The 71,096-nt window shown below is 32.4% G+C and overlaps 9 protein-coding genes and 1 long non-coding RNA gene across 11 annotated transcripts; 7 read left to right on the forward strand and 3 right to left on the reverse strand.

The window, feature by feature from the left end:
• The first annotated feature begins 1,159 nt into the window (after positions 1-1,159).
• LOC114191961 (zeta-carotene desaturase, chloroplastic/chromoplastic) lies at positions 1,160-7,523 on the forward strand. The gene is made up of 14 exons (XM_028081437.1): positions 1,160-1,773; positions 1,960-2,084; positions 2,307-2,441; positions 2,603-2,675; positions 2,783-2,856; positions 3,031-3,135; positions 3,434-3,678; positions 3,761-3,848; positions 3,954-3,996; positions 4,083-4,239; positions 4,377-4,505; positions 5,033-5,105; positions 6,348-6,512; positions 7,148-7,523. The coding sequence occupies exons 1-14, from the start codon at positions 1,608-1,610 to the stop codon at positions 7,310-7,312; spliced, it is 1,743 nt and encodes a 580-aa protein (XP_027937238.1). The 5' UTR covers positions 1,160-1,607; the 3' UTR covers positions 7,313-7,523.
• An 859-nt stretch (positions 7,524-8,382) lies between these two features.
• On the forward strand, positions 8,383-11,834 carry LOC114192625. The gene is made up of 8 exons (XM_028082404.1): positions 8,383-8,675; positions 8,768-8,943; positions 9,029-9,123; positions 9,391-9,456; positions 9,638-9,720; positions 10,747-10,793; positions 11,385-11,463; positions 11,566-11,834. Exons 1-8 carry the CDS (start codon positions 8,601-8,603, stop codon positions 11,644-11,646), a joined length of 702 nt encoding a protein of 233 aa, XP_027938205.1. The 5' UTR covers positions 8,383-8,600; the 3' UTR covers positions 11,647-11,834.
• A 1,041-nt stretch (positions 11,835-12,875) lies between these two features.
• On the reverse strand, positions 12,876-14,199 carry LOC114192624. The gene has a single exon (XM_028082403.1). The coding sequence runs from the start codon at positions 13,926-13,928 to the stop codon at positions 12,942-12,944; it is 987 nt and encodes a 328-aa protein (XP_027938204.1). The 5' UTR covers positions 13,929-14,199; the 3' UTR covers positions 12,876-12,941.
• A 2,402-nt stretch (positions 14,200-16,601) lies between these two features.
• Positions 16,602-17,233, reverse strand: LOC114192756. Its single transcript, XM_028082563.1, has one exon. The coding sequence runs from the start codon at positions 17,203-17,205 to the stop codon at positions 16,717-16,719; it is 489 nt and encodes a 162-aa protein (XP_027938364.1). The 5' UTR covers positions 17,206-17,233; the 3' UTR covers positions 16,602-16,716.
• A 9,071-nt stretch (positions 17,234-26,304) lies between these two features.
• On the forward strand, positions 26,305-29,320 carry LOC114189503. Its single transcript, XR_003605684.1, has 3 exons — positions 26,305-26,816; positions 28,215-28,298; positions 28,396-29,320. It is a non-coding gene; the product is annotated as an uncharacterized LOC114189503 (long non-coding RNA).
• LOC114189502 lies at positions 26,813-28,093 on the forward strand. Its single transcript, XM_028078081.1, has one exon. The coding sequence runs from the start codon at positions 27,015-27,017 to the stop codon at positions 27,912-27,914; it is 900 nt and encodes a 299-aa protein (XP_027933882.1). The 5' UTR covers positions 26,813-27,014; the 3' UTR covers positions 27,915-28,093.
• Positions 29,321-32,714: 3,394 nt separating the features above from the next.
• On the forward strand, positions 32,715-35,791 carry LOC114190390 (protein NDL2-like). Its single transcript, XM_028079248.1, has 11 exons — positions 32,715-32,963; positions 33,094-33,193; positions 33,279-33,376; positions 33,618-33,706; positions 33,922-33,982; positions 34,067-34,153; positions 34,466-34,543; positions 34,630-34,686; positions 34,804-34,859; positions 34,982-35,117; positions 35,204-35,791. Exons 1-11 carry the CDS (start codon positions 32,904-32,906, stop codon positions 35,441-35,443), a joined length of 1,062 nt encoding a protein of 353 aa, XP_027935049.1. The 5' UTR covers positions 32,715-32,903; the 3' UTR covers positions 35,444-35,791.
• Positions 35,792-39,491: 3,700 nt separating this feature from the next.
• Positions 39,492-40,387, reverse strand: LOC114192138 (mitochondrial import inner membrane translocase subunit TIM23-2). Its single transcript, XM_028081752.1, has one exon. The coding sequence runs from the start codon at positions 40,294-40,296 to the stop codon at positions 39,742-39,744; it is 555 nt and encodes a 184-aa protein (XP_027937553.1). The 5' UTR covers positions 40,297-40,387; the 3' UTR covers positions 39,492-39,741.
• A 4,319-nt stretch (positions 40,388-44,706) lies between these two features.
• Positions 44,707-47,429, forward strand: LOC114192002 (trihelix transcription factor GTL2-like). Its single transcript, XM_028081504.1, has 2 exons — positions 44,707-45,324; positions 45,736-47,429. The coding sequence occupies exons 1-2, from the start codon at positions 44,861-44,863 to the stop codon at positions 47,123-47,125; spliced, it is 1,854 nt and encodes a 617-aa protein (XP_027937305.1). The 5' UTR covers positions 44,707-44,860; the 3' UTR covers positions 47,126-47,429.
• Positions 47,430-63,434: 16,005 nt separating this feature from the next.
• On the forward strand, positions 63,435-70,861 carry LOC114192275 (serine/threonine-protein kinase Nek2-like). 2 transcript variants are annotated; one of them, XM_028081945.1, is made up of 15 exons: positions 63,435-63,808; positions 64,734-64,845; positions 64,999-65,065; positions 65,240-65,305; positions 65,481-65,527; positions 65,635-65,680; positions 65,787-65,867; positions 65,977-66,019; positions 66,097-66,146; positions 66,234-66,315; positions 66,399-66,448; positions 66,847-66,920; positions 67,169-67,220; positions 68,619-69,065; positions 69,700-70,861. In XM_028081945.1, the coding sequence occupies exons 2-15, from the start codon at positions 64,760-64,762 to the stop codon at positions 70,369-70,371; spliced, it is 1,863 nt and encodes a 620-aa protein (XP_027937746.1). In that variant the 5' UTR covers positions 63,435-63,808; positions 64,734-64,759; the 3' UTR covers positions 70,372-70,861. The 2 variants fall into 2 exon arrangements, with proteins under 2 accessions (XP_027937746.1, XP_027937747.1); XM_028081946.1 differs by lacking the exon at positions 63,435-63,808 and adding an exon at positions 63,830-64,272.
• The last annotated feature ends 235 nt before the right edge of the window (positions 70,862-71,096 follow it).

Raw genomic sequence — 71,096 nt, forward strand, 5'->3', positions numbered from 1 at the left:
TTTTAAAATATAAAAAATAAAAACTACTTAAAATATATTATTTTGTAAGAGAATTTATTAAAATTTAATTGTTAAAAAATTATTTTCCATGTAAAAATAAGACATTAAAGAATACAATGTTATTCTGTAGGTACATCTTTTTACCCTTTACATAGTTGCACCTAGTTGAGTTTGCCTCTAGAATTGGTAGTGCACACATAGAACACAACATAACACAAAGCACTACATTTTACCATCATTTCATCAGACCAAGTCATTGTCTATTATCGAGACAACATTATAATGCTTTTATCTTCAAAAACCTCTTCTTTTTTTCGTAAATCAAAAACCAATAAAGGTTCTCATATGTTATGATAAATATATTTATATATCATATCAATAAAATTTATTTTTTCGATGATCTTTAATGAAGTTAATTGTACTAGGTATATGTAATTACCTCAATTATGTATGTTTAGTAATTACATTAATTACTTTAAGTACATTAATAAAAAAATTCCCAGAACGCTTAATAATTATGTCGCATTTAATACAATTAAATCATATATACTAATTACCTACCTTAATTAAATAAATTAAATAATTATATATTAAATAATTACATTAATTACTTTAGAAAAACGGGAGAAATGTAAGAGATAAACATAGAAAAAGGTCTATGAAATCGAAGTAGATGTACCGAGAGTAAGAAAGGATTACATGTTTATTCATGAAAAGTGAAAAGGAAAAATGAAAAAAGTTGTGAGTTCGACTCTCTGTTTTAATATTTAGAAAAATAAAATTAATTTGTATAATTTGAAGTTAAAGATGAAAAAGATTATATGTTCGATTCTCAGTGATAAAATTCTAATTACTAATATTTATTTATAAAGAAAACATTATTAAATTACTTTCGAAAGTAAATTTTATACCGAAATATTTTTTAAGTAATGGTCTATTCTTATAATTTATGTAAGATCACATCCATAACGAAAATTTGTTTCTCCTTAAATATATTACGTAGCGAATGTTGAGTGTGTCTTTTTTTTTTTTTTCTATAAAAATGGAGGATGTAAGAAGAGGGAAGAAGAACATGGAACGTGGCCGCTGGAGAGGGAAGAGATTATGAGTAGATAAAAAATGTTAAGGCTACCAATAACTGACACGTAAGACATGTCTGAAGCGAAAATAAGAGGGAAAAGATAAATTAAAAAGAAAAAAAGGTGAAGTTTGAGAAGAGTCAAAAAGCGAGTGTGTCCAGAGCAAGGAGGTGCATTGGTCCGTTATCTATCGCTAATGGAAAGTGGCAATGGCACTTCCATTTTCCAAATTCCAGTAGAATAGGCAAAGACAACAACACATTCATTCAATTGCAATTATTATTATTATTAATATTATTTGCATCGTTATTTATTATTTATATTAATACTAATTCATGCATCTTGTAATTTGGGTGTGATCACCACTCACAATCTTCAATCCTCTCTACTACAAGACAAAATTTCCATTCCGGCATCTCCTTCAGCCTACATGCACAGATTCCCCCAATTCGTTTAACCCACAAAGCACAACACAACCTCGTTCCATCCTTCTCGACAAAGTCGGTTGTTGTCTTTGTGTTGACGCTTATGGCTATGGCGTCTCTGATTCAGTGTTCGGTTACTTCCTTTTCTGCAACTCGAGGAGGAGACTCTGCTGGCTTCTTTTCCCCCTTCACTACCCGTTTCTCGAAGAACCGCAAGTGTCGGGTTAGATGCTCCTTAGATGATAATGTTTCCGACATGAGCGTTAACGGTTTGTATTTTCCCCTTCTTTTAATTCGATTTTCGATGCTACACTTATCTTAGCACTGTTTTTTTTTTTCTTTTTTAATATCTAATAATTTTCACTTTGGGGAGTGTTGGAGGAAAGGGAAATTGAAGGCTGGGATTTGTCACAGTTTGGATAATTTTTTGTTAAACTGTAATTTTGACTATGCAGCACCAAAAGGGTTGTTTCCGCCTGAACCTGAACATTATCGAGGACCCAAGCTGAAAGTGGCTATTGTTGGAGCTGGGCTTGCAGGCATGTCAACTGCAGTGGAGCTCTTGGATCAAGGTCACGAGGTTTAGCTCCTTCTCCTTCTGTTTCTCTCTTAATATACTATACTTTCGTATTGGATGATGTGGTATATTATGTCTTAAAGTTATTTCTGAAGCAAAAGGGAGTGATTCCTTCATCGTTGGTCAGTTTGTTTGATTTTGTAATTCAGGTGTTGAGTGCATTGGGTTATTGCAGCTGATGTATTTTCTTTTTCTATACCTTTTCTTCAAAATTCTATCACTCAGGTGGATATATATGAGTCAAGGCCTTTTATTGGTGGCAAAGTTGGCTCCTTTGTTGACAAACGTGGGAATCACATTGAAATGGGATTGCATGTTTTCTTTGGCTGCTATAACAATCTTTTCCGATTGATGAAGAAGGTAAGCTGTTTTCACTTGCAGTCATATGTCTTCTTCATCTCTAAAACCTAGAGTCTTCCTCCCTCTTTTTCGCCGTGAAACATGTACTGTTCATTTTATTTTTTGTGTACATTTTCGTGGTATCTGTTTGTCTGTAACTTCTTCAATGCTTGGATAAATAGGTGGGTGCAAATGACAATCTACTTGTAAAAGATCACACTCACACTTTTGTTAACAAAGGAGGTCAAATTGGAGGTATGTTTTGTGCTACAATACCTTGCTTCATTTTTATTCATTATTTTGTCTCTCCACAATTTCCACCAGAGCATTGCATTGTTCATAACTTTAGTTTTTGTGCGCAGAGCTAGATTTTCGCTTCCCAGTTGGAGCACCAATACATGGAATAAGGGCATTTTTGACCACCAATCAGCTTAATGTAATCACATTGTATATTATCATGTTTGTTTATATTACATGACTTGGTCGCCACTCATCAGTATTATACAGAACTAGAAAATAATATATTTGAATCCCCAAAAAAGTATATTTGTTCATTTGATTTTAAGTGGGACTATCGTTGTACCTAACATTACATATTTTTTATGCGCAGACCTATGATAAAGCTAGAAATGCTGTGGCTCTTGCACTGAGTCCAGTTGTCAGAGCTCTTGTTGATCCAGATGGTGCTCTCAGGGACATAAGGAATTTGGATAGTGTAAGACGATTCATTATTTTTTGGTCTATTTCCAAATAATGTTTCCTGATTATCTGTGCCCCCAGTTTCTGTGTGTTCTTAAACATGTTGATACCGATTCACTCAGCATACACATGCATGCACACACATACAATAGGAGTAATTATGAAGGTTCTGTATATACCAAAAGAGTAAAAATTCCAATACTCACTTCCCTGGAATCTAAGCTTAGTGTTTCTCTTGGTATTGATTGTGTTTGTCGATCATATTTCTCAATGTCCAAACTTGTTCTTTTAACCAATTTGTGCTTTTGTTACAGATTAGTTTTTCAGATTGGTTTTTATCCAAAGGTGGCACACGCATGAGTATTCAAAAAATGTGGGATCCAGTTGCCTATGCCCTTGGGTTTATTGACTGTGATAATATCAGTGCCCGCTGCATGCTTACCATATTTGCATTGTTTGCCACAAAGACTGAGGCTTCCCTTTTGCGAATGCTAAAGGGTTCACCAGACGTTTATTTGAGTGGTCCCATCAGGAAGTACATCACGGATAGAGGGGGCAGGTATAGTTCTAGATACTAGAATATTTCCACCATGACTATCCAAATTTCTTGGTATTTATACCTTCATATGCTGCTGGAACAGATTCCATCTTAGGTGGGGATGCAGAGAACTACTTTATGACAAAACTGCTGATGGGAGTATTTATGTTACAGGACTTTCCATGTCAAAGGTGATATCCGCTTTCTTGTTTTAAATCTTTACATGCTTGGTTAGAATACAAGTGACATTCTCAAAATCTTTATAGTTAACACTCTGTTAATTTTTATTTTCACAGGCTACTGAAAAGAAAATTGTGAAAGCTGATGCTTATGTTGCTGGTTTGTAGATTACTTGGTTTTTGTATTTATTCCGTATTTTACCAACAATCTTCAATAATGCCTTACTGTCATTTACATGATGCCAGCTTGTGATGTCCCCGGAATTAAGAGATTAATTCCATCGGAGTGGAGAGAACAACAGTTTTTCAATAACATCTATGAACTAGTTGGAGTTCCTGTTGTCACAGTGCAACTCAGATACAATGGTTGGGTCACAGAGTTGCAAGATCTAGAAAAGTCTAGGTAATTCTCTGCATTTTAATTTTAGGGTCCACATAGAAACTATAGAGCGAAGTAATTTTGTTTGACAATAAAGATTGATATATTTTAATTTTTATCATTATTGTTCAACTTCTTCATGCACCATTACTGGAGGGCAGGCAACTGAAGAAAGCTGTTGGGTTGGATAATCTTCTCTATACACCAGATGCAGATTTTTCTTGCTTTGCAGACCTGGCACTTTCATCTCCAGAAAATTATTACATTGAGGGACAAGGATCATTGCTCCAGTAAGTGTTTGCAGTTTCACAGTTCTAAATTTTTGCTTTCACTCATGAGTTCATTAACTAACAGGAACATAAATTTAAGAAGTATTTTAAGTGACTTGCTTGAATATTCTGCAGTCAGCATAATCATAATTATATATATGGAACAATAAAAACAACTTATATTTGCAAGAATATTGAAAAATTGGACTATATGTTAAGATCTTAATGTTCCCATTGCATCATAGATTGATTTTGGTTCCATGGCTGTTCATCACCTTTTTTTTATTTAATCTAAAGAAAGAATGCTTCGCGTCACTATAGAACTTGCAATACTAAGCCAGGTTAGCACTACAGCCTGTACCAATATATACAACATTCTTAATACAATTAAAAGAAAGAAGAAATACAAAAGTAGGGGGACCAAACCAAAGCCCACTAATGAAGCCTAATGAGTAAATTTCTCATGGTTCTAAATTTTGATCATCAGCATGCATATAGTATTTGATTTATTATTGACCTTAAGTATATAACGCTAATACCTTTGTCAGATGTGTTCTGACGCCAGGAGATCCATACATGCCCTTACCAAATGACGAAATCATTGCAAGGGTAGCAAAACAGGTTGGTTAAAAGGAAATTATATTTCTCTTATTATGGTTTTTGATATTTTCACCGTTGCTTTATTAGTGACATGAAAAGTGTGCATCAAAAGCGAGAAGCTTATGATGGAGTGTGTTTACTATGTGTTGATTTATTTTGATAATTAAGCATTCAACATCATATGATGTTGTTAAAGATATGATTTGATTACGGTCAACATTCAATTACTAACATATAATTACGAATAATCCTTTCAGTATGGTATCATACTCGGTGACCTGTTTTGTTTACTAATCGGCTTAGACCTTGACTTTTTCCGTGGAAGCACTAGCCCTAACTTTGTCACTTTGACTTTCTGTATTGGGTAAACAATACCATTGCAACATTTTTGCTCTTCGGTAGCCACTGCACCCTCTGAGTATTTTCTTGCTCTCTGGCAGCCGCTCCACCCTTTGAGCACTTCTGCTCCCGAAAAATAGCCGCATTCTCTAAGCATTTTGTCCTTTGGCAGCCACTGCACTCCCAAAGGAATTTTGCTCTTTAGCAGCCGCTCTCAGTGCATTTTTGCTCTTGGGCAGCCATTGTGCCCTTCGAACATTTTTGCTCTCTAAGAAATTTTGCTGTCTAGCAACCGTTGTGGCCTACTATATTTTTTCTCTCCAGCAACCACCACACTCTGTTAGCATTTTTTCTCTCCAGCAACAGCTGTACTCTTCAATCATTTATTTTTTACTCTCCATTAGCTGCAACACCCCGCAGCTGTCGTGCTGACCTCTGACAGGACCCTGTGATCTGAGCTACCCATCTTTAATGACTACTACACTACCTAACGCTTGGTCCGCCACTCATGTGTTGCCAGTTTCTCATCACGTCATCTTCACACACCGGTACCAAACTGATGCGCGAAACTTTGTCTATACTGACTTTGTCAACTAAAACAACTATTGATTGACATGATCATTAAGTCCCTTTTGAGGTCTTACATTGATGACACACTAAACACAATTACAAGCAATCCTTTCAATATATCATAAGATATGTTACTGGTTGAATTTGTACTTGTTCATTTGATGCATATTTGTTCATCCTGCTAATTTGATACGTGCTTAGATTGTTCTTTAATCATCAACATAGCATTTTATATTATTTCTATCATAAGCTACGTCACATGTTTCAGTTTGTAGTCTATTTTAGGTGTTTTTAAGTCGATGGTAGATATTCAGCTCTCTTTGTCATCATATTGATTTTGAAAATTTCTACCAGGTTTTGGCACTGTTTCCATCATCTCAAGGTTTGGAAGTGACTTGGTCATCTGTTGTTAAAATTGGTCAATCTCTGTACCGCGAGGGACCTGGCAAAGATCCATTTAGACCAGATCAAAAGACACCAGTGAAGAATTTCTTTCTTGCTGGCTCTTACACAAAACAGGTACACTTTCTTGACTAGCATAGTTTGTGCTTCTTCTACACAGGCCACATATAACCCTTAAAATTTCATGTTATCAAGATGTGTTTTGCCTTTTGATGTCCCTCTACAGCAGTTAGTTACCTACAAATACTTATATAGGCCCCCCGGGCTTCTGGTATAACCTATGAAAAAAAAATAAATAGAAAGTGAAGTAGCTTTTATCAAGCTGCTATATTTGTTTGAATGGGATTACTTGTGTTGGTACCGCAATCTATCGAGAACTAGTGTATTTTCTTCTTCTTTCAGAATCCGGATTCAGGATTGAAAAATATTTTTGGTGCCTTTTGGCACTCTAATGAATTTGTTGGCATTCTTGTCCAATTAACAGTTTGATAAAGAAAGAGAAAGGATGTTTTAGATAAAAATCATTTGACCCGATGCCCAGTTTTAGTTCAACCTTTTCTATCCATGGACTGTATTTTACTTTGACCCCCCATGCCAAATTTAGGGAGCTCTTACAGTTTTGGTGTGTTTGTCCTGCAATTGCAGTATTTTTATTCCAGTTTCACTGCAGTAGTGAAATGTGACTTGCATTGATAGTACTCATTTTTATTATTTATTTACTTGCATGCCTGCGATTTTGTTTTTTTGTTCAGGACTACATAGACAGCATGGAAGGTGCAACTTTGTCTGGCAGACAAGCTTCAGCCTATATCTGTGATGCAGGGGAAGGATTAGTAGCATTGCGGAAGGAGCTTGATGCTGAGTTCAAAGACGACCTAAAATTTACAAATACTAAAGATAAATTGAGCCTAGTATGAGAAATTTCCTTGTGGGGTAGTCAAAGTCGACGTAAAGCAAGTTTGTTCTTTTCGCATGCAACATTTTAGAATGTATATTCGATCGAAAAGTTATTACAGAATAATTGTTTCAAAGTGTAGCTCATAGTTCTAATATCCTGTGCTATCAATTGCGTTGCATGCACTCATTGTTAAATGAATAATAGCTATACGAATTATGTTATAGCCACCAGTTAGTTGCTTTAAAAAAATCGATTAACTGTTTTTTATAAACCAATTCATTTTGCGTATTAATTAAATATTACACCTTAAGTAGAAGTGATGTTCAAGACTAACTAAGCAAACCATGCACTTACACAAGACCACCAAGTTACATTGTTTTGGTGGGCCTTAGAACTCAATGAAAAGATTTCTTCTTCCTCGACTCCCATTATTTCTTCTTTCACTTCTATAAAGAGTGGAAAAAGTTCAATCGTCCCTGTAAAACATTGTGCGATGTGGAAATTAATGCACTATAATTATGTACTCTCCGAATAAAATGAAAAACTTATACTCAGTTAACTCACTTCAACATCCAAAATGCTTTACCTCTTTGTCAATTCACTGACCAAAGTAAGATCTCACAAATAAGAACACCAATGGAGATTGAATGAATAATAAAACAGAAAAACCAAATGAGCATTTTTTATGAATTAGGGAGTGTAGAAGGAAAGTAAGGGTGTAGGGAGAAATTTCCCAATGAAAATGGGACAATTATAGTATTGGCTCACTTGATCTTTACGGTCCCAAAGGGCAACTGGTATCCTAGGGAGTAGTTTTGAGCCGAAAAAAAAATATAATGTTTAATATACGAAAAAATAGAACATCTAACGATAAAACATTTTATTCTTTTATTCAATTAAAAATTTATCTGTAAATAATTTAAAAATTATACCTATCTTAATTTCTAACGGGTTGAGGATAACAACTTTCACTTAATTCCTAAGTGCTAATGCTAGAAAATATATTTACATTAATATTGAATTAAAGAAAATTGGTAATACATTTGGATAAACTTAAACTCAAAAAATAAACATAAACAGATGGAGCAGTGGAGTAATTTCGTTCGGCTGAAAGTGGGCGCGTTTGATTTGATGTAGTGAACGATTGAGAGCCCAAATCCCGTAGAGAGTAAGAGAAGCCGTGTCGTCCACACACAAATAATTTAGCGAATATTAGGTTGGTGTTCCGACAGAGAAAACTTACGAACTGTAAACCGGGAAGACAACCTTAATCTAAATGAAGAGGTGATGGTTTGATACGAATCATAATGGTGTACGTGTCTTCGGAAATGGCGAAACTATGGTGCTTCAGTGGAAAACCTCCACTACCTTCACGCAACCAGGTACCATTATCACTACATGATAACTGTTGATAATGTGACGAGAATTCAAGCTTTTCAAATTCGTTGTGTCTTATCTGATTTATGTTGTGCAGTTGCGAAGGAATCACGGCGTTCAAAGGTACTCAAACACTGACGTACCCAAAAGCATGAAGACTTATGCAAGTATGAATAAGGAAAGTAAAAGTGAAACCCCTCAGATGTTGAAAATAGTAGTGAGTGGAGTGACAGAGCTCTTGAGGGTTTTCTCTCCTTCTTTCGATCAAGCAAGGTGTCTATGCCTACTCAATTTCCAACCTTCTTTACTTACCATCTATATATGTAATGATTACTCACTCCCATTTATTTATATGCAGCTTTGAGAAACAGAGAGATGAATTCCCAATTTCAACCGTCGATGATGTTCTAAGTATCATCAAATCTGATTACGACAACGCCTATTTCGTAACAGGTAACATTCTTTTTCTTTTGTCTTAGTTTATGCATTCTCAATATGAAGTAGCATTAGGTAATATTACCGTGTATGATAAATCTGTTTATTTTAACAATGACTTGAATAGTCTATAATTTATAAATTCTTAACATCAGTTTTTTTTTTCCTGGTATGGTATCTGTCTCTAAATTTTTGCATGCATAATGAAGCGGGTTCGTTCTTGCAAGAGATTAATTACAGGGCTAAAATTAATGGACGCATTTCTCACTTTTGTTTGACAACTAGGGAACTTCACTTCTTCAATTTATGCTGAGAACTGTATTTTTGAAGACCCAACTATTAAATTTCGTGGTAAGAATTCTTGCCTTTTACCTATAACAATTTGTATGCTGCTCTTCCGCTTGTGCTTGGTTTGTCTTCTCTTCTTCTGCTTACTTTTCAACAGTTACTCATTGTTGTTACAGAAAAAAAGAAAACATCATTTGAACAATGTTCAATCAACTGAAGCTATATGATGCATGGTCATATACAGGTAGGGAGTTATACGCACGAAACTTGAAGTTGCTTGTTCCATTCTTTGACCGTGCATCAATTATACTACAAAAGATTGAGAAGGTAGATATTCTCTGTAAATTAACATTTTACTCGATAGTCGTACAACTTGTAAATGTATATATATATAAGAGATTGTCTTTCTGTTGGAACTCTTGTCCAAAGGCACTCTTTTGTTGAAAAGAAAAATGCAGTGTTTTAGATCTTCCTCATTAAAACCAATTAAACTCATTTGTTTTGGTTACACATTAACAAGATTCACATTATCTGGGAGTAAATAAGAGTGATCTGTTCATGATCAGAAAACTTTTTTTTCTTTTTGTTGCTCAACTGGAAGAATGTAATAATGGGGGGACTTGGCGGGGGACATGGGACTTGGCATCAGACTATTGACATAGGATGGTTCTTTTGCGTTTGGATTTTGGATATTCCATAGTTATATTGTGAAAATGGTCAAGTTTTAGAGATAGGAATAGAATTGTATTTTAAACCAAATTTGAATTTCCATGTTTTTGACAAAATCAATTTAAATTTCAAAACATTAACTAAAGTGGGAGATTTCTCCCAATCCATTCTCAAGTAATATGCTATTGGAATCCAATGTCTGCTTTATGAGAAGTCTACATTTATCTTTAAATGAAAGAGATTGCCCTTTTAACTGGATATTTGGAAACTGGCCATAATATCTACCACTTCTTATTCATGAATGGAGTCACCCCACCCCCACCAATATTCATTGCAGAACGAACACGCGATACTAAGAGATATGACGTAGATAATTCGAACCATTTCTTATCCATTTGTGTTATGGTTTAGACCCTTTAAGGATATGTTTCCCTCTTTTGATTATATGTGGTCATCTTTCTCCTTGTTAAGTTCCTATGTTGTCTTTCTCGGACAATTGAAAGCCCTGATATTACAACTCTCGCGACCTCTGTTATTTAAATACTGAAAACCTTATCGCTGGTTGTTTCTTTCAATCAGTCTCTGGATCTTACTATAACCAAAAGGACATTATCCTCTCTGGCTACGCTGTTTACTCAAAAGATACATCTTCACGTTTTGCTCATGATATGTTTCATAATGCAGGATGTTGACTCCGACAGAAATTTTGTGCTGGCATCTTGGAAACTAAGGTGCTTGTCCCTGTCCTTGTGTGCATTAATGAACCATTATATTTCTCTTTTCAAACACTTTGTATTCCCTCAGTTAAGGAGTTTCACAAAACGTGATATACGAATTGTTAAAGAAGATAGAATAAAGCCTTTTCTTAATTTTGAATCTTGTGCTGTATAATGCTAGCTCAGTTTAACCTGGTCATATGTTTGTGTATATGTACCTGTCTCTTGGTTCCCTCTATATACGCTTTGTTCAAAGAACGATAAAATGCTTCTAAAAGGAAAAACAGTGAAATTCCATTATAGAAATAATTTGATGATATTTCTGAATATACATAAAAATCTGTATTTGGCATCCTTCACCTTTAACACAAACACGAAGTTTAGCACTAAAATGATTCCTAATGGGTTGCTGCTTGTAGCACTGCAGTGTAATGAAATTAGGCACAATAGTCTTAGTTGATTCCTTAGGTTTATCAGGTGTGCTATTAAATAGGAATCATTACCTAAGAAGATGTCTGAAGTTACATCCCTGGTCTCCATTCCATGATTTCATCTCTTAAAATTCTAAATTTCTTTGTTAATTTATTTGGGGGATCTGATATGCAGGACCAACTTGAAGCTTCCTTGGAGGCCTCTGATTTCTATTGATGGAAGCACAATTTATGAATTAAATGAAGATTACAGAGTGAGTCAAATGCCTCCTAAACTCTCTGTCGTATACCTTTGCACCAATTGATGTGATTTGAGATCCATGTTAACTTGTGTCTGCTACTTATTTGTTTGATAGATTGTTAGGCATGTCGAGAGTTGGGATGTTTCTGCAGTTGAAGCAGTTTTTCAGATTTTCTCCTTAAACTCAGGTGGTTGATATGTCAAGTTTCATGAAATCTTGGCATTCATTCATCAAATGGCTCTTTTGGACAGAGTCACTTCGTAAATATATATTTCACAATGATTATAAATTTATGTAGTTGTTAAAGATGCAATATACGCCTATGTATGCAGAATATTTACATTCTAGAAGAAATGTTTATAAATGGTGTATTGATTGATTGAGATCCAGTGTATATAAATGTCAGTATTTACACGTAACATGAAAAATCAAAGGGATTTTGGGATTTGTAGGATTTGAAATTCTAGCTCTTATATTTTTTGCTTGAAAGGAAAACTGCATTCCAGAATCGGGCAGCATCCAAGAAGTACATAGCTGACACAGAAGAAAAGAAAACAGACTTATTGTTGACAGTACACTAAATTAAGTTGAGCAGGCAAAAGATTCCCTTTTCCATTAAGTGCATGTTTGAAAAAACTTGTTCATAATTACTTATAAAAGAAGAAAATAGAAATAAAAATAAAATAAGTTGTTTCTGTAAAGTAAAATTAGTTTATGAGGAAGTTTGTTCTTTTTTCCTTTTTATTCTCTTCTTTTGAAGGTACTCCCGGAGAAGTTTTTCTGAACAAACTCTAAATTTGTTGCATTGGTCATACTTGCCTGTACCTGTAAGAAGAGTATGGAGTGATTCAAATCATCAATTGATGGATCAGCTTTATTGTTTGTACCACAAGACGTGCATCTGTTGCTATAATGGTGGGGTGAGATTAGTGTTTAGTGCAGAGCATCTCTAGACCATAAGTTCAGCGTTATAGTGCTGTTAGCAGAACAATTTTTTCTATCACTCTCCATTATCCTTTCCCTCCACTCTGACCACTGCAGCACAACCATGAAGTTCAAAATTACCTTTTACTGCCTTTAAACTTTAAATGAATTTTCTCTTTACCTACTGTTTGACCCTCATTCATAATAGCCTCATAGCCCATCCCCAACCTTTAGTAGAATTGGTATGAGTACTTGCTCAGTAGACCAATTTTAGTTGCATTTGAGAATTATGAAGGCTCTGTACTTACTTTTTGACCAAACAACACTCCTTATGCAGCAATGCGGATTCCGAGGAGTTAAGACCAGGATGTAGAGGAATAGAAACAGATAACCATTGAGCTATTTTGTTCATACTACTTGAAGACAACTTAAGAAAAATAAAATAACTGTACAAGATATACAGAAAGCTGAGCTACAATCCAAGGCAAGTTCAAAATCAATTTCATAAGTGAACTCATGAATTTGCAAAAGAACAATGAACCAATCCTGTTACAAAATTTCAGAGTTCAGTCTCTTCTCCAAGCGTAGAGTAACAAAGAGAAACCACCGTTACTGCTCCCACACGACCTAGTTGATGAAGAGCACGAGCTCCTTCCTCCATCGCTGCTCTCCTCCGTCCACTGCAACACACCAGAGTTCGTCGGAGACAGTGTCGCAATTGACGACGTCATAGTGGGTCCCACCAACCTCTTCTTCATCAACTTCTTCTCCGGCCCCACCATTTCAGGCCACACTGCGCCACCATCACCTACTTGAAACACAAAAACGCCATAGCCATTGCCGTTTTCACTATCAACCACCCAACTCAACACGTCCCAGTAGAACTCTACTTCAACACCATCGATGAAGATTTTCTCGTTGCCTCTGAATTTCCACGCCAGCCTTTTCACCACCAAGCAAACCTGACCATCCATTTTCACCCTCAGCACTTCTCCACTGCATAATTCAATCTCTATTTCACGTTTGGAACCCAAGAACTCACCCCTTGACACGTAACTCGTGCTTCCAAACACGTGCTCCCTTCTGGACACAAGAGTTTGGTCGCCCGTTTGGTGAGTTGAAAGCTGCAACGGAAGAATACGAAAAAGGTCACCCAGAAAGAATTCAACCTTGCCATTGCAGCAGATTGCAAGGTAGAAGCATGACTCAGGCTCAGCCGAGTTTCGAGTACTGAACAGTGCTCCAGAGAAGTCCCAATGAAGCTTGATTTTGTGAGAACGTTTGTGGGGGCGCGTGAGGTAGATGGACTTGGATCCTGGTCGAGTTCGGAAGAAGGAGAGGGTTGAAGGGTTAAGAGTGATGGTGATAGAGAAGGTGTGAGGAGCGTAAATGGTTAAAGAGTGAGAGAGAAGTGTTCTGAACCAGGTGAGTGTAAGGTAGGTGAGGGAGTTGCAAAGTTGAGTTTGGTATATGCAGGTTACCAGGTTTTGTGGCGCTTGAGTGGTGCTTGAACTGGGAGGTGTGTTGGGTTGGCTGAAACAAGCTGGGATCATGTTGTGTTGTTTCTTCCTTCTTGGAACTGTGTGTGTGTGTGTTTCTCAAACCATGTAGTTAATGTTTGGTTGGTTTCTCAAACCATGTAGTGTGTGTGTTGGTTTTATGTGTTGGGTGGGAAATTTTGTTGAATGTTTAAGGTTGTGTTGTTTTGAGATGTTGGGAAAAGTATAGAAGTAATAATGAAAATGCAAGGGTTGGTTGATATTAAAAAGAAAAAGAGAGAGAAGATGAGGCTTTATGTGTTAGCCTTTCACATACAGTTTTGTTGGCTTCCTTGATTTGCGCCTTTGACCTTAAAAAGCCTTCTGTTCCTCGTATGTGTGCTGCTGAGCTGGGTTGCACTTGGGCTCTTCAACTTTCCAAGTCATTCAAATTAACCAATGAAAAGGATAGAATTAACAACTACTTTATGCCTTAGGCCGTTTTCTTCTCAAACATACTCCTCTCACTTCCCTTCAAATTAAATGAGATGTCATAAATCCCTTTTATGCTGTTTCAACTTTGAATATCACAAGCGTTCCACATAAAATGATCGTGTCTTTTGTTTTCGCACGAAGTTAAAGGGTCGATAATGAGAACTGACTTTTCACAATATCTAATTTTTCTTTTTCTATTAATCAGCGTACATAGATATGTTTTGATCACATATTATCAACTAAAATTATATTTTATTTTCTATTTTAAAGTATGTATTAATTTTGTTGTTACACTTTATAAAAAAATGTAATATATCAAAATAATGATAGAGTTTTATTCCTCAATACAACTCTTGTCGTTACCATTTCTTAGTTGAATTATTTCTTAAATGAATTGGGACTTCATCCGAATCCAAAATATAAGACACATTCAAGAAGATGAGACAAGTACTAAAGGCAACTTCAACAATGTTGGCCTTCCTCAAATCTAAAATCACCATAGACTAGGTTAAACCCTTTGATGTCAACATTGACAAGTTCCACACCTTCGCTGGGACTAAGCGGAATCACTCATTTTCTACCTTTTTCTGTACCATCATTCTTTTCTTAACGGGACACTACTAGGACCATACTACATTCGTCTGAACCGGTTTTAATCATCGGCTCTGATACCACTTGTTAAGTTTACAAAGGATGGGTTTTCACTGGAGAGATACAACACCAATGAGACTTGAACCCAACCATATCAGGAATTGACACCACTTTCAACCCAAAACCTTAAGGCAATGGGTTTATAGGTTTTTATTATTATATAGTGCTCTACTTTCTCATTTCTAGCTCCTCCAGCAGAAGCATTTCCAACCACGAGTACTGTTTTTCTGCCCTTTTATGTACCTCCGACAAAACTAATTGTGCACATTCTCCCAACTATGAAATACTTTCATGTTTATGGAGAAAAAAATATATACATGTTTTTGCTAGAGAAAATTGTATAACTATTCATGGCTCTAGTTCAGTAGAGTGCATATTATACTTGTATAAATTAGTCATTGATTATATTATTTACAAATTTTATATATATATATATATATATATATATATATATATATATATATATATATATATATATATATATATGATCACTCTTTTAGCTTTTTCTTACAATAGTATAAGCAGTTTGATTTCTGACCGTAAATTATTCAAATTATTCAAAGATTCAATAGACAGATGTTGGTGCGTTTTATATTAATCTTTGTTTGCTCGTGTAACACGTTATACACTTATAAGTTATATTCATATAGCCTTTTCGATTTGGACTTTGTATCATCCATAAAATATTATATATATATATATATATATATATATATATATATATATATATATATATATATATATATATATATATATTTTAATTGTCTTTTTTTTTCACGTTATACACTTATAAGTTTTTTTTTCACTAGATCAAATTGTCTTTTTTTTTTCTTCTCTTTTTTCTAAGAAAATACGATAAATTTATTTATTAGTTTGATCAACACAATTGTAAGTTACCTATAAATTAGATCGACCAACACGGAAAAAATGATAAGTATTTCAAAGTAAGCAATTTTGAGAATTACTAACTTATAAGTTATTTCAGTTATATTCTAACTTTTAACTTATTTAATTTTTTTTATTATTATTCATTTTATGTATAATTTTTTATTATCTTAATTCTTTATTTGAATTTTGTAGTCGTTGTAGTTCAAATTAAAAAATATTTTTAATTTTATAAAATATATAAAATATGTTTAGTCCCTTACACAAAATTAAATTTTGTATTTATTTCAAATTTTAAATCATTTTTTCCTTAAACTTCATTTAGAATTTAGTTGTTTTGTAACAATAACATTAAATATTTGTTTATATGACAAACGATATTGTCATGTGTGTATCCACATATTAACATAAAAGACAATGATATTTTGATTATTAAATCTTGACAACTTTCTCTTACAACATGATGTTACATCTTTTAAGTAATTTTGAAATATTAAAAATAAAAAATGAAAAATCAGAAAAACCACTTAAAACATAACATCAGTTAAAAAATTATTTTTCTAACATAAATGTGTCGATGTTAGCACATGTTAACACATGGCAACACGGTCGTCTCCCATGTCACCAAATTAAATGTTTTAATTAAAAATGCACTAATCACCCGCTTAACAAAGAGGAGAAAAAAATTCACTCTTTTATAATTATTTATCTCCTGATGACAAATAATGAAATAAAAGATAACAAAATATGAGAAGAAAAAAATCTAAGTTAAAGAAGCATATGAGAGAAAGAATAGGAATAAGTAAAGAAAGAATAAAACGAGAACATAAATTCACGAAGAAGAGAGTCTGGCCAATTCATGCTGAACAGGCTTGGTGAGGAAGCTATCTTTTCCAAGAGCAACAATGATGGGAGAGCCACCGATTCCACGAGCCAAAGCATTCATAATCTCTGTCATCAAGGACTTGAACTCCTCTCGATCCAGTGCGCCATTCCCATCTTCATCAAACCTCTTGAATATCGCTTCATTCTCTTGCCGTGGCGGAGGATCCGAACCAAACGGCAGAAGCAACCCGAACCCGCTACGGATTTCCTCGCACGACAGCTTCCCATCGCCGTTCTCGTCCACCGTCTTAAACCACTCGTCCACGAAACTGTCAAACTTCGCCTTCTCATTCACGAACTCCGTTATGGTGAGGCTGTTCACCACCGCTATGCTCATTCTGGTTATGTATTTCGGAACACCAACAGTTGCTTGGTTTGAGTACGAGGAAGAGAGTGCGCGGCTATAGTGTTTGTGTTCTTCTTCTTCTATGGACATTCTTTTATATATGTAAAGTAATGGTTGCCCTAAGTTCACGTTTCCAATGGTTGATTAACCTTTATTTTAGAGCACTGCACCACGCCAATGTGGGATTTTTCGTTTTTCTTTTTTCCTTTTTACTTCACGGATACGGTGCGTTTTCGAGAAAAAACATGTTTAAAACATCAGTCTCTCGAGTTTCTGAAACATGTGGATCTTTATGAAGTAAAAGTACCTAGATTCAGCTTTGTAAATATTTAAGAGGCTAAGTATAATTAATAATTTATTCATTTTTTTTCTTTCATCTTTCTTTCTCATCATTTTTGGACTCCAATGAACTCCGAGGATCATGTTGTTACTCCCGTTTTTTTTTTTAACTTTATTATATATTTTTTAATTACATCTCTATTTTGTTTTTCTATTTTTTTCTTCCAAATAATTATCAGGTAATCTCGAACTCCTATCATTCTCTTTAATTTTCTCACTATAAATATTATTAATTTTTTGGTGTAAATTGTAAAATTTAAGTTCGAGAACAATTCTCCTTTTTACTATTAATTTCTTCACATTTTTTATTAATTATCTTTTTCACCTTGACAATTGACATTTTTGATAAAAGTAGAAACCAATCTGACATATCTAAATAAAAATGGGTATCATCTGATTAATTAAACCTTCTTTATACAAGACTTTTTGCATTATTATAGGCTTATGTAGACCATTTACAAAATATGTTCAATACATATCTATTTTTGTATTTGTGTTTCACTTATTTACATCATTGTTCACATTTTTTATAATAATAGAAAGTGTGAGAACCTGATTATAGATTCTACAAAGAGTAGAATTATATTATTATATTAATACTCTATTTTCCTTATTAATAGCATGTTATATATATTACAAATAAAATAAAAGTTAAAAGTTTTTAAACAGGGTGTTCTTTTTAAAGAACAGAAGTGACTTACATAAAAGTAGCTTACATAAACTCATTACATTTTCAGTTTTCAATCTCCTTCTTTCTTAGTAAATTTGACCTCTTGCATTTTATCTCTTGAAAATCTAAAGTTATAAAAACAATTAGATCCAAGAATTCTACTACACAATAGTCAATCAATTTCATATTAGGGTAAGTTCAATTTTTCCTCTCCTGATAGAGAAACTTTATTTTTCTGGTGCATGCAGTTTTCTCTGAGTGTTTGTGATTTTTCTGTTTTCTAGATGCATCTTCATCTAGCCGTGGTCCTTAAACCATTATTCAATTGTCGATTTTAGTCTTTGGGATTATGAATATAGGACCATTGTAAGTGGAGACACTGTGTAAAAGGAGAACAATGATAAGAGTCTTCCTTAAGGTAAGGGAAGTTAATCATTTAAATTGTTTTAAAATGAGAATTTATAACTGCATAATCTTTAAATGATATTTTGTGAAGTTTTTATTTGATGTAATTTTTGAGTGATTTTAAGTATCTGTGTTGTGTTTTGAGTGGGTCTATATTTTTATGGATGATGATTCGTAGAGTGATGACATGACTAAGTTGTTTAACGGTATGCATTGGGTTTGAATGGGAATTATATTGATTAATACTAAAAGAAAATGATTCTTGGGGAAAGGGAGTGTGTGAATTATGTGTTATAGAATGAAAAATTCAGATGATAAAAAAAAAACAGATATGTTAATCTGTTATGGGTTTTTGTATTTGTTATGACCAAACGTGATGTTGACATTGTTGAAAAAAAGTAATTTAGAGAGGTTGATATTATAATTATAAATAATAATGTTGATAAGATGAGTATGATATTATGGTAGAAGGAAAATTTTATTTGTTTAGAAAAAAATCTTTTTTTTTTCTGCTGTCACGGTTGAGCGGCTCTGAACACTGTTAGACAACATGGGGGAGGCATTGAACTGCTTGGTCTGGAATTTTAGAAAAACTTTAAATTTTGTTTGAATTATTTATGTTCTCCTTGGCTTAGAAATGAAAGTTTGGTTCTCTATGGCTATTTTCAAGGGAAAATACCATTATTTAGGATATCAAAGTGTATTGAAAGAGAATTCTGAAACTGAGACTATCCTGACTTTACTAGTATCTAACTCACACAGAGTATGATATCTAGGTGGGAAGAGTCTAAGGAGACTTTACATGGCAAATAATATGACATGAAAGACGATTATACTTATGAAACTAGTGAAGTTAACTCTGTCATGACTTGTCAAATTAGATTTTATTTCATTTTAATCCATCTCTAATGATGGTCTCAGATATAGTAAGTATGACAGGTGCAGAATCTCACAAGTTCGTTCAATACACTAATCTTCCGGAAGTAACGAGTGTTATGATGAGTGAGACTTTAGTAGTAATTTCTGTAAAAGCCTAATAGTAATCATTGAGTTTGTTTTCTGGTGTTATTGTAAAAGATTTATTTAATATTCTTACATGTTCTTTTGTCCTATCCAGATCGTATATAAATATGTGAGCAGATGTAAGAACAGACGGAGTCAGTTGCTCAGGAGCATGAGTTCGTCATTTATAATTATCTCTTATAGTTTTGAATAGTTATTAGTTCAATAAATGAAGTCTTTGTCTTTGTTTTGAAAATTTATATCAAACATATTTCTCATATTTGATTTACTTTGAAATATTTAGAAAAAATCATATACAATAGATTCTAATAGTCTTTAAACATATTTTCTCTCTCCATATATATATATATATATATATATATATATATATATATATATATATATATATATAAATAGCGGCATAAAAGCAAATTTAATATTATTGAAGTAAAAACTGGCTGGTTACTATTTAAGCAACCCAACAATAGAAGAGTCATTATAATAGATATAACTTTTGAAATATTAGAAAGATACGTAAGTTTATAGATATTAACATAACCCGTTAACAAAATATGTAAATACGTCCTTGCAGTATTCACTCTAATACTCAATACTGCTTTATACTTTTACATTATTCATTTATTTAATATTGGAAAAATATCAATGTTCATTATATCTATTTACTCGTATTTGATTTAAGCGTTAAAAGAAATTTGTAGGTAGACTTTCGTATAAATCTTTAATCAACTCTGACACTGTCCGTGAAATTTCCGGGAAAAACACGTTACAATAACAAATTACATTGGTTTAAACATTTCCATTATAAATGAAATAATTGGAGAACTTTGACAACAAGAAGAAATTAGATTTTAGGATCACCTAAAGTATACATGTAACATAATTGGATTCTATTGTAGAATAACAGCTCAATCAATTATAGCTCTAATTAAATTTATGAGAGAGACTTTTAGAACAAATGTTTATTTTGTTCAGAACACAAGTAGAAGTGCAGAACCTATCTATCTGTCAATACTCAATATAAAAAAACAGGTAGAATAATAATGATGGCAGTCATCACTCTCGGTCCACCACTGGAACAATAAAAACACTAATTACATAATTGCAAAATTCAGAACACTCTCACTTTACTTTTTCGTAAACCTAATCAACTCTCCTCTTTCACTCGTGTAATCCACACACACTCATTATTTAAAAAATTCACACACATTTTATTTTAGACATATATTTTCTTCGACAACGTGTGTCAGTGTGTATGCACTGCATACATAGAACAACTCGAGTATTTATGTTGGATGGTCCATTTTTGTCACTTCTCACCAATACCTACTACTCTAGCCATAGCTTACAAAAACTCAGTTGAATTTAGAGGATTCTCCCTTATTATGTTTGAATTTAGTTGAATCACATAAATAACCTTTTGTTGCTGTCATTATATGAAGAAGAAAGTTGACACATGTTAATTAATTGAATTCATGTTTACAAATTGTGTATATAGGAATACAAGTGGTCCACATAGTACGTGTTAAAAATTTAAGTGTGAGTTTAAGTCTCATACTGATTAGAAATGAAAATATAGTGAAGTATATATAAAAATAAAAACTCATAAATCTATTATCTTAAGATTTTGGGTTGAGAGTGATAATAACGTAGTTGAGCTCAGGTCTCATTGGTGTTTGTTCTCCACGATAATACTCTTCCTTAAAAACTTAACCGTGTGTTGACGACCAATTGGATTTAAATTTATATAACATTAAGCTAAGTCGATTTTGATGATGTAAAATGACTCGGTGTTTTTTTTTTTTTTGTGATGAAAGGTATGTTATGTTAGCAATGGGGTAAGTGGTAGTTGTCCCTTGATTGAAAAGAAGGAAGACAGAATGAAAAAGGAAGAAATGCTATGTTTTTTTTCTTTTAGGTTATGGTACTCATCGATATAACTTCTCTATCAAGAATATAAATATATAAATAAATTGATATGGGGACAAATCCAGTTGTCACGTACTAATTTATTCTCTTTTTTAACTTTATTTTCCTTTCTCACTCACAGAGCATGCAGATAAGTTTATGAGATCGCAACTTTTGTGGCGATGCCATGCCATTATAAAAGGAAAGTCAAGCCAGACAACTGTAAGTGAAGGGCAACGATACAATAACTTAAAAAAAAGGTCACTGATTCAAATAAAATCAAGTAGAAAAAAGAAACAAGAAATGAAAACAAATTATAAAATTTTACATGGTCGAAAAGAAAAGAAGAAGAAATGATAATTTGGAGTTGATTATATTTGCTATTTATTGATTTTTTTTTTTCATTTTCTAGTGAAATGATACAACTAACTTTCTATGGCGTGCAGTAAGGCGAAACACGTTTTGGAAACTACTGATCGTTCCTGAAAAAACTGTCTGGTGGGAATGAAATAAGTAATGAGAATGCAAGAAAAAGCATCTAAAGGTTACACAAGTAGCATCTAACTCATTAAAATAAAAATTAAGTTGTGAGGTTTTCCATGAATAAAAATTCTATTCATCCAAAAAAATATTTTAGATAGTGAAATGCGACAGAAAATGAGAATTATAGAATAAAAAGAGCTCAGGTTGTTCTGGTTTGAGCTGCAACTTTTCACAAACAGGTGAAGGACAGAAAATGTGGTATGGGCATTATGTAAACAATTCAATACATAAACAATATAATTAATTATGCATGTATCTGCACCCATAACGAAGAGTAAAAAATAAATAAAAAAATAAAAAATAACGAAGAGTCACTTGCAAGTAACGCATTTTGGATGGATACTTTACACCCTCACCACCAAATAATTCGATTTAAATTATGTTTAACTTTTTAACACTGTTTTTGGGAAGCAATAATTTTCTTGGATAATCTTTGTGATGTTGGAGAATGTTTTTGAAATTTTATATAGTCGAGTAAGAGATATTATTGACTTTTGTGAGTATAAAACAACAACCAGAATGAAACCTCAGTTACCTGAATTCCTGATAGGTCGATCCAAGTAATTTTAAACTGTGTTAGTTGTATTGTATATAAACTAAGTATCAAATCGTTATATATCGATTTTTGTAAATATAATGCACGCGACAACAAAAAATTAATTTAATAGTGTCCTTGAATCAGAGCCGCTCATGGATAAAATAAGTAAAGTTACTCTATTAATTTACTACTAATAATTCTTTATTAATTAATTAATTATAAAATTATTTTTAAGAAAAAAAAATCCTCAAAATAATATTTTTGTACTAATATATCTTTATTAAAGTAATTATAAAATTATTTTTGAGATAAAAAAGCCTTAAGAATATTTTACTACTAATACAGTTCTATTACATTAATTATAAAATTATTTTTAAGAATAAAATTTAATTAAATTATTATTAGTGTATGTTAATTTTATTAGTATTAAAAATGATAATTAACGAATTAAAACATTTATTTAGTAAATTATAATTTTGTTTACGAATAAAAGAATGATTAATTATTTTTATTGTCCTATAATTCTATTTTCTTTTTTTATATTTTTATTTTTTTGTCTTTTCTTGTTTTCTTGTTTTCTAAAAGTCATTTTTTTATAGTTTTGGTAGATTACATTTCTTCAATCTCATATTGTTCGTGTATACTAATTTTTCATCTTTATTTCTGGTTAGTATATTTTTTCTTTTTATTTGTGTTGTTGTAGTTTTTATTCTGTTTTAGATTTGTACTAAAATTAAAAATGCATCTCTTTGCTCAATTTTATTTTTCGATACTTTCGGTTTACGAATTTCAAGAGTTTTTTTGCAAATATTTTTCATGTGAAAATGACATTTTTTACAAAACTATTAATTAGATTTTGAGTCGGTCTTTTGATAGATAATAGATTAATTATACCATAATTCAAAGTTGAGTTTTTTTATAAAAAAATAATTCAAGTTTAGGAAAAAAAAAACTAACTATCAAGTTGAGAAGAATCTAAGTTTTGAGAAAAACATATTGGATGCAAGAATAAATAATTTGATAAAAATATTGATAATGAAATTATAAAATCTCTTTAATAATCATTTAGAATTAATTACTTTTTGTATATTTTAGATTCCACACATTTATTACTATATTTGAAAATTTTAAAACATACGAAGATATTTTTTATTTTTAATTAGTGCTAAAAAATTAAAGTCAATAAATTATACATTTAAAAAATGCTTAAACATTGAAAAATCTTTAAAACATGATAATTTGTTGGATAATGATGAATTTGATTTATTTTCATAATTAAATGTGTTAAGAGAAATTATAAGTTTGGAAAATGATAAAAGAATTGACACTCTTAATCATATAAAAGTATTATATTTCTTGTACAGATACATATATAACTTATAGAATAATGTTAACAATTATAATGTAAAGAATGTCTCAAAAAAGATTAAATGGATTAGACTTAATATTGATTGAAGAAGACATGTTAAATGAAATTAATTATAACAAGTTAATAAATGATTTTGCATCAAAAAAAGCTTGAAAAAATATTTTTTAAATAAAATGCCTCGTTTTTTCTTATTTTATATTTGTTTTAGACCTCCCAAACTCTTGAGCCACCCTTGCCTTGAATATCATCATGGAAAATTATACCATGACTTCCAAAATAAACGATACTGATACATTTTGCTCACATTAAACCACGTCAGAAAATAAAGAATATAAGTCAAAAAATATGAATCATAGTATCATTTATCTTATTATTATTTAATAAAATATCATTCCATGTTGAAAGGATAAGCACAGTTTATGTTAATTTCATCTGTAATAATATACAAAGTTCATAATATTTTTTGTGATTATATATTTTTTTCTGTATTTGTAGCAAATATTGAATACAATGACATAAAATTTTCACTATGAAATCAATTAAAGAGAAAAAAAAACTGAATTAGCATAATATATGCTAAATTTAGCGTAATAAAAATACGAATAAACAGTGTTCATATGTGGAAATAAATTGAATAAATAAAAGGTAAAAATCATTTCAGTGGTTGTGAGATAGGTTTCAGAGCATGTAACTGGATTTTCTTTCATTGGTGATGTGGTGTTGTAGCCCACGAAGAAGTAAGAAGGAGAAATTGGTCTTTGATCCCAATAATGTGGACAATTAATTGGTGGTTAAACATTCTAAGAAGATAGTTTATGGGAGAAATTTGTGTTCAATTTTCACAGCATGACAAATCCTTGGATGACACTTGTCCTTCAAATTTAGTCATTCATTTGTTAAAAATGTATGTGTTAACAAAATTTAAGAAAAAATATGTGATGTTTTTTAGTGGGTTAAACGAGAGGATAGGTGAATTATGAATAAATTTATAGGACTAATTACTATTTTTATCTTATATTTTAGATTTAGATTTATTTTGGTTTTAATACTTTTTTTTTAATCGAGTTTTATTTTATGATACATCGATTTAATGTGATTTTTTTAAAATTGACATTAAGACCATTTGGAAGCTTATCATGGACTAGTCTATTAAAATGTTTAGTTATTATTTTGATCACTATATTTTTTTTTAATTTAATTGAGTTTCTATATTTTATAAATAGAGATAACCTGATACTTTTTGCAAAATCAGTGTTAATATTGTAAAGAGCTTATCATGTGTCATGTGTGAGTTCAAATCTTTTTTTACAATCTCAATGAAATGGTCTCCTTGAGATCCAAGATCGACTCCCTCAAATCTAAGATCACATATATAAGATCTTAAATTTTGTTTATTGCATCGTCGGATGTGGACACATGAATGCACTTGTTGCTTTTGAATTTGTTCTCAGGATTCATGGAAAATGACATTGACGGAATAAGAGACTAACTTATTAATTAATTTTTTATTCGGTTGATATGTGGTCACCTTTTAAATATAGTTAATGTCAATTTAATATAAGAGACCATATTTAATCAATTTAACAAATAAATGACTTGATTTAAAAAAAAATATTGTAACCAAAGGAATCAAATTCCGAAATATATGAACCAAAATAGTAATTAAACTTAAATTTATATAAAAAACAAATTTATATGTTTTATTATTTATATATTATTTCTTTTTTATCTAATATAAAAGTTTAAATTCATTTTGAACTTTTGATCATATAAAAAACCAAAACATTTCACGTTGTTTGGATGAACTGTGAGAATGGAAGATACAAGAATATTCAACATTAATAATAAGTTGTGAACTAAATCATTTTATTTATATATTATTCGTCTTCTGACCAATATGTGACTTAAAGTTTTACACTTAAAATTTGTTAAGAAGAGAAACCTAAGATTCAATACCAATGAATGGTAAACAAACCAATATATAAAACTAGAATATTACTTTTAACTAAAAATCTGCAAAATAATATATATATATATATTTACATATATTATTTTATATATATAAAATAATATATATATATATATATATATATATATCATTTTAATTATTTATACGCGAAACTTCCTGGTCATCTTAAATTTCTATCATAAAAAATGAAAAAAATGACTTATAAGAAGGGTAGAGAAGAAGGAGCTTGGATTTTTACAAGAGAGTGTGGGGTCCAATTTCAAAGAACTCCTTCTCAACCTGAACCTTTCACTCACTCTCCTTCCCTTTGAATACATACATGCCAAATAAAGGGAATTTACATTCATTGACTATTCACTCTAAACATAATAATAGTATTTCATTTTTGTTATTCTGATTGAGAAATCTCTTGTTGGTTCATGTGTGCTTGTCGGGCAAAAGCAACTACACAAACCATAGGAGAAAAAAAAAAAAAAACTTTCTTTTCCCCTCTTAACTTTAACCAGTGTAGAGTAACTCTCACAATTCAGCCTTCCTAGTTCCACCCAGTTACCATTTTCTTCCGCATTGTCCCCTTCTTTTCTTTGGCTTGTCACCGTCTATTTTTTTCCTCTATGCTAAATCTTAAACCATAATTGTAGGCATAGAATAGAGTCACACACACACTCTACTATTATCATTGTTTTTGTTTTTGAACAAAAAAAATCAATTCTTGGAGATTGATTTTTGGCATTGACAGTGAAACAAGTCTGCTTTTTGTCTTCTTCTCTGTGACCTCCTTTCACTCTCTACATTCCGCCAAATTTGTCTTGTACCTGCACGCGCCTCTTCCGCTCTTCTTCTCTCAAAAACAGATGGATAGAATCATGGGTTCCAATCTAAGACCCCATCTCTTCAACACTCTCTGATATGCCTTGTACTGCATCTCTGATCCATCAAGGTAACACTCTCTCTTACCTCTCTGCACCTTCTGCCTTATCCTCAGATATATATAGAGAGAGTGTGTTTATGTGTGTGTGCTAGAGAGAGAGAGAGAGAGAGAGAGAGAGAACATTTGTTGTCTACTTTTGTTCTGTTTGCCAAAAAGGTTCGAAATTGAATTCGGTTGTGGTTGGTTGCTGTTTGAGGAAAGAAAAAAATGAAGGACTTCCCTTCATGCTTTGGTGAAAATGCAGTTCAGGTTGCAGATTCTTCATCTTCAAACGCGAGCAAAACTGCACAGAATCTAGTTATCTGCGTTTACCAATGCCGGATAAGAGGTAAGTGCTGCTTGATAACCATCACGTGGAGTAAGAGCTTGATGGGGCAAGGGCTCAGCGTTGGGATCGATGATTCGTCAAATCAGTGTCTGTGTAAGGTGGATATCAAGCCCTGGGTGTTTTCCAAGAGAAGGGGTAGTAAGAGCTTAGAGGCTTATTCTTGTAAGATTGATGTGTATTGGGACCTTTCTTCTGCTAGATTTGGTGTTGGCCCTGAACCCTTGGAGGGGTTTTATGTAGGAGTAGTTGTAGATCGGCAAATGGTTCTCCTTCTCGGAGATTTGAGGAAAGAGGCCTTCAAGAAGTCCAGTGCCATCCCATTACCCTCTAATGCAGTGTTTGTTGCCAAAAAAGAACATGTTTTTGGCAAGAAGATGTTTGGTAATAAGGCTGTGTTCTGTGACAATGGTCAGATTCATGATCTTGTCATAGAATGTGACACTTCAGGGGTGTCTGATCCGTGCCTCATCATTCGCATAGATAGCAAAACGGTGATGCAGGTGAAGAGGCTGAAGTGGAAGTTTAGGGGAAACCATACCATCTTGGTGGATGGCCTTGCAGTTGAAGTTTTCTGGGATGTTTATAATTGGCTCTTTGGCACATCTCTTGGAAATGCTGTCTTTATGTTCAGAACATGCATTTCCGAGGAAAAATTGTGGGCTGGGCAACCCCTTTCTGATGCAAATGTGCTGCAGTGGTCGTTCTCTCAGAGGTTTTCTGAGACCAAGTCACAAGGTCTTGGCTTCTCCCATATTTTATACGCGTGGAAGAACGACTAGAGTTGTAGAAATCCACCATACTCACCATACTAACAGACCATTTAGTGAGTTGTGGGTTATCAACGATGTGATTGTTTTACACTTGATTAAAGATGAGTACTTTTGTTGTATCGTTTCTACCCTTAAATTCATACCTCAATATATCTGTGCATTTGAACAGATCATGGACATTTTTTTTCTCCAATTGGCTGTATATTTATCTTCAAGTGTTAATTTTATGATATCTTTATTACAAAAACACTTTGTCCATAGTTTGCTCTGTGTTATTCTAGTACATATTCTTTTGATTTCTTATTTCAGATATAAACCTGCAAAATACTAATGCTCATTATCTGCTACGGAGATACAATAACAATCCAGGGGCAGTTAAGGTTGAAGAAGAAGGTAGCATGTGGGAGAAAGAGAACGATGAATTAGAATGAATGATACTTTACATCTCTTCTTGTGTTATAATAATCCACATAGCTTTACTATATTTCAGGAAACTAAGATAGTCTCACACTATTATCGGGCTATGGAATCCTTCTCTTGGTGGAATATTCTACTCTCTGATGTGATGTCTGATATCTTGGTACATATTGATTTATTTATTTTTCATTTTCGTGCTGAGAAACCAGGTATCTTTCTATATACCATATGAAGATGAATCATGGCATGTGATTGATGTCTTTACTCAAACTATCTGTTAATTAACCTGAGAATATATTAAAATCTGATTCGTGACTCTCTATATGAAGCTCTGATTTGTATTCCTTCACAGTTAAATCCAGAATTTGTTTTATTTTCATCCTGCAGCCTGTCTGCTGTGTGATTCTGTCGAACAAATTAAGCAACACGAATAAATTTAACAGTTAAATTTCTTGTAAGACACTTGGCTGCTGTTTCAGATGCTCGTGTAAGAAATATTCCACAATCTAAACAGAACAGAAAACTATACTACTGTTATTTATTTATACCCTATCACCTGCAGTTTTTGTTTTACTTACATTACAGCTCATATGTTTTCCTTTATATTCATTCCATAAAATAACTTTCAGCAGTATTGATCTTCCAACGTGACTGTAGATGCTGACATGGGAAGAACATTTGTTAATGAACGCTTGGTTGAAATTTTCTCTTCTATGTAAAGGTAAGGAGGAAGTACATTATACATGTATAGGAGATGTGCAAGAGAAGCTACCTAATGGTGTTGTCACTTTGGAGATTGTATATAGTGTTGTCCTTAATGGAAGAAGAAAATCTCTTCTGACAATGCATCCTCTTGATTTTCTGCATCTTTGTTTCTATATTCAATTATTCATTATAAATTGTGTCATGAAATGATTTAAAGGAGGAATGTGATAGAGCATGTATATTTGAAACGGGTGATTTGAAATGTTGGTGTAAAAGTAGGTGATATTTGATGTTCCTATGCTTTTACTGTAATACCTAGGCAAACTCTGCATACTTGTGTATTCTTTGTGCATCGAGCACTCTTATTACTCTGCTACTGCTTTGATCCCTCATAAATAAACTCATACACATGCACTCATGCTTCTATGTTTCTTACTTGTAAGTTGTATGTTCCATATTTATCACTGTACGGTTATCTTGTGTCATTACCAAATTTGGCCACGGTCCTACTGCTTTTAAAATCTTGCTCGTATCAGAGATTACCCTTTTTTTGTGCATGTTATCTTCCAGTTTAATTTCCATCTATTTAATGTTCTTCCTGTGATAACAATCAACCTTACATTAGTCGGAGGAAAAAAATGGTGACTGCTACACTGTTTTAAGAGAATGTTTTATTTACAGTCATCACATTTAAGTTAAATAGTCATTGAATAAATTAGATTAAGAATTTAAAAACATATTTGATTAAAAGTTTCTTATTTTAACTCATTTAAGTTTTGCAAATATATCTATTTCGATAAATATAAGATCTATACTATTGTTATTATTATTATTATATTATTACTTTTAGCATAATCTTTTTTATATTTATTTTTTTATTGTTTCATTTAAAATTTACATTCATTGATTTATATAAGGGTACAAGCTCATTAAGTTATTAAAAAATACGTTGTATAAAGTAAAAATTTAAATAAACGTTAGGCATGTTGAACTTTTGAAAATAAAAAATAAGCTGTATAATTTAAAGAAATACAAAGCCTCCTCTCATGCTTGTCATATAATTTTCAGTCATATTCCTCCCTGGTCATTTGGTCCACTTTTCTGTTTGTTTAAAATTAAATCTCAAAATAAGAATAATACTAATTTCAAAATTAAAATAGAAACTGTTTAGTATCTTTTACCTTTTAAAATTAAAAGAAATGACTACGATAAGAGTGGACGACAAGAGGACAAATTACATAGGCAAGAAAAGAAAAGAGAGGAGAAACAAGGAACTTGAAAGGTTTTTATTTGAAGTTTCTTTCAAACAATTTTTTTAAAATGGTTTTTTACACAACTGAAATGGTTAACTATTCAAGAATTTTCTTAAAAAATGCAAAAGGTATAAAAAAATATCAAAACAACTTAACCTCTTATTGACAAAGACAATTTGGACTAAGACGAGTTCAGGACCAAACCTACATTCTCAACTTTTACGACTAAACTTTATGTGACTTTTCAAAAGTTTTCGACATAAAAATAGCTTTTTCTTTTCATTTATATTTTGTGACACTTTTACAGTGGAAATTTTTGAAAGAGTTATACTATTTTTAGAACTAATCTTTTGCGATGTTACTCTTTTTATCATATCACCAATTTAATCACACATATTCTCTGTTTTCTCCTTATTTATTTACTGTACAAAAATTTGTAAAAAGTAGAATTTGTCCTCTATTTTTAATGATGGTATGGGTACACAAAAAGAGAAACTGACAAACAAGAGCAACTTTTTTTAATGGGCACGTAGAAGGGTGTGCATATTTTTTTCACCTAACTAATTTAGAAAATAAAATAAAAGAGAGAACAAGACATCAGTGCATGTTCCAGAAAAAAAGGTTCAACAAATGAAACTTTTGAGAAAACTTATATATCTTACCGTGGTCGTTAAAAACTCAGAAAGAATAAACCGTTATGCATATGTAATTCAAAGATGAAAGTTTCAAAGATTCACTTAAAAAGAGTTAGAAAATAGTTACAATATGATTTATAATAAATAAAAAAATTGAATGAAATTTTTTAGGTAAAAAAAAAAAAGTCCTGTCTGTACTGCACGGAACAGACACAAACAGCGTCTGGTCTTGATCCGTGCCGCCACGAAAGCTGATCCTGCAATTTTGTACGTCAACACTCTCGACATCATCAACTACTGCTAACGTATACTTACATTTCTAGCCACATTTTCACATTATGTTACTTTACTCAGCCCTTGTTGCTTAACGAAGAATTATACATGTTTAAGCTTGGTGTTCCATCAATTTTGCCTTGCAAATTGAGAATGGACAAAGAAAGGCATCTGAATGATACAGAAAAGGAATAATAGTTGTGGCATTGTGTAAGGAGAATTTTATGATGTGAATTGCAGAGTCAACATGTTTACGTAACATGGCAATAAGGTTGTTTATTTGATTTGATTTATAATACAAGAAAAGTGTTTTGTATTTGAGTTCGTGGTTCCATACCCATATGCTTGAATATTTATGGGAAGTTGCTGGTCACGAGACCGTGATCACCGGGATAAAGGAAAAGCCGTGTTCAGTTCCTTTTCATTTCACGGACCAATCAATCACCATGCATGGCCTAACTAGTTAGTTAGTTCCATTTCCCAGTGAACTCCATCACAATATTCACTCTCTCCTTCCAATCAGGAGTGATTGTTGCAACACAATTTCAAATCAGCAACGTTCATTCATTAAAATATATGTCGCAATTAACATCATAGGCAAAAATGTTATAAATTGAGTCCCTTTTGCAAAATGGTTTGAAATTGTGCGGAAAATAACAATGTATTAACAAAATTTTATATACATCGCGGGGCTTGCTTGCTTTTAGTGAAATAAAGAACGAAAAAAATTATATTCTGAACTACCAACCGGATGGTTAGATTAGAATCTTGGTGAGAAAGTCGCACAAAATAAATATATACATTAAACTAAAAAAGATAGTTTATTCCATTTCGTTTTCAGAATATTTTTGTTTGAAATTATTTAACTTTGGAATATAATTATTTTCAGAATGCACTACTGTGAACGAAAATAGATAAAATGAAAAAAAAAAGTGGATTTAGTCTAAAATATCTTATTAAAATATAAATGTTTGGAGAATTTTGATTAGATTTAAATGGTGGAGTAATATAGATGTACCAAAAACATGAATGAGCTGGCGTCTGATCATATGTTAGTGGAGAGCTTTCTCTGAGAACAAAATTCCAGGTGGCCTACAGCTGTATAATGATGCTACCTTTGTGAAATTACCAAAAACCCCACCATTTTCCAATTTCATTTATTTATATATTATGCTATAAGTTACCCTCACATGTGCGCCGCTAATGTTCACACTCTTCTCTTCTCTCCTTCAAACCCATGCCCATGCCAGCTCAGACACAAATTCTGCAAAACAACATATTTTAACCAAAACCATAAGTGAAAATTATTAGGTACGAGAGTAAGACATTATTTGATTAAAACTCTTGAAAATGAACAATGAATTTTCTACCTATGCTATATAAATTGACTCAACTAATTTCTGAATAGCAGCAACGCGAAGGTAATGAAAATGAATAAATAAAGAACTAAATTTTAAAATAATTGTCTTTTAACCCATTCCAACGGTCACTGACTTGAGGGACACACGACACAGTACAAGGACCGTAAATTCTCGTACTGTGATAAGTTGTGACTATTTACTAAGGTCAGTTGTGTGGTTCCCTTGAAATAAGGAGGTTGTGCTAGTAATTTGACACCGACGAATGGGAAGAGAAGAGAAGAAAAGAGAGGCTGGTTGCGAACATCATCAGTATTATTAAGGTGTGTGAGCATTTCATGTATAGAGAGTGCAGTCATGGGCGAGTCAAGCGACTCTGTGTCCATTGACATTGATTTGATACCTTTGGGAGGAAAGGTAATGCCACTTTATCACGTGCTAACTGTGAAGAGAACCGTGATTTCATTTTATTCTTCTCCAAGTTTTGACATGGTGTAATGGAGTTTCTATGATAACCATGTACTTAACATAGATTATACTTTTGCAGGAATGCACGGTGAAAACAAGTAAAGGTTCTTTGTCTGTGCTTGTATGTGGAGATCAAGAAAAACCCGCTCTCATAACCTACCCGGACGTCGCCCTCAATTGTAATCTCTTGTTTCTATTTTCTTGCTTATTGTTTATAATCTATTCAATATGAATATGAATATGAATGATTTTGGTTTTTTTCAGATGTGTCTTGTTTCCAGGGACTGTTGTTCTGTCCAGATGCAGCTTCTTTGTTGCTTCATAACTTCTGCATTTATCACATTGATGCTCCTGGGCATGAGGTCGGTATTTGCATTCTCGTTCTTTTTTTTCCAAGTTTCATGTTCGGAGTTATGTATGTGCAGATAGGCTTTTCTATGTGACTCTGTCCTTTTACATTATGAATTATTTGGCACCTTTCAATGTTGTGAAAATGAATGTAACTTGCGTATTAGAGTTGACTTGGATGTAGAATGTCTGGGGTGTTCTCTTCTCCTGGTGTCTAATTTGACTCTCTTATCATTTGTTTAAGAGTTATTGCAGTTGGGAGCTGATGTCATTTCTTCTGATGAACCATTGCTTTGCGTCGATGACCTTGCTGACCAGATTGCAGAAGTCCTTGATTTCTTTGGGTATGTTCAACATCTGATGTTCAAAATATCCCCTAATGTTTTACTAGGAAGAAAGTGATATCTTTCTGTGCATCGATGCGGATGTGTCTTAGGTCTATGTAAAGGAACTTTAAGTATTTGTTGTTGAATATATTTTTAGATTACTGAAACGAGCCTCTTTGATATTCTTACTTGGTTTAGGATTTTAACCCTTATCCAAAACCCTCTTAAATCAGGCTAAGGGAGGTTCTGTGCTTGGGTGTAACAGCTGGTGCTTACGTTCTCACTCTATTTGCTGTAAGTTACCATGTGTGAATTATAACTTCATCTACCATAAAAATCCAGTGTAGTGAACCGTGGTGCTTTTTTCTAATTTGACAGATGAAATACAAAGAACGAGTGCTTGGACTGATTCTTGTTTCACCTATTTGTAAAGCTCCTTCATGGACTGAATGGCTATACAACAAGGTTTAATATCTCTGTTATCTTTTTCTTTTATCTTATGTTGTCTACTGAAGTATTTGTATCTGGATTAAGGCGTTTAGTAAAACATTAACTGTCAAGGATGCGCACCTTTTTTGTATGCTACAGAACATTAAGAAAACTTAAGTCTATCATGTGTGTCTGACATAGCAATAAGTCCAATGTCAGCATAATTGGTCATCATATCCCAATTTCATAGAAGCTTGAAACTTTTAAAGCAACCAAAAAATTAAAAAGAACTCATTACCCTTGTAAATATAAGGTCTGCCTAAGATTTTTTTTATACCATTCATGCAGGTGTTGATGAATTTATTATACTTTTATGGTATGTGCGGTTTACTGAAGGAATGTCTTCTGCAACGTTACTTCAGTAAGGTATTTTTCCCATGCTTTCCCTCATCCCTCTTTGTGAAGGTGGAATCGTTGCTGTATATTTTATTACTTCTCTGCATTTGTTATAGGAACTTAGGGGCAATGTTCAGGGAGCAGAATCGGACATAATACTAACATGCCGAAGGGTATGAATATTTCAGTTTTAGTAACAACTAGTACACTTAATTTTCCTTGAGTACTTGCATAATTTGTATCTGTAGAACTCTCACTAGCTGATCGTCTTTTCTGATGCCATATTGCAGCTTCTAGATGAAAGACAAAGTTTGAATGTTATGCGATTTCTCCAAGCAATCAATGCGTAAGTTGTTTATGAAGTTCACTTAAGTTGTTAGAACATTGTTTTCTACAACTAGAATTTGAACCGGCATGTTATAAAAATTATTGTTTCTGTGATTTTTTACCACGGTTAACTTCTTGCAGAAGGCATGACCTCACTGAGGGTCTGAAGGAACTGCAATGTAAGACACTTATATTTGCAGGAGAGAGCAGTCCATTCCATGCAGAATCTGTGTACATGAGCACAAAAATGGACAACAGAAACTGTGCGCTTGTTGAGGTAGATAATATAATCCATTCATTATATAAGTCAACATATATATAATCTAGTAGAAATAACATGGTGAATTTAATATTCATGCTCAGGTTGAAGCTTGTGGTTCATTAGTAACAGAAGAGCACCCAAATTCCATGATAACACCACTGGAGTGTTTCCTAATGGGTTATGGCTACCACAGACAAACACATGGTGCTTCCTCTTCCAGCAATGGGTCAAACCCAGCAAGCCCCTCTAGTCATTCATGCATAGCACCAGAACTCCTCTCCCCTGAGAGTTTAGGTATTAAGCTGAAGCCCATCAGAACCCGAGTTGATGTTGAAATCTAACTTTGGCCAGCCCCAATACTGCAGTGGAATGAGCTAAATCATTGCACATAATATATAATATATATGGCTAGTGTAGGATATTCTTTGATTGTGTTGGAGGACTAATGATCCTGTTTGCAAAATGGCTGTTTTTCCTACAAATGTAAAAAAGTAGGAGCTATCTTTATCTTTATTTTTTATAGTTTACAATAGGACTATTCTTTTTACTAATCATGTTGTTTCTTGAGATAGATCTCTCACCTTACTGCTTTTCAGGTTTAAGCAATGAGGTCTGTTTGTTGTTACTGATGTTGATTTCTTGTAATGAATATATATGGATTAACTTTCCCCTTTCACTATTACGGTTTACGGACTCGCAACATTACTTGTTTTTGCTTTTAGCCTTTTTTTAGGGTTTAATCATATGCGCCTTCTAACATTGTCAATTATTTTGGACAATAGGTGAAAGGTAGGTTTTTAAAAGGTAAAGTTTTACTTTTTAATAAGTTTGTGTTAGCAAATTTGGACCCAAGAAATTTAAATAGCTGTCAAAGTTTGGAAAGCCCTTCTTTTGGCCCATGAAAGGTAAAATTTGTCCCTAAGTACTATTAGGAGAAATAAATTAAGAAAAATGAAATTAATTTCTTAAACTAAACTAATATGTAAATGAGATCAAACAAGATTCTGAAAAAAAAAATTAATAGAAAATACTTTTATGTATTAATTTATTAACATTATGAATAGTGAAATAATATAATTAAAATATAGGTATAATTACTGATTTGGTACCTCAATTTTTTTGTTAAGTTCAATTTGGTACCCAAATTTTTGGTTTGTTCAATTTAATACCCCAATTTTCTAAAGAGATTTAATTTGGTCATCTCCGTTAAGTTGGAGTTAACACCGTGTCCGTACAGGACACGTGTCAAGCCATGAAATTTTTAAATTTTTTAAATTTCTTTTTTAAAAAAATCATTTTTTTTACAGGACACGTGTCAAGCCATGGAATTTTTTAATTTTTTTAATTTTTTTTTAAAATTATTTTTTTCAAAATAATTTATTTTTTTTCAAAAAAATTTTAAACTGTCTCGTGTTAGTTTATCATCGTATCACATGACAGCTTACAATCATGACACGTGGCAGTGATAATAGTTGTTTTCAATTTAGTACCCCAATTTAAATTTTTGGTTCAATTTAGTACCTCAATTTTTTAAAATGATTCAATTTCATCCTTTCCAATTTGAGACCAAATTAGTAACTAAGTTTAATTATAATTTATATATACATGTTAAAATAATTGTTTTGAATTTATACATCAAATCACTACACCTAAATATACAAATTATTTTATTTTCTACAAGTATAAAAAATTTCATGTGTAAAAAATTACAAAGGTTAAAATGTAAAAAATAAAATAATTTAAGTATTTAGGTGAAATGGTTTGATGTATATATTAGAAAAAGTTATTGTAACATGTATATATAGGGTACTAAATTGATCTCAAATGGGAGAGGACGAAATTATAACATGTATTTACTAATTTGGTCTCAAATGGGAGAGGACGAAATTTGATCATTTTAAAAAATTGGGGTACTAAATTGAACCAAAAATTTAAATTAGGGTATTAAATTAAAAACAACTATTACACGACCACATGCATGATTGTAAGCTGACACGTGGCACGATGATAAACTGACACGTGGCACTTTTAAAATTTTTTGAAAAAAAAAATTGAAAAAAAAATAAAATAAAATTTCATGGCTTGACACATGTCCTGTAGGGATACAGTGTTAATTCCAACTTAACGGAGAAGACCAAATTGAATCTCTTTAGAAAATTGGGGTATTAAATTGAACAAACCAAAAGTTTGAGTACCAAATTGAACTTAACGAAAAAGTTGGGGTACCAAATCAGTAATTATACCTAAAATATATTTTATAATAGATCTTTAAGATAAAGAATATCAATATTAATATAATATTACTTCTATATAATATTGTTAATATACTAATAGTCTGTACAAATAAAGAAAATTAAGTTAAGACTACTCATAATAGAATCCGAACTCGAGATTTGTCTGATGATGTGTCAGTTGAGTCTAAGGTACATTTCAGTCTCAATTAGGGACAAATACATCTCGATTCAATTTAATCTAGACTCGGGGGTATAGACAGTTGGAAATAGCCTAAGTGTAAGTCAAAAGTTTTACATTGAATAGAATAGACGAGTTAAACATTATATAAGAATAAAGAACCATAACACCATTGTCTTAAAGTTTTGGGGTAAAAATGGTGTCAAATGTCTTATATGCATAAGACTAATGTCAAATATATATAGAACCACAACCTCTCAAATAACCATAATCCATATATGAAAAAATATAACCCATCAGTGATATAGAGCTGATGGTTCGGGTGACTGACCGCATAATCATAACCAAGAAGGGTTCACCGAAGTAACTGACTGCATAATCACAACCAAAAAGGGGGTCACCATACACATGAAGGAAAATATATCATAGGAAAAAAAATAAAAAATAAAAAAGAACTCATCCTTGAGGAGAGATTATTGGGAATAGTCCAAGTGTGAATCAAAAGTCTCACATGGGATAAAATAGACTAAGTTAAACACTATATAATAATAAAGACTCATAACATTATTGTCTTATGATGTGTTTGGATGGAGTATTACAATGAAGCAATTATTTTTTGGCTTAAATATGTTTTTGGTCCCTTAGGCTTTGTTCACTTCCAAAGATGGATTTGAGAGAGAGGGGGAGAGGATGGGTTTGAGTGAATTTGAAAGTGAATGGTATGTTGTTTTTTTTAAAGAGATTTAAAGGTGATTATAAGTGAATTTAGTAGTAAAGTTTGTGAGAATTAGTGAGTGATTTGATTAATATAATAGATTAAAAAAATGTTTTAATATATTTAAAAGAGAGTTTACCATTTTACCCTTATGTAATAAGTAGTATAAATTTGTGTTTGTATGAGTTTAATAAATTTTTAAATTTTTTATTTAATGATACACTTTAAATAAATAATTTACAAAAAAATTAATAAGATAAATTATTTATAATCATAGTATTGAAATAAATTTTATCAAGCAATTGTGAATATCATTTTATTTGAAATTTAAAAATTAGTACCAGTACATCACTTCCCATGATGTGGTGTATTGTTGGAGAGAGCATGCAAAGATCAGTACCCCATCGTCGAACACCACCTGCAAAAAAGGAACACAGTTCATACACCCACAACAAAACAGCTTCGACTATGGATGGGATCCGAAATCACGGATCGATTCCACTCTCCCATGAGCCAAGAACTTCTCCAATCCACTCTCCCATGAGCCAAGAAAGTTCCTCAATGTGCCAACTCCAGCAACTCACGATCCACGCATGGAGGGATCGGATCCGCCACTTCTTGGATCGATTCCAAGCTTCATTGGATCGATTCCACAGTTGGAGATCGGATCTGCTACTTCTGGATTGATTCCAAGCTTATCCAAGTTGCACTAGATCCGTTCCAAGGCACAAGTAAGCTGAATCATATCCGTTCTAGGGCACGAAGCGTAGGGGATTTCTCAAATTCTCAGGCCACCAGCATTGCACAACACGTGAATAATTTAATTTGATGAGGATAAATGGGTCTTTTAATAGAACTCTCCTTCAAATCCCATCTTATTAAGCGGGATTACAATATCAACGTATCCTTCAAATTCTTCCCAAACCTCGCCTGGATATCATGCTAAACGAACAACCTTTATACCTCCTAATCCATCTCCTAAATACACCGAAACGAACACACATTTAACTTTCAATGAAATTTAGAATTCGTACATTTCGAAACTTTGAACTAATTTAATTATTCATCTCTTAAAATACGTAAATTTAATCTCTTTAATTTAATTAAATTTTATTATTTATTTAATATTTCGCACACATCTTAACTTTGAATTTGAGTTATTTATATTCTAAGAAAAAAAAACTCTGGACTGGATTCCATGTGTGAAGAGTTTAAATCGAAACAAACATGTAAAAAGTACCGGGTCATGCATGTCGAGTTAATTTTCATCACATTGGTTGTGTAACAATTAGCACAATTTCTGTATTAGCTGGGAATGAGTACAGAGAGATTTCTTAATAATTGAATTGTGCTCTAACTAAATACACGGGGAGACTTTACAAATTGCAAGCTAATGGCAATAAACACTGTACTGTGCTACAGCAACAAAATTGTAATAAAGAGAAACAATTTAAAAGTATTAGTGTAATTTGTGCTACCGTCCCCATTTTACTCTCTTAACCTAATCATTCGCTAGATTGGTATGTATCTCTTCAAAGCCTGCTTCCCTCCAACCGCCACGGCGGCGGCGATCCCTCCGATTGCGCCGGCAATGGCGGCGGATCGAGGTCCGGCGGCGGCCCTGTAGAGTGCTCCGGTGCCGAGTCCAGCGATGGCGCTGTTGACTAAGTCATCGGTGCCCCTGGCGTGGATCATCCCACTCTCGAGGCCGGCGAAGATGAGGCCCAGGACGCCGAGCGAGTTGCCGAGTTTGCGGCCCGCGTGGCCACCCGAGTTGAGGATTCGGTTGAGACGGATTTTGAGGGAGTCGCCGGACTCGGCCTCGCGGAGGCCCTGGACGGTGCCTCTGGCGGCGCCGATGATTGCACCTGAGAGGTAGGCGGTGCCGGTGTAGTACTGGAGGTTGTCGCCCCAGGAGCGGTGGGTCCTGGCGGCTTCTTCCGAGAAGAGGTGCTCCGGTGCGGTGGGGAGGTTATAGAGCTTTTGGATTGGCACGTTGAGGTCCTGGTAGGGATGGTAGAGGCGCGTGTTGTTCTTATCCTTGGAGTTGCTTGAAGAATCCGCCATCGCCGTATGTGAATGAAAGAAAATACGAGGGTCGTCTAAGCAGCGTAGGGTTTAAGGAAGATGAAGGGTTTTGTAATTTTAACTTGTTTTTAAGATTCCACTTGTATTTATTTATATAAATATTATGAATAACCTCACTACTATTCTTTTTCAAAAGCAGCACCAAAGTCAGAATATATTTTGTTACCAAACTAGGAATTTACTTTCTCTTTCTCTGATATATATACATATAATGTTATTTATAATAGTTATTTTAAAAAAAAATCATGAAAATTGTTTATTTTTTATTTTTAATATAATTTAAGCAACTTATTTATTTTATTTTATTTATTTTCTTATTTCAATATATATTTGTGTTATTAAATTCTTTTCTCTATTGTTATAACTAATATTTTTATTTTCATGTTAATTAAGAGTATAACAGAACAGAATACAAAGTATGTCATCTTTAAAATTAAAAAATAAAAGACAAAAGGGTAAACTTTTATTAGAAAAAATTATACTAAAAAAGGAATGAGGGAGTGACAGTCAAAACATCATTTGGGTATTTCATTTCAAAATTATTAATTTAGGTATTTAAAAAAAACAAAACTCATTATATTTTTACTATTTATAAAATTTCTCTTTTTAAGGTTCTTTTATTTATTTTTATTTTCTCCAATTAATTTGAATCCGTTAACTTATTGAATTAAAATGTGTGATTTGATTTTAATAGTCATCCTTCTATTCGGTTAAGTATTTTTTTTTTACTAATGTTTTATTCAATTTTGAAAAGAAATAAAAGATATTAAATATTTTACTACTATTCATTCCATTTTTGAACCAATTATTGATAATAATTTTAAATGGAAATTGAATTTAAAGTTTGATTTTGTCGAAAGAAAAATAAGTCAAATAAATTATATTAAAGTACAATGTTGAATAATAAAAATATCAATTTATCTTGAATGATAAATATACTTAAAATATGATTGAGATGTGATTTGATTCATGTGGAGAGTACAAGAAATAGAACACAAAATCAAAAAAATCTTATTAAAAAATTTGTATGACTAGTTTATGGATTTTTTTTCCTGAATTAAGTCAATAATTTTATTATATCTCATTTTGTTATAACTTAACACTTTTGTCTAGATCAAAATTTTTGGCCTGAACGACTCATCTTAATTTTAATCCATATCAACTCGTCTCGATCTTTGGTTCAATTAGTCTATTTTGACATTTGGTTCGAGTGAACCATTCTCGATTTTTGACCTAAAAGTACAATTACCAATATAACTTGTGTAGAGAGATCAACAAAGAAAAAGAAAAAAGTTATATAAACAATCACAACAAAATGATGCACTAAAGTCGCAAAAATGTAAATAATAAAAAATAAAAAAACCCAACATAACCTTAAAAATATAATTTATATTGGTTAAATATGTAAGTGATGATATATAATATATTTCTTGCAATTACAATTACGTCACTCTGTGAATATTAACGTCAATTTTAAGTGAAGAGTGCTATTTTAATGACGTAAAGTAATATTGTCCCACTAGTATATATATTTTTTTCATTATTATTGCTTCATTGTTCCATTTTGTAGAACGTGTGTGATAATCTTTTACATTCTTAGACTTTAAGATAAGATAGAAGTATTAAAAACGAATTATTGTATACGTTGTCAAAGGGATTTCGTTATTTAAATTTGAATATAAATTTGGCATTCCTAAATTTTGTCGAATTGCTTATAATTTGAATATTTATTTATTAGCTCTTTTGGTAACTTTTCAATTATAAATAATTTTATAAATGTTCAGCATACAAGAAAACTGTTAATAAAAAATTCTACTACGACAAAAAAAAAAAATTAAGTAGCTTTTAAATTTCACTTTTTTAAAATTTTAAGAATGTATCTATGTAGCGAAACAATATATGAATTAATCTATTTTGGGGGCGCGTTACGAATGTTTTTAGTGCCTCTTGTTGTTTTTATTTAATTAGTTAATGACTTTGGATAATATCATCTTTAGATTGACTAGGTTGAGAAATCTTAATCCACGTGCCAATCACAATCTAATGATGATTTGTACCACACTAATTGAAAATAGGTATATTCCCCTCATCAAACAATATGATTGATATATATTAATTATTAAAAGCTATTTATTTTATGACTTTTTAGTTTTTTTTTTTTCGGTTAACTCTCTAACAAATTGTAATAGATTAAAGATTTTAAGCCGTATATACAAATGAAAAGAGATTACCCTCGACAAGTTTTTGGTAAGATAAATGGATTTAGTTATATCAAAACTAAGAAAGATGGTTCTCAACTCATTTTCTTTTTCGCAAAATAGAGATATTGGATCATATTTAAATCAGATTATCCTTACCTTATTCTTACATTGTGACTCGAAATAAATTGGTTAACAAATTTAAAAAAGATGAATGAATTATCCATTTGAGAACCGACGATTAATGTATATTGGTTTCACCCATGGTCACAATCTAAGAACTGTTAATTAATATTTTATAAATTTTAAAATAAAAGGGAGAAACGTATACCTTTGAGTGTCCTTGTGATTCACGAAAGGATAATAGAAACTCGTGAAAAACGAGTATAAGATGACCAAATGAATAGGAGTAGCCACAGATAATTCTTAGTTTTCAATAAGATTTATGTTTGAGTAACGTTATAGAATTTGATAGTACAATATATATTTAAATCAAGTAGCAATAAACAAATTCACAGGCCTATTTGCATGATGTAAATTTAAACCATTTGTTATTACGAAATCGCTCTTCAATAAATTTCCTGGTCGATTTCGACAAAAATAAATAAATAAATTCTACGAACAGTTGATTAGATACGTGATATTTTGGGAGTGGGGTTAGTAACTGTAGAATTGTCATTGTATTTACTTTGTTCACCACCGAGATGAAGTTGTATGAGCGATCCAAAAGCCATGACAGTGTACTTTGTATTACTTACTTAACTATCCAGCGGTACTTGCAAAAGTAAAAGAAGCCCACAAAGACGACCCATTTATTTTAGTTTTGGGTATGTTGACGTAAGTTCGGCCCACAATGGTTTTTCAATAATTGAGATAAAATTGAAAGGTTGAAGGAGAAGACAAAGGCACGCTCACATGGAACCAAAACTCTATTCCAAAACGAGGTGCATAATGCAAACAAAGTAGTGAGAAAAGGTTTTTGAAGATAAAAATAAATGCAGCTGGAAGCAAGGCATGCCCCCCCTCCTCCGTTTTGAGTGAAATAGGTCAAAACTGAAAAGGTTGTAGGGGAAAAAAAAAACTGGCAGGTAGAGAGAGGTACGAAGGGTGGAGATTGAAGCAATCTAATGAGAAGAAGAAGAAGAAGAAGTTGCTACTTATGACATATCTCTTTCCACAACTCATTCCAACCTGGTTAACCACTTACCCCACCCCCCTTTTCTTATTTCGCCCACCCCCCCGAGGGATGGCGGTGATAATATGATAGAGAGGGAGGACTGAAATGCAAAGAAAGTGGCGGAAAGGGGAAAGTAAATGGTTGAATGTGGGGGAAATATTCTTATTGTTGGCGCTCTTAGATCCAAACTCTACATGGAATAGTAGGCCCAACATATCCATCAATAAATTGAAATATTTTGAGTGAGGCTGTACTGTAGCACTGTATCCTCTGTACCATGTGAAGATTCCCATCCTTAAATAATTGGTCCCATCCTCTGCATGTTTTCACGTGTCCTGCCATTCGGATGCCGTTAATTACACCATCATGAGCATCAGCTACTGCATAGGATTCGAGTGGCCCAGTGACAACCAAACCAAAAAATTTTATTTTTATTTTTATTTTTTCTTCCAACTCCCATTTTCCACCTCACTCTCCCTCCACGCGCGTCCTCCCCAATCCCCAATCATGCATCCCATCATGTCACACACTTCCCTCTTCTTCAAGCAACTGCATCATCCTCTTCTATATACTCCTGCCAATCATTCTCCCTCAACTCGCATCCATTTTCTCATCCTTCTGTCTAAACTTTTTCCACTACAAGGAATAACAACGCATCATAAAGATCACTTTGGATTTTATTTGCAAATGGGAAAAAGGCTAAAAACCACTGGATATGCTTCTTTTTTATTTCTAACGTGCTCTGATTCACCTCTTCAAGAAAACCACATTTTCATTTCTAAAATATATTACCAAAATCATCATCATCTTCTAAAATATTAACAATTAATTCCCATGAATTTTTCCTGATAGCGAGAGATGCATGACAAATAATTCTTTCTTTTGATTGATATCGTTATCACTTGATAATTAATCCAGGAAGAGTGTTTAATAATTTCTCTGCTAATTAACACTTCTTTTATTATTTTATTTATCAGTATTATTATACAGAATATTGTCTGGTAGCTAGGGGTGTGAGTTCACTTTCTTCCAAAAGGGTGTGGTGGTGGGCTATCATTTCCTTTCCATGCAAGGACAAATTCTTTGATAAATGTGAGAGAGAAAGAAAGACAGAAAACAGAGAGAGAGAGAGAGAGTGAGGTTGGTGCGTGGTTTGTAAGTTGGTTGTATGCTATTGCTGATTTTAATTTACAGTGAGCACAGGAAAGAAGAGGTAAAGAAGAGAGAAGTGTCAACACAAAACACAAACACAAACATGTTCGATGGAGTACCTGACCAGTTCCACCAATTCATAACTCCAAGGACCTCACTGCCCCTTCACTTACCTTTCCCTCTTCATGCTTCTGGCACCCCCAATACCACCTTCCCTTCCAATTTTGATCCCTATAACCCTCATCAACTCCCACTCCAACCCAACACTCTCTTGCACCCTTTCCCTCCTCACAAAGATGAACACCACAAGGACCAAAACAACACTGTCCCAATGAACTTCCAAATCCAAAGAGATCAACGCCACCAGCAACTGCCCCAGCTCATTGATCCCTGGACCAACGACGAACTCCTTGCGCTCTTGAGGATCAGATCTAGCATGGAGAGTTGGTTCCCAGAACTCACTTGGGAACATGTCTCAAGGTAACCGTTCATTAACTTAATACTATTCTTGCAATTAAATACCTTCCTTTTTACTGTTATTGTCTCTCTTCCAGCTCTTTTTCATCAACAATTCTCTCAGAAATCAACACAATAAATTCTTTAACAGAAAATTAATTACGAGCTGCACTTTGTGTTTGATCAGTGTGGTTGCATCGTGTGCTACCTAAAACCTTTCATGTGGTAGACAAAAGCACACGTGCACCTACACTTTAGCTCACACACTGACACCTTGACACACATAAACACTCAGCCCGAGAGGAAGGAAGAGACGAAAATTGAAGGAAGAAAGCAAATTTGTCTATTATTATACGTGTTCCAGACAAAGATGCTCTTAGATGCCTCATTCCATGGTTGGTTTTTGGATTTATATAATTTATGGTGTGGGCGCAGGAAGCTGGCAGAGCTTGGATATAAAAGGAGTGCAGAGAAGTGCAAGGAGAAATTTGAAGAAGAAAGTAGATACTTCAACAACAACATTAATTACGGCAAGAATAACAACAATTATCGCTTCCTCAGTGAGCTTGAACAGCTTTACCATCAAGGGGGTGCTGATCATCTCGGGACCCAAGAAAAGACCCAGCAACACAAACAAGACAAGATGGACCACCATCCCTTGGAAGAAGGGGATTCTGGAAAACTTGAGGCGCCGGTCACAAAACAAACCCACGATGTTGATGATGATGCTGCAGCGGAAAAGAATCAGGGACGCAAGAGAAAGAGGCCCGGTAGGTTTGAAATGTTCAAGGGTTTTTGTGAGAGCATTGTGCACAAGATGATGGCACAGCAAGAAGAGATGCACAACAAGCTCCTCGAGGACATGATGAAGAGAGATGAAGAGAAGTTCACGAGAGAGGAAGCTTGGAAGAAGCAAGAGATGGAGAAGATGAACAAGGAGCTCGAGATGATGGCTCGTGAACAAGCCATTGCAGGTGATAGACAGACCAACATTATTCAAATACTGAACAAATTCTCAGTCCCTCCTGCTTCAAACAAGAGTCTCAAGGTAGTAAGCAATGGTTCAAACCTAAAATCTCACACTACGAAAAACCCTAATCCTTCACAAAACATCCCAGCTACAACAGAAAACCCTACCTCCAGTCTTGCACAAGACACATTACAACTTATTACGAATCCTTCTACTTCTTCCTCTTCAGTTCAGGTTCCTCAGCCCAACCCTAGTTCTTCCTCTCTAAATAGCCAGAATAACATAAACCCAGCAGAGAGAAATTCAGTTTTGAATAAAAGCTTGTCACCAAACGTTGGTGGTGAGAAAGACGATGTTGGGAGAAGGTGGCCAAAGGACGAAGTGTTAGCACTGATAAACCTGAGGTGCAGCAGTGTGAGCAACAACAGCAACAGCAATGAGGAGAAGGAAGGGAACAAGGTGCCTCTGTGGGAGAGAATCTCACAAGGGATGTCGGAGTTAGGATACAGGAGGAGTGCAAAGAGGTGCAAAGAGAAGTGGGAGAACATAAACAAGTACTTCAGAAAAACCAAGGATGTTAACAAGAAGAGGTCCCTTGACTCAAGGACTTGTCCCTACTTTCATCAATTGAGCAGTCTCTATAATGAAGGAAAACTTGTTCTACAATCCGAAAAACCAGAAAGCCACACGAATAATCCACCTGAGAATAATCTGGAGCAAGTGCAACCAGATCAAACACGAGCCGAGTCTTCTTCTCAAGTGGGGTCTGGTGGTTTCAGTGTGCAGCAGCAGGTTGATCATGGAGGTGAGAAAACCTTGATGCAAGTACCTTCTTTGGATTTTGATCAGTTTTAATTCATTGATTTGTCCAGGCACAAAAATAATAACGAGTACCAACTCTTTTGTAACTTCTGTGTTTTTGTTTTTTTGGTTGATGCTGGTTTTCTTTATAATATATATATATATCTATATATATATATAGCATATAAAATTGATTATTGTATATCCGAAAAGCTTAGAATTTGGGTGGCACCGACAGCTATAGCTAGTTTGAGGAATGAGAACAATTAATATTTCTATTCCTGTGTAAGTGTGATATTTATGTTGTATTTTACTTTATCTTAGTGAGGGGAATCAATTGATGTTTGATATTTGTTTTAATGGGGAAGACATTGACCCTGTTAAAAAAATAAAGGGAGGGGAAGGAAAACATTCTTTAGGACATTCTTCACTTTTGTAACTAGTCACTGGAACTAACAAAAGGTTAAAGGAAGCATCAGTCTTTTTCGTCCAAGTATACTGGGAAAACGAGTTTAGGTATACTCACCCTAAAGTCCCGCCAACATAAGGTTTATCTCTAATGTCCAACATTCAAATTTTTACTATTATGGATAACTTTGTCACCCACCAAGTAATAATGAATCTTGTACTCAAGTGCTAGGGGCCACATCCTTAGAATTTTCATCAGATCACCAAAATTATCCATTTTCCATCTCCCCATTTATTAACATCGCATTACATTTGGCAATGCAAAGGAAATTACTAGTAAACTATTACACAAGTTTTATTTGCATCCATTTATTAACTAATTAGTAATTTTCCATAAGTTTGCTTACATTATATTTATAGAGAAATTGTATATACATGATAGGGATATAAACCTTTTGAAAAACAAAACAAATAAATGAGAATAAGTTAGTAAGTGTTGAGATAAAGGGAAACATTACATTCTTTTTCTATATAACTATATTGTGTGGGTAGGCTATTTTTTACATCTTGGTATTTAGATTTTAAACAAGAGAGAGACTCAAGTTATCCATATAACTAAATATTAGAAAAAATATTTGTATTTAATAACTCTTTTTGTGCATTTAATTAAAATATTTTATTAAATAAAACAATCTTTGTAAAAAAATATTAAATCTTAATCATCTACATTCATTTTTGATTCACCTAGAGCAGTAGACGTGTAATTCTGTTCAGTGTAAACATTTAATACCATGTTTAATCATTAATATTTCAAAGTTAAGCAATGTTAGTCCAATATTAATATTTTATCTTATTGATAACAATAACTTTTAATAGAGTTTAATGATATATATGTTAAATTTATTAGTAAACATGATTATTAATTGTACATGAATGAATAGACATGCTAATATTTTCTATATGCAGTTTGAAACATATTAACAATGCACTAAAAAATTGCAATATTATGTAACTGAATTTTCATATAACCAAAATTCTACCTTGGTAAACTATGAACCAAAACAACATTTAAGCCACTTTTCAAAGTATTTTATATTTTATTAAATGAATTGATTTAACATCTGGTATTTTCTTAAAATAATATAAATGTTTAACGTGTTTAAAATTTAATTTACATGATTATGAACTCATTCTATGAAAAAATATTTTTTTCGACAAACAAGTCTTGTACTTTGTTTGAAGCATTGAATTGTGTACATGGCGATACTATTGGGTAAAAAATTGGGTACCGATGAAAAAGGAGTTAGTTAGGTCAATATTGGAACAGTGTTTACACTCTACAGTACTCTGAGTTACTTCATGGCATTATAGTTCTTAATGAATGGCACCATTCATTTCGATAGGTAGTTGTCAGTGCACACAGTGCATATATTTTCGTGCCAAAATCATCTTCGTTATTCTTTCTTGATTGATTGATTACTTCTGCTTGATTCACAATCTTCCAAATCTTTCTTGTTTTTTTCTCACCAGAAACACGTTCTTCAGCAGGATACTACCCAAATCGGAACTACTAACACATCCATAAACCCTTTTTCTTCCCATAACTATTCTCATTCAAAACTTTATATAATTCAAAAGAGAGACGATAGGTAACAAGAGAGAGAAAAATATGTAGGAGATAAATAAAATGGTATAGAATAGAGTCAAAGAAGTGACGCAATATATCGTTAGAGGCCCACCAGTGGTATTCTTTTCTTTCTTTTTGTTTCTTGTGAGTCTAGATCACTTTTCTTTTTCTTATCATTTTCCAATAATATTTTTGCAAAGATCCACACTTTTAAGTATCTCAATCAGAGACATCCATTCAACTCATAAGAATTTTAATCTATGTATGCTAAAGATAACTACATGCTTTTAATTGTCCAAATAATAAACTGAGTTATAATTGCTACTAATAAATGTTAGAATATTTCAGTAAGAGTTTTATGATATTCAATGAAATAATTGAATTGATTTAGTTGAATGGCTTTTTATTTTAAAGTTTACTTGATTTTGTTTTTTGATTAATGGGTAATAAAAGAAAGCTCTTTAAAGTGTGACAAGCATCAAAATGAAGAGGTGGAGTTGGAGCACAAGAACACGTGTTACTGTGAATGCTAGGTAATGATGTTAAAGATAGAAGAAGTTGTGGAACGTAAGCCTTTTTCGATGCTTTAGGATGAGTGAATGAAAGTACGAAAGAAAAAAAAAAAAAAAAGCTAAAGAAAGAATAGAGAAAAGGATGTGAAAACGCAAAGAGAAAAAATGTGTACATAAAAGGAGGGTGGAATCAGTGTAATAATTTCTATGCTTTTTTCTCCTCCACTGTGCCATGCATACCACACTTTTCCATTTATTAATTAATTCAACTCCATGACTAACAAACTTTAATAAATCCCCTATACTTTTCAACTTATCATCACACAAAATCCCCTATTTTTGTTCAAGTCAAGATCTTTTGGTTTAGCCTCTTTCCCCCTTCCTTTTTAGATTATGAATCCATAAATTCTTCAACATCCTAATTATTGGCCCAATCTCATTGCTTCACTACTCACAAAGTGACAAACACAAATAGTTATTACCATTGGAAAAGAAACCAAGTATAAAAAAAAATATATCTTTAACCACATTAATATATGAGGGATGCAGTTCCTAAAACTTACTATTTTAAAAATTTTAAATTTGTTATCATATAAAACTATTATAAAAAAATTATTTACATGTTAATGTAACTACAATTCATATAAAAAAATAATTATTTTATTTATATAACCAAATATTTCATACAATAGATTATATTCAAAATCCTTATATTGCATCGGTCTGTCTCCATGAATTTTTTTTAGTAATACTTCGATTCTAAGCTTAAGGGTTTGAATGTTACGATTATTCTTGAACTGGTGATGATGAGTGTAACGTCCCATTTAATTATTTAGCGAAATTAAAGGAAAACGTCACACAATATAAGTACAGTAGCGTAGTCCTGGGGTCCTTAACCCAACCCCGACAAAACTCGGGCACACCACGATGCCAAAAGAAAGTTGAATACGAATACAACATAGAGTGTAGCGTAGAAATACTGAAAGAGATACATGGGCCATAGCCCTAAATAAAACACAAAGAAAACTCCAGCCCAGATGGCTAAGCAGCGGAATCACCATTCGCTTATTGACCACGAGAACCTCACCCATCTGCTCCCATCAACCAAGTTGATGATCATCGCAAGGAAAAACAGCCACATACAACACAACCATGCAACGAAACGGGTAAGCTAGAGCCAACGACATATGCATCAAACAGTCAAAAGTGTTTTCATCATCTCGCATTCATATAATCAACCAAACATGTTATGACTCTCAATCAATACACTACGACTCGACTCGACTCATCCGGATACGTATAACTTAGTCGGATTCAGCGGATGCTTGCACTTGTGGTGGATACCTCTGCTCGACCCTGAGCTGCTCGATCCTGAGCTACGTGTTACAAGTGTTACGATGAATCAAATTTCCCTCACCACAAGGTTAGCCCTTAATGGATTTCAGGCCTCCTGCTACTCTCACCACAGGAGTCAGTCCACTCTAAGTGAGACTAACTGGCCCCTTAGAGTGTCAGGATGCAGTCCTTACCTTGAATCCTTACCTAGTTATACAGATGGGGCACCACCGTGGACACCCACTAACAGGGGCCATGGAATTACGTCCCGACCACTGAAGCGTAGCCCCGGAGGTCTCACCTAGAGACCCCAAGGAATTACACGCTGACACGGACCAACATTCATAAAACAGCAGTAGGAGAACATCAAAAATCATGTTTACAATTCCCTACCCATCACTGAGATTTATTCCTCATACGCATCACACTTTGAATTCATACATTTGATCATCACCATCCCATGAGTCTAGGGTCTCACCTCATGTCAACACCATGTTCCTTTAGTTCCAAAACGCTCATGCATCTCACATGCCAGGTTCCCACAACACTCATCATTCATTTATCATGTCACGCATACATAGCAATCCATCATATATATCTATATATATACACATGCACCTCGACATACAAGCATACCTGGGTAATTTCCGCTCATACCATCACATAATTGTGCAATAGAATACAGTTCAGCCACCAAAAGATATGAAAACCCCAAACTGATCGCATTCTCGCTCAGACCGTCGCTCAGGCTGAGGAGTCTCGCCCAGGCGAGAGTCTCTCGCTCAGGCGAGTCCTCTTCGCCTAGGCGAAAGTTCGCGAATTTGGAACAGGGGCCTCCGCACGTTCTCGCTTAGGCGAGACTTGCCTCGCCTGGGCGAGACGTTCACGTGCTCGAAGTTGAGCGAGTCGCCTAGGCGACCACTTGCGCGAGAAGGCCTGGGCAAGCCTCTGCTCGCCTCGCCTGGGCGAGACATGCTCGCCTGGGCGAGTTTAACAGCCCGTAAAAGACGTATTTTGCACAAACCAACAACACACCACCCATTTCAAGCGATCTCCACAACATACACATTCAAGAATCATAAAGTGCACCACAAAACAGTTCACAAAACACAATAACAGTGAGGTTCTAGCTTCCCGTACCTGGACAAGTTAGCTGAAAACCTCGACACCCAAACTGTGGAGGACGAACAGCTTCTAGGAGCGGGCTCGAAGTTGGAAAACAGTGCGAGAATGAGTCAGATCGGAACCCTAACAACAACTTATGAAGAATAGACCAAGGAAAGGAAACTATGAGTCTGAGAGCACTTACGTGAGCTAGAAACGGTCAAACGGGAGGCAGAATGTCAACACGGTGGAACCCTAACGGGGAGAGTGCGGCTGCGGCTCTAAGCAACAAGGTAGGAAAATCTGAAAAGTGAGAAACTAGGTCAGACTCGAGTGACTTTATCTTTTGGGCCAACCCTAAGGCCCAATAGCTCAAGGGCAGCCCTTAAGACTTTAGGGCAGAAAACTGGCCTTACAATGAGGCAAAAAAAATTTTAACATGTATATTACATTTTACAAGGTGAAGATGTTGCTCACTCCATTAGTTTGTGTTTATATATTTTTATATGGTTGTTTTCCAAAAATATGAAAATTAAGTTGACATGTCTTAAAAATCAAATTTGAATAAGTGGTTTCCAAAACATTATTTTATTTTATACAAAATAAATATTTAGATACACTTTATGTCCTTAAAGGTTATGTTTTTATCATTTTGGAATATTTGGTCACTCTTTAAGTAACGCCCTTTTCTTGGCGTTGTTGGGTATAATTAATTTAATATTAAAACTGGAAAACATTAATGAAGGTATCTAAATTGATGAATAAACTTTTAAATTAAAATAATTAGATTATTCTTAATTATAAAACTAAATTAAGTAATATATTATTTTTTTATAAATAAAATAATTTCGTATAATTTATTTTAACTTGATATTGAGTTTTCCTAAATAATGATTTAAAATGAGATGGATGAAGCGAAGGGAAGAGAAAGTAAGAGATGGAAGGGAGAAGCGAGAAGAGATGAAGCAATGTAGCATACAGCGACAAGACAGGGGATGGATGCATATGGTGTAAGGTTGCTGTTGGGGAGTGGGTCCCACACCCATGTCTGCAATCAAACATCTCATACACTGCCACCACGCACCTCACATGTGCTTCTGCTCTCCCTTGTCTTATTCTCTCCGCTAACGTCCACACTACCAACAACACTACCTCCACTGCACGTGCATCTCCTGCTCCTACTCTCTCAAACCTTTCCTTCAATCTCTTCGTCAAAGTCAACGCCTATCAACCAAGCCCACCCCACTCACCAACAAAATATCTTTCGGCCCAAATCCTATCAATTTTTTCCGATCCAAATCTACTCTTCAAAAAATTACTCCAACAAATCATTTAACACAACGCCTTCAACTTCTATAACCCACATAACAAAAACCCATCTTCATCCACAATCTGTTTTATGGTGTGTATTCTTATTCAAATGTTTTTATTATTTCAAATTATATTATGAGATACGTAAATAATTATCATAGTACAAAAAGATGCTTATCAACAATGTTTTCCAAGTGGGTTCATATGTATAATGTATATATAATCTTAAGAACAACTATGCTATTATGTTTCCTCATTACATGCCTCAACCCAAAGTTACCAGACAAATGTGCTGCATCTATGTCTTAATACATAGCATTTAAATCTGTTTTAAAATGGTTTTTAAATTTATTGAAGTGCTATTTATCAAAATGCAAAAACCAATATATTAAATAAAATAAATAAAAACCAAAATGTTAGGAAGAAAAAAATGTTAAGATCAATTATATTGCCCTTTTTCTTTTAATTTATATATCCATCATTACAAAAAATCGTGTTAAATACGATGATTATTTGTTGCATAATATGACGCTTATGATCATCGTATTTTGCACGTGTGGCAGGACCACATACCGCCATATATTCTACCGTCACAAAGTATAATATGACAATCTTGTATGAAGCGCCGCAACACCCGTCATTTAATGCATTGCACAAATAATGGTAGTCGAAATTGTCATATTCACTACGTAAATAATGACATTTAAAATTGTCTTAATTTATTTATTTTAAAAGAATTTTAGTGCAAAGAACAACACTTACAAAGAATTTTAGTAATAAAATATAATATAATATTTTTGAATTGGTGTAATTTGAATGTAAAATTATTTTTTTATTTATTTAACTTGTTTTTTATAAAAGCAGAAAGTGTAAACAAAATTATCACATAGATAAATTTTGAACACAAATATTTTCATTCATACTGCATATTAAAAAAGTTTATATTATCCAACATCATCCAAAGGTGTACATGTTGAAAACAAAAAGCTAACAAAGATTGTGCATGTTCCTAACTAGTCTTGCCAACAAAGCCATTGACTGACAGTGAGGTGTTGCGATGGCTAACAATGAGGTGTTGTGGGAGGCTGATTGTGATTTCATTTGTTTCGTTCAGTAAAGGTAGCACACCTGATTACGTTTCTTCTAGGGTTAAACATTGAATGCAAAAGAGAGATAGGCGCGAGATGCAAAAAACAATAGTCTAATATAAAATAATGATGTTTGTAAATGTCATAATTTGTATGCACAATATAACAGTTATAAAACTGTCATATTATAAAGCAAATTATGACAGTTTTTAAGAACCGCCGTATTAAAACTGTCATATTTACTTTAATTTTTTGTAGTGTATACCTATATATAAAGGCATTCTCTTTTTCAATGTAACAATGTTAAATAGAAACTAATAGATTTTTTTTAATAAAATGATAGTAATATAATAATAATAATAATAAATAAAATATAGGTTAAAATACTCCATTGACCATCGTTTGTATATCAAAATCTCAATTCAATACTCATATTCTTATCAATTTCAAATAGGTCCATATTTTTGTAAATGAGTAACAATTAGGTCTTTTATATTAGTATGGAACTAACACCATTAAATAGGTGTCACATATCAGCTCCTTATTTTTTTAATTTTTTAATTTTTTTAATTTTAGTTTAGTTTTTTTAAAATATTTATGCCATGTGTCACGTGTGTAGTGTGCCACGTGTCAATCTAATATGATGATACGTGTCAAGTTATTGTATGACTCTCAATTTGGTCCCCATATTTGTTAATTTGATTTGATTTCAATCCCAAGTTTTTTTAAAAAAAATCCATTTCATGCGCTCCAAATTTCGATCAAATTTAACTTTTATAAAGATGTTATGATTATTTTTGTTAAAAGTGATATTTTTATTAAAAAATTTAATAATATTAAGTTTATTTAATATTAAAATATGTGACATGTGGACCTGATTGTTACTCATTTATAAAAATGTGGACCTAATTGATACTAATAAAAATTTGAGAACCAAATTAAGATTTTGGTACAAAAACGAGGACCAATTGAATATTTTAACCAAAAATATATTAATTAGTGGAAATTATGCTTTCTACGGTTTGCGAACGACCCACACATTTTGTGAAGAAATGTATTGATTGAAGCGAGTTAAAACAAAACATTACGAATAGGAAATGATGAGAAGAACTGAATTCACCAAAGGGAAAGCAGAACCCAGGAATTTCAATCTGGTAGATATTGTTGCCACTTTTGATCGGCACAAAAAGGTCGTGTTTCTCGTTACTGAAATCACAAATTATTTGGTTTGGATGATTGGTAATGGTGTTTTGATTTTTTTCACTTTTCAAAGGGAAATTGATGGATATGTGTCAGGCCTTACTTGTGACTTCTCTAATACATTCCTTTCAAAGAAAACCCTAAATAGGTGGGGGAGCAATGTTGGCATGTAGTGTTGTTAAACCTTATATGTTGTTGTTTTTTCCTAAGACTATATGAGAACTCAAATCTGAAGACAATAAGTGTGTTGGTATTTTTGACTTATATGATGTTGTTTTTTCCTATTTTTATCCAATATAAACTTTAACTCAAAATTGGGATCCCATTATCTACTTTCAGGTGTGAGTCTCTTCCATGTTGGTAAGTTCCACCAAAACATTGACCTTTAATTATACTGTCAGTTTATCATAAAAGGACACATTTGTCTAAAACATTTATTAGAAAGACTTTTAATACAAAGAATCCATAAATACGTAGGAATTATAACTCATTTTATATTATAGTTATTTGAGTCAGTCACAAAAAACAATTAATAGTTCTAATATCGCTTACGGATCTCTTTCAATGAGAGATGTTAACAAAATTTGAGACATATAAGTCTATTGATCTAAGATGAAGATAGATATCTGACTTTAAATCATAAAGAAAAGATATTTTGATGATGATAACTTATGAAGAAAAAGATGAAGTCTTAAAGATTATTTGGATGCAAAAACCATCATGAATACTTGTAAAAATTATATTTAAGTCATAAGAATGAAATTTCAATGTTAAACTAGAGTTGGAAAAAGTTTGAATGGTAAGTGGAAGACATTTGTAGTACAACAACATCTTTATCATCTTGAAAATTTTTGAAAGTCTTGTAAAAATGTTTTCTCGTTATGATAATCGATTATAACTTATAATAATATATCAAAATATTTTTCTAGGCTACGATAATTTATTATCTATGAAATAATTGATTATACAAGTAAAATTTGTTTTCAAATTCACTTTGAAATAATCGATTATCATAAACAATAAATGTTTATTTGGACCGTTTTATGAAATGGATTGAAGTGCAATTTTTTTTCTATGAATTAAGTTGAGCTCTTTGATTCAAAATACAAAATTCAAACTCTGAAACAGCTCTCCGATAAGTTTTTGTTTAACCTTGTTTTAAAAGAACGAATTTTAAGTTCCTCCAAATGTGTTCTTGTATGACAAGGTATCGTTCATATTGCTTGAGTTTAAAGTTTGGTTCATCCCATTAGAGAAGTATTTATCATTTTTTATGTGTTATCAATGAAAGTGTTTTTATTCTCTTGTGCTTTTCGGAAGAGGTGATTTACTCTATTTTTGCTTTGCAAAATTAAACTTTTATAAATTTTTCAAAGTTCTAGTACTTCGATATTTGCTATCAAAGTTTAAAGTATAAATTAAAGATTTATTTTAAAAAACTTTTAAATGCTAATTTTTTTCAAAAATCACATTTTTAACCTCAAACTAGTTATTCTACTTCACCTTTTATTTTAAGAAAGTCATGAATTTGTATAGAAGATTATGATATCACCTGCTACCATCAAACATTTTACGAAAAAAATATTAAAAGTATCATAATATAAAGTATTAGATACCAAATTAATTACCAAAAATTCTTTAATTCAAAGATTAAATCTGTAGTTACATATTTCTCAATATACATGTACTAACATTTTATTTTCTACTTTAAAAAATAAATAAATATTGTGCAACTTTAAATAATTACTCTCACCTATCAATCTATTAAGACGGAACCACATTGATCATTTGTAATTTTAATAAGTATCATTTGGTAAAAATTATAGTTAATATTACCTTATTTTATTAAATTAAATATATTTTTAAATTTACATTCACATGAGTTTATAACTCTAATGACATATACTTAATTAAAAAGTTGTAAAATTTACATGACTCATCTGACTATGAAAATTTAGTATGGACTCAATTCAAAGTTTCTAAATTTACAACACAATTAAGCTTATATTATAGTCATTGTAACACAATATAATGCAATAGTAAAAATATTTTAAATAATAAATAAAAATAAAAATAAAAATAATAATATAATATAGATAAGTTTATATAATAATAATTTCATAATATTAACGATAAAAAATTAATAATAATAATAATAATATTAATCAAAATAATTTATAAAGTGATAATAGTAATAATTAGAAAATCATAAATATTAATAATAACAATAATAATAAAAATAAATTCATAAAATAATAACAATATATAAAAGTAATAATAAAATAAAAACAATAATTATAATAATAAAAATATTAAAGAAAATAAAAAATAAGTTATAGTAATCAAAATAAATTCATATAATTAAATTAATAATATAGATAAGAATAATAATAATTTTATGTTCATTTTTTTGAAATATATTCTATATTTTTATATTTATTGCCTGGGATGACAATGCAGAACTTGTCTAACTATATGGTCCACAAAAAAATGTGGGACAGATCCAGGTATTGAGTCCGTTGATCTGCAAACATGCATAACCTAACACAATTATGTTCTTTTTATTTCTAATTATTGACGTATTGACGTATTGAGCCCGTTGACCTGCAAGTCCGCATAAATGCAATGATTTTGCATGCATCGTGGTAGAATATAAGGGTTTCTCAACAAAAAAAAATTGTGTGAAACTTTATTCACATATGAGAGGTGAGAAATGTAAAGAAATTGAATTATTTAAATTTTACATTAATTTTTATCTAGAAAACAATTTCATATTTTGTTAAAAATAATGAAAAACTAAAATTAAATAAAATATTTTTTATTTTTTATTCAATAATAATAAAGCATACTTAGATATTTATAAATATATTTTATTTTACAATTATTTTATTTTAATTAAAAATTATATTTAAAGCAATTAATTTTATTTTAATATATATTTTATTTTAAAATGAATAAAATTAAGTTTTTTATTATCTATATCAATCAATTTATCACAAATTTTTATAAATTTTCTTCTCATTTCTTATCATATTTTCCTTAATCAAATATTCCCACATTCACCTCCTTTTCTTTTCAATCCACTCTCTCAAATCCGTTTTCAAATCCAAACACAGCCTTAGACCATGTTCTTTTGAGATTAATGATTTGAGGGAGAGGGAGAGTAACAGATTGGAAGAATTATAGAATGAAGTTGGTGTTGGTTCTTTTAAAGGGTTTGAGGTGATTTTGTAGTGGATTAGAGAGAGAAGATTGTGAAAGTTTATGACTGGATTGACTAATGTGACATATTAAAAACCACTTTTAATAGATAAAAAATTTAAATTATCAAAATGTCACTATTGTTAACAGTAATATAAAATGATATATAAATTATTTAGAATTATTTTTATAAAATTTATTGAATGATTGAAATTATAAAAAAATTATTTATAAAAGAACGAATAATACAATATATTTGGTATGCAAATAAATTTAATATGTAAGGTGAAAAATAATTTATTTATATGAAGATCTTATTTTATTTTTAACAGTAACTTTAGAAGTAATAATTTTTTATTTGTGTTATTAATTTTTATTATGTTGTTTTCATAACAAGGAGAAGAATAAATCGCATGCAGGAAAACTGAAATATGAGGGGGTAATTTTGTAAATTGGAGTGTGTCACCCTCTGATCACCATGCACAGGGAGATTGCATATTGAATGAACCCCCGATCATCGCTCGATATCACCCTCTATCACCCCCAAAGGAACAAGGTGATCACTTGTTAATCCTCTATTCTCATTCCACATGAACAGTAAATCCTCCAAAAAGAACACAATGTTAAACTTCAACTTGTGAATGCAAGTGTGAACCACTTCTTGAACTCTTTGTTAATTTGGACTATTTTTTATTGGACTGTTTTTGGATTGCTTTTTATTGGGCTATTACACTATTTTTTATATTGAATTGTGATTGTTTTGCATCTTTAATGTTCATGTCTATGCCTTGTTTTATTGTAGAATATAGTTTTTTTGAGCTTGTAGAATATTACTTTCTTTAGATGATCTTTATGGAATATTTTATCTCCAAACTAATTTGATCAGTGCATGTGCAACTTTGCATCCTTAAATTTATTTAAAAGCAACAAATTAATTTTTAAAATTATGATGTTTCAAAAATGTGGAGCAGCTTATGGATTTGCGGGCGGACCATGTATTTTGGTTTGTGCTTTTCTTTGTAAGACAGTTTAGACCTAAATAGGTCAAATCGACCTATATTATCATCCCTATAAAATATAACAAAAACCTTGTCGGTACGAGAAGATTTGAAAAAAAAAATAAAACAATAAGAAACTCTTAATTTTTTTTAGATTGTTTTAGAGATAAATAAACGTTATTCTCGTTAAATTTCAAAAAAATATATTTTATGGTGGCTTTTAATTCGTGTAATGTTAAAATATGTAACAAAATAAAATTGAAATGGTTGTGTGAATCGGTTCATTTTAGGTTGTGTTTGTGTTTAAAGATGATGGATTTTGAAGTGCGTATTTAGAGATGGTAAATAAACCCGTCCTCGTGTGTATTGTCCGAACCTGTCCCCATTTTGACGGGAAATCCCCGCATTGATTGGGTATGGATATGGGGAATCCCGACTTTTTCAATTGGGTATGGGGATGAGTATGTGGATTTATATATCCCCACCATAATACCCGTTCCCGCCATATCTCCGCCCCCATTTAAATTATTAAAACATTCACGATTAATTAAGTAACCATATATATATATATACACTTTTTATTTTTTATTTCTTCTAATTATTTGGGTTGTCATGAAAATCATCCGCATTAAAATGATGTATGTCAATTAAAAATATTGTATGTCTCACATTTGAATATTTTTATTATTTTTTCATATTTTTATTTATTATATATTTTTCTTTTACATGAGAATGATTAATACTCTCAATTTAATTGTTTAATAGCATAAACCTTTCATTTACTAGGTAACATAAAAAATATATTATATATTTATTATTATTCATTTTTGTTTCATTTGAAGAACTATTTTCTTTCGCTAAAACAAATTTCGTTATTTCTCAACCATTGAGTATATACATTGATATTTGAAAAGTTTGCTTAGATCTCTAAGATATTTTTCATCTTATTATACCTTTAATTATACATTTAGTTTTTTTGTGCGATTTATTTCACTGCTCTCTCAAATCGTTTCTAAGACACACATTTGTTAATTTTTTAATATTTTTGTTTTTTTGTTTATTTTTATCATGCAGAATACTATTTCAATATATTTTATCCAATTATTTTTTATTTTCTAACTTATTATAAATTATACTGTAATTTTTTCACTATAATTGTATAAATAACTTTAGTTTACTACGATATAAAAATTGAATGTAATTGCCATGAATATTTTTTTATCACCATCCAAGATATATTAAAGTTTAAAAGATACAAGATCTATGTCAAAAATGTTATTATTATGTTTATTATTTGTTCTTTGCGTCATTTTGATGAAGTGATGTATTATAACTTTTATTAGTTTATAAAAAATAGATTCATTAGAAATTAAAAAATTGAAGTAAACAAATATTTAAAATATATTTAATTTGAATATTTGTTTTCCTTTTATATATTTTGTAAAAGTATTTTTAAATTTTATCAACGGTTTCATTGATCTTTGCAAATTTAATAAATGTTTTGATTCTCATAAAATTTTATTTGGTATTATAATCTAAAATGTAAATAATTATAATTTTTTTTAAAGTATTTGATATCGAAGAAACAATGTTGCTCCTAATATTGAATATTTGATAATATTATGTTTCCTTTATCGTAATTTTTTATTATTTTATAAAAATTAATTAAAATTAATATTGAAGTAGTAAGAAAATGAATATGAGTATGAGTACGAGATTATACTCGTTTCCCGGTGGGGATGAGGATGAGACAAAAGTTTGATACCCACTAGATTTGATTTGTGTATAAGGATGAAAATGAATTTTTTCTACGGGAATGAATATGGGATAGCGAAACTCGTACCCACCCCGCCCTGTTGCCATCCTATATGTATTTGATTAGAAGATTTGAGAGGAAAAAAACGAGACTGAATTTGTTTAAATTAAAAAAATGTGATAAGAAATAAGGAAAATTAAATGAAAGTTTAGGAGAGTTAATGAAATGATTTGATAGTATTAATGCAATAAAAATATTTTAATTGATAAAAGTATAAAATTACAATTTTGTCTGTTAAAAAGAATATTAAAAATATAAGTGAAATTTAAGTTGTTTGAATTAACACAAAGATGATAAGAAACGAAGGAAAATTAAATGAAAATTGATGAGAATTAATGAATGATTTAATAGGTTTGATACAATAAAAAAATGTTTAAATTGATAAAAATATAAAATTATAATTTTGTCTTTGTGTAAAATAAATTGAAAATAAGATGTGAATAGTCGAAATTAAATGGAGTAAATTATAAGTGGTGAGTTTAAACAAAATATGAAATATACAATTTTTTTATTGTAATAATAATAATAATAATTTTTATTATTGTAATAATAATAATAATTTTTATTATTATAATATTCACCGTATTATTATAATATTGACTGTGCTGCATCACCATCAAGGAATATTCACTGTGCTGGAATCTCTGGACTCCCTCCATGCATGAGAGACAGAGGCAAATCTTTGTTAGTAAACTGTGATAAAAAGGGAGGTTAGTTTCGTATTTTAGTATCTTATGACTTGGCTTTTCTCAATAATTTTCGCTCAACACCGAAGATCTTATTCACATCTCTCACAAATCTGCGCCCGAAAATCATCACAAATAAACTTATACAAATACAGGTTTTCACGCTTTTCCATCATTCTAAATAGTATTTGAACCCAAACATAAGGAGATTAAAGTGCAAAATAATACATTACCTTTATGAAAGATAAAATTGAACTTAATAAAAAGTTAAAATTAAAGCGACTATTTAACCTAAAAATTACGAGAGAACAAAAAAATCTACGAACACAGAGAAAATGATTCTATGGAAAGAATCTGAAGAGAAGACGTGATATAAGCTATCTCTGACACCTTCTTATACACTTGAATACGCTATATAGAAAGTATGAACTCTGCCACATTAACTCGTGTTGTTAGCATATTAAATTCCATTGGGTAATATTCTGAAAACCACAAAACTAAGTCAGAGTAAAATAATATGAAGTAAGAGGAAAAAACAAATGCAATAAAGTTTGGACACCAAGTATCACGTGTTAGTGTGACACCACTCTCTTTCTCTCCTTACTCGAATCGTGTCATTAAATATCTTAATCGGAGATAAGTACAGGTTCTTAGTTTGTTAATTGTAGTTCCTTTGTATTTCTCTCTAACGTGCATTTTCTTTTTATTTAAGAACGTGCATCAGTGTTGGTAGGAGCTGAATCCTTTTAAGAGACAACTATATAATTTTTATTATATTGAATGCATTTGAAGACTTTTATAATTTATTTTTATTTTCATGTTTAAACGGGATTACAAAACCCAATAAAGCAGGGGGTGAAGATATTACTATTGAGCAGGGTGTGAGACAACAGACAACCCACCTTCCAGTCCTTCACTTTTCCCTCTGTCTCTGCTCCTTTTCACAAAACGGGAAACAAGAGCGTCATAATAATTTCACTCATTTTTGTTTATCAGGCAAATAATAATAATAATAAAAAAATAATAATAAATAATAATATCAGTGTAGTTTTAACTTCACCTATCACTTCCCCTCCTTCACTCACTCCCATTACTCTCTCCTCTCTCCTGCATCTGTCAAAGTAAAAATCTCACCCTCACGGGACACTGGTTTTAGCCTCATCTCACTCTCTCTCTCTCTCTCTCTCTCAACCAAGTTGTTTAATAAATAATAACACTGCAATGCAATCTCTCTCTGGATTTGTACTTTTCTCTCTCTGAACCAGAATGGCGAAAGAGCTTCTTCTGCAACTTCGTCTACTGCTTCTTCTCCCGGAACAACGGTGTCGTTTTGCGCCTCCCCTGCCAATGTTCAACTTCGCATTCTGACTCCTCTTACTTCTACATTTTCGATCCCTTCGATCCGTTTAGCCTCACCTTGCTTCTCGCAACCACCGACTCACTCAACTCAGGTGCATTTTGCCTTTTACTCTCATTTCTCTACCTGATTCAACTTTTCTACCTGCTCTCTCTTCACTCACCTTTTTTATTTTTTACCTTCCCTGCTTCCGGTTTAGATTTCTCTCCGTTTTCTTCCTTTGCACTGTTCACATCCTCTTCGATGCTATTTTTTCCTTCTGCATTCCACTTCGTTGCCTCTGATTCGTCGTCTTTTCGGCTTAATGTTTCTGTTACTGCTTAATTATTCTGGACACTTGTTCTTTCGTGAAATGTAGGTAAACCAGCAAATCATTAATTATGCGTAGTGATCTTAGTAGTTGTTAGTACTGCTTCGAGTAGCGAGGCTGGTTGAATGAAGGAAACATTTGCGACACACGTTATGTACACTTTCTATTTCTATAGGTTTCTCGCCAGGGAATGGAAACACAATAACTCTTTACGTGAATAATTTTTGTGGTGAAGCCTTATTTGTCAAGTAATTAACTAAACTCCCTGATTGTTCAACTTTGGTACTTAACTTGGTGTGATCCAGGGTTGTTTATTTCCCTTTTACCGCGTGATCTTATTGTTCTGTATTCTGTAATTAACGAGCATTGCTGGACCCGGTTTTTGACTACTTTATTTGCTTTATTTGTTTTCTTTTGATTATCGATTATATTTGTTCGTTTCTTTTTTTCGCAATAATCACCGTTGTATTGCGTTGTACTTTTCTTATTCTACCTTGAGAAGGGATAAAGGGAAAGGGTTAACTTGTAAGCATATGCAATTCTTGAGTAACTTCGCTGCTAGTGTAGTTTCCCTTCTCAGTCACACAGTGCAGTACAATAATTGTCTCTGTAACTTCCAAATATGGTTTAATTATTTACCTGCCCTCCATTATTTTGTCATCTAACCTCTCTGTAAGGATTCAATGTGTTTGACTTGGAATGTAACCAGGGGTGGGAATTCTCTTAATTGATGACATGGAGCAGTATGAAATACTTGAGCAAATTGGAAAAGGTGCTTTTGGTTCTGCGCTTCTTGTGAGACATAAGCATGAAAAGAAAAAGTGAGAAACTAACCTACCTGACCTCTATTTATTTATTTATTTTTCTCGTCTGTTTCTTTCCAGTTGTGCACTTAAATGTTTAAACAACAACATTTGCTATTCCATAAATCATTATTGGTAATGCTTTTGCACTTGTGTCTTTTGATTATATAGATATGTGTTGAAGAAGATTCGCCTTGCTCGTCAAACCGAGCGCTCTCGCAGATCTGCACATCTGGAGGTTGGTGCTTCAAATAGCAGTTTAAATAGAATACATAATACTTGTGACTTTTTCTAAAATATTTCCCTTTGCATGATGCATTGTTTGGTTTCTAGTTCTATAGAAGTGTCATTTGCTAATGGGCCGCATTGTTCTAATTGCATAACTAACATTTATGTCTTTTGTTCTGTATAGATGGAGCTCATCTCTAAATTAAGAAACCAATTCATTGTGGAGTACAAAGATTCGTGGGTAGAAAAGGTATTTTGCTTCTTAGTTTTTACCTCTCTTCAGTTAATTAGAAGAATGGTTTCTACTTGCTGCTTGCATAAAATAAGCTTGTATTGTAGGATTGCTAGGAAATCTCTTGGTGTATGCATCATAAAACTCCAAGTTTGTTATATGTTTTGATCTATTTTGGCTCCTTCCTTCTCAGGGTTGCTATGTTTGCATCATTATAGGTTATTGTGAGGGAGGAGATATGTAAGTCTCGTTTCTCTAACTTCTAGCATACAATTCATAGTTCTATTCTTAACTATTGTAAATTGGAGCATGGATGTTTTTCAAAACATGCCGTTGATGTAATGCAGGGCGGAAGCTATAAAGAAAGCTAATGGTGTCCTGTTTTCTGAGGAGGTTATATTTTTCTCCAATCAGAAATTTATATTCCTTCCATTTGGACTAGAATAAGGGTGACATTAATTTTTGCATTTAAAATTTAAAAACGACCATTTGTTTGCAGAAACTTTGTAAGTGGCTCGTTCAACTTCTTATGGCTCTTGAATACTTGCACATGAACCACATTCTTCACCGTGATGTCAAGGTTAGTGACTGATTTCTCTTTGTATATAATAGTACAATATCATAAAAGTTAGTTCCATCTAATTTGTACTAAGCTATATACTAATGAGAAAATCACATGATTCCATCAGTGTTCAAATATCTTCTTGACAAAAGACCATGACATACGGCTCGGTAAGTTATTCTACATTTTCTTTAAGTAAAGCTTAGATGATTGAAATTTTGTTCACTAGTTATCAAGGGCCATGCAGGTGATTTTGGACTTGCCAAAATGTTGACGTCTGATGATCTCGCTTCCTCTGTAAGACATGTGCAACCTTTTAATTGGATTTGGTTATTGTAAATTTAACACTTGTAATAATCAACCCGTGGTTGTCTTGAAATGTAGGTTGTGGGAACTCCTAGCTACATGTGCCCTGAGCTCCTTGCTGATATACCTTATGGTTCTAAGTCAGATATTTGGTCCTTGGGTAAGTAATAGTATTATGGTTTTATTCTTTGTACTTTTTCTGTTATGGGTTTATTGTTTGATCTCTGAAATCGGATAATCCAGGATGCTGTATATATGAAATGACAGCGCATAAGCCTGCATTCAAAGCATTTGTAAGTTTCTTTCTTAGAAGTCTTTTTTTTTTCTGTATTTTTTTCTTTATGCAATGTATTACATACATTCATGTCTGCTGTTGAATGATAAGTATAGCATCGATTTGACAAATATCTGTCAATAATTTGGCTATCATCAAACTGCCATATTTGGACATTTAGTGTTAGGTGGACTGACCAGTAGATTACAATCTTGTTAATTTAAATTATCTTTGTATCTCAATTTATTATGTTTTGAAATTGTTATTATATTATTTTTTATAAATTCGATTTTACAATATATCATCACCAACACTTATTTAGCTGCATAATATCTGTATATAGAATCAGATTCACTATATGTTTTCTGTGAACTTTGTTTTGGAATTACCTAATTATCTTTCAATTTCTTTGAGCAGGATATACAGGCATTGATTAACAAGATTAATAAATCAATAGTGGCTCCACTGCCTACAAAATATTCTAGTTCATTGTAAGCATATAATCTTCCATCATAAAAAATTTTATTGAACTTTCCATTTTTCAAATTGTAATGTCATGTTTTACGCTGTAAAATTTAACACTTGTCAAACCAAGTGCCTAAAGTTTTCCAAACATAAGGTGTGTTTAGCCTAAGATAATTTATAGTAAGTTTTTTTTTTGTTAGTTTATGTGATCAATTATTAATATCATGGACTATATGATTAATGATTGATCAAGTATATTTATTGCTTTTGGCAGTCGAGGTCTTGTTAAAAGTATGCTGCGCAAGAATCCAGAGCTTAGGCCCAGTGTATGTAATATTATCCTCTGACCTAGAATAATTCATTGAAATTTATGAATGCTACATCTAGCACGGTATTTTATTTCCATTGTGATTGAATAGATATTGCAATCCTCTGACCTAGAATGATTCATTCAAACTAATGGCTGCCACATCTAGCACCGAAATTAATGCTGTCATCTGCAGAAAAAGCATGCAATTCAATGAACATTCCTCAAAATTTTTGGATTTGAGATTTCATTGCCCATGACAAGCATTACACTTCAATTAAACTGCGTTTTCTCCACCCTAAATGGATTGTCAGGATTGGATTAGCTGAAGGAATCACTTTTGGCTTGCCTGGTTGGATATAGTTGGGTTGATGATAGATTTTACTTCAAATTTTGATGCGATTTTCACTTTGACCTCTCATTCATTTATATGAAAAAACCCTGTTTGGTACTGGAGAAATCCTCGTAGTTGCATCAATTAAAGGCACAGGAATACGATAGGCAAAGTATTGAGTTGTGAAAGGCAATATTTTTGAAACTGAAAATTGTACTAAAATTTGCATACAATTATTTCTACACTGTTATAACCAATATGGTTTTTTGGGCATATTAATGATGTCTGGTTTCCCGAAGATATTAACTGAAAATTGATATTAATGTGTAGCTGCCATGAACATCACCCTTTTATCCTCTAGAACTCCATCAGCTAGATTGGTTTGCTTGTCTTAGAAAATGGATTTTGTTTAATCAACTCTACAAAATTGAGTACGAGACTAATATTTATGGATTGGATTGTCCGGTGCATCGAGTAACATGATAGATAAACAAATCTTTTTAAAATAAATTTTGATACTAACTTGAATGTAGAGATGGCCAAAAATCAGCGAGTTTCATCTCAGCTGATGTATATGTGTATATTGTACTCATATTTTATTATATATACATATTATATAGATGTATGTATACATCAGCTGAGTAGATGTATATCTCAAAAGAGAAGGCTGCAACTTATGTTCCTTAACCTAAAGCAAGGTACATCCATAAACAACTTTCATAAAATCTGTACAACAATTTTATAAACAGGTGAAGAAAATTTAAATTAAAAGCTAAAAATTCAAATATCTGCTTTTAGAAACCATGATTTACCTGATGACTGGTGCCACTGCCGTCTACATGGCAGTAATGATTATTGTTAGTGGTGGCCAATTTTATTCATTTTGCATAACGTCTTGTTGAGCTCATTTATCCTTTGTCTCCATATGTGTCCTTTTCTGGCATCTACGTCTATTCACCATGATATCACCTATAGTTGTGGCCTTCTGGGCAGCTATCCTTCTATGTGCTCTACCCATCTGAAATTCAAATTTGATCTGTCACATGGACCTATTTCTAATTTGAGGTGTGATTGTGGTGGTAGGCTACAGAGCTGCTTGGACATCCACATCTTCAATCTTACGTTCTTAAGGTCCATCTCAAAATCAATAGCCCCAGGCGAAACACATTGCCAGTTCATTGGCCAGAATCCAAATACTTGAAGAAAACTAGATTTTTGGTGCCAGAAGATGACCCTGTTTCTCTGTATAGGGATAAGCGACATTCTTTCAGTAATGATCGGACTCTAAACCCAAGTGTATCTGGTGCTGATCAAGATTCTGTGTGCTCTACTCTTGAAATAGATTGTACTCCTGACCATTTGAATCAAAGATTAGCAGAACTACGTGTTGGAGATAGCCATGAATTGAAATCAATCCGGAAGCCTGCTGTTTCCAGAACTTCTAGCATTACTAAGACTCCAAGATTCACTTCCTCAAAAGTCGCTGGCACCAACAAGAAAACAATGAAATCCTCAAAGAATCATAAAGAGGTAAGGGAAGTTGTAAGTCCATTATGTTTTCACATGACTTTGCCTTCTTTTTCTTTGGGTTGGGGGGTATAAGAATGTTTGTCACATGGTTTAGTCATAAAAAGAGTCAATCATGTCATTTTTGTGGTTTCGTTAAATATTTAGTTAAACAGTTGACAATTCCTGGGCCTGTATAGATATTTTTCTAAAGAATGGGGTGGTTGTATTGAACTGCACTAACAAGTAGTCAATCCACAATAACCTTATTCCTAGTTTGAAATATTACAATAAACTCTTCTAATTTACTCGGTATAGAAAATCTCCCTTCTTGTCATTAGCATTTATTTATTTTATAAGATCTTTAACTTATGACTAAGGTACAGGTTTAATCTATGTGCTACTTTTACGCCTAATTTCCCTGTCAAGTAAATGTCGTACCTTTTATATTTGATTAAAAGACAGGAGAGCAAAGTTACCAGAAAAATTATTTATGGTTTTAATAATGTTCTTTTAAATTTACAAAAGTTACACTGTTACTATTATAAAATTAACATCATTTTACTATTGGGGAGATCACCTTTATAATTGGTCAAGCCTCAAGATAATTCACGAATAAAATGAATTACCTGTCTGACTTGCTAAAGTTTGATTGCAGATGCTTCCTTCACACAGTACCACAAAATCTGCTAATACTAACCGTAGAGCATCATTTCCATTGCCAACAAAAGGTGGTATTCGGCAGCCTCCTTGCGGGCCCAATGCCACTATGATTAGTCACGTGTCTTCACCTGATATCTCGGTCAATTCTCCACGAATCGATAAGATGGCTGAATTCCCATTAACTTCATATGTGGATTCTTTGTTCCCTATCAATAGAACATCATCCTTTGTTCAAGGTTCCTCTGGCCTCCCATCCAGTGGCAACCATTCCACTGTGATAGACAAATGCACGGTAGAGGTACATGATAGAGCCTCAAACAGACCTGACTGTACTGATTCTTGGCAGGGAATCAAGCAGAGCGTGTTAAAGGAAATTGATGAGGATAAAAGTGGTTCCTCGGATCAAAATGCAACAGCAGGAGCTTCAAGCCACACATCTTCTGACTTGCGCCGTAGACAATTTGACCCGTCATCATTCCAACAAAGGGCTGAAGCTTTAGAAGGGTTGCTTGAATTTAGTGCAAGATTGCTACAGCAGGCAAGGTATGATGAACTTGGGGTTCTATTGAAACCATTTGGGCCTGGAAAGGTTTCCCCAAGGGAAACAGCTATCTGGTTGAGTAAGAGCTTCAAAGAGAATACTTTCAACCCAGAAGAATTCATGTAAACTGCTATAATGTTACCGTAGTCATTTTTAGAGTTCAGTGTTTCTTCTCACACGAGAGAGTTTAGCCAGATGATTTTTTTAGCTTATCACATTTTTTTTTTTCATTCCAATGAATAACGATAACTCAAATTTTCGATCTGATCCATGAAGCAGATGGTAGATATTTCTTTGGCAGGAAAGGTAGCGAAGGTTGCTGTCTCAAAACCCTTTCCATTCTTGTAATTGTTCGTTCATTTTTCTTTGCTAGAATAACTATGCATCAGTTAAATGGGGAGCAGAAGGTATTGGCATTTGAGTAGAGGCCCTAGTTATGTAATCAAGGAAGTGGTATACTTTGAAATTTATCTCTGGTCCTAATGGCATCGAAATGGTTAACAATACAAAAAACATTTTGCTGGTGTTACTGTTTAACTAGTTTCCTTGTGGTACTGGGTGTTTTGTATTTGTACTGCCTGATAAGTGTAAATGCAAAGAAGCATTTAGTAGAAAATCGACGAATCATACTCCCATTTATGAAAGCAGACTGATGTTAGGGCAACTTTTTCTTTTCACTTTCAGCATCTGAGATTGAGACCGACATACCTTGAATTCATACACGCAATGGCCATATTATGGACTAAACATGTTACATTGCCTCTATCCAGTGTAGGTAGGTACTAGAAGACGGCCAGCAATTTCTTGGATATGATGTTTTATTATTTAAGCACACAAGCATTCAACCCCCA

The sequence above is a fragment of the Vigna unguiculata genome, chromosome 7 (assembly GCF_004118075.2).
Source record: "Vigna unguiculata cultivar IT97K-499-35 chromosome 7, ASM411807v1, whole genome shotgun sequence".
NCBI lineage: Eukaryota > Viridiplantae > Streptophyta > Magnoliopsida > Fabales > Fabaceae > Vigna > Vigna unguiculata.

Coding starts and splice junctions, on each gene's coding strand:
- LOC114191961 (XM_028081437.1), top strand. CDS start 1,608: ATGGCTATGGCGTCTCTGATTCAGTGTTCGGTTACTTCCTTTTCTGCA. Junction 2,442..2,602: donor TTTTCCGATTGATGAAGAAG/GTAAGCTGTTTT, acceptor TTGGATAAATAG/GTGGGTGCAAATGACAATCT. Junction 3,679..3,760: donor ATCACGGATAGAGGGGGCAG/GTATAGTTCTAG, acceptor CTGCTGGAACAG/ATTCCATCTTAGGTGGGGAT.
- LOC114192625 (XM_028082404.1), top strand. CDS start 8,601: ATGGTGTACGTGTCTTCGGAAATGGCGAAACTATGGTGCTTCAGTGGA. Junction 8,944..9,028: donor CCTTCTTTCGATCAAGCAAG/GTGTCTATGCCT, acceptor ATTTATATGCAG/CTTTGAGAAACAGAGAGATG. Junction 9,124..9,390: donor CAACGCCTATTTCGTAACAG/GTAACATTCTTT, acceptor TTTGACAACTAG/GGAACTTCACTTCTTCAATT.
- LOC114192624 (XM_028082403.1), bottom strand. CDS start 13,928: ATGATCCCAGCTTGTTTCAGCCAACCCAACACACCTCCCAGTTCAAGC.
- LOC114192756 (XM_028082563.1), bottom strand. CDS start 17,205: ATGTCCATAGAAGAAGAAGAACACAAACACTATAGCCGCGCACTCTCT.
- LOC114189502 (XM_028078081.1), top strand. CDS start 27,015: ATGAAGGACTTCCCTTCATGCTTTGGTGAAAATGCAGTTCAGGTTGCA.
- LOC114190390 (XM_028079248.1), top strand. CDS start 32,904: ATGGGCGAGTCAAGCGACTCTGTGTCCATTGACATTGATTTGATACCT. Junction 33,983..34,066: donor ACGTTCTCACTCTATTTGCT/GTAAGTTACCAT, acceptor CTAATTTGACAG/ATGAAATACAAAGAACGAGT. Junction 35,118..35,203: donor GAAACTGTGCGCTTGTTGAG/GTAGATAATATA, acceptor ATTCATGCTCAG/GTTGAAGCTTGTGGTTCATT.
- LOC114192138 (XM_028081752.1), bottom strand. CDS start 40,296: ATGGCGGATTCTTCAAGCAACTCCAAGGATAAGAACAACACGCGCCTC.
- LOC114192002 (XM_028081504.1), top strand. CDS start 44,861: ATGCTATTGCTGATTTTAATTTACAGTGAGCACAGGAAAGAAGAGGTA. Junction 45,325..45,735: donor ACTTGGGAACATGTCTCAAG/GTAACCGTTCAT, acceptor GTGTGGGCGCAG/GAAGCTGGCAGAGCTTGGAT.
- LOC114192275 (XM_028081945.1), top strand. CDS start 64,760: ATGGAGCAGTATGAAATACTTGAGCAAATTGGAAAAGGTGCTTTTGGT. Junction 64,846..64,998: donor CATAAGCATGAAAAGAAAAA/GTGAGAAACTAA, acceptor TTGATTATATAG/ATATGTGTTGAAGAAGATTC. Junction 65,681..65,786: donor GTGTCCTGTTTTCTGAGGAG/GTTATATTTTTC, acceptor ATTTGTTTGCAG/AAACTTTGTAAGTGGCTCGT.